General features: G+C 35.8%; 2 protein-coding genes across 2 annotated transcripts; one reads left to right on the top strand and one right to left on the bottom strand.

Moving 5' to 3' along the window:
- The first annotated feature begins 16873 nt into the window (after positions 1 to 16873).
- On the top strand, positions 16874 to 24775 carry LOC140144620 (uncharacterized). The gene is made up of 9 exons (XM_072166435.1): positions 16874 to 16971; positions 18263 to 18625; positions 18824 to 18937; positions 19229 to 19360; positions 19862 to 19982; positions 20936 to 21007; positions 22014 to 22085; positions 22214 to 22300; positions 22647 to 24775. Exons 1-9 carry the CDS (start codon positions 16899 to 16901, stop codon positions 23800 to 23802), a joined length of 2190 nt encoding a protein of 729 aa, XP_072022536.1. The 5' UTR covers positions 16874 to 16898; the 3' UTR covers positions 23803 to 24775.
- Positions 24776 to 25743: 968 nt separating this feature from the next.
- Positions 25744 to 46174, bottom strand: LOC140144619 (medium-chain acyl-CoA ligase ACSF2, mitochondrial-like). Its single transcript, XM_072166434.1, has 18 exons — positions 46001 to 46174; positions 45731 to 45859; positions 42676 to 42729; positions 42436 to 42548; positions 42064 to 42126; positions 41740 to 41857; positions 41244 to 41357; positions 39970 to 40112; positions 39342 to 39433; positions 36445 to 36515; positions 35917 to 36021; positions 35140 to 35288; positions 32912 to 32966; positions 32478 to 32564; positions 27712 to 27764; positions 27291 to 27348; positions 26937 to 27005; positions 25744 to 25794 (listed from the first exon to the last, which is right to left on the bottom strand). Exons 1-18 carry the CDS (start codon positions 46172 to 46174, stop codon positions 25744 to 25746), a joined length of 1698 nt encoding a protein of 565 aa, XP_072022535.1.
- Between the last annotated feature and the right edge of the window lie 25915 nt (positions 46175 to 72089).

Below are 72089 nucleotides of genomic sequence, written 5' to 3'. Positions count from 1 at the left end.
TTTCTACACAAAAGCCCGAAATCAAAAATGCGTGCTATGGTTTACACGTAGTTGAATGCGTATTCGGCCTCTCTCTGCACAGTGGTAGAGACATTTTGGATACAGTATAAAGCCGAATAGCTGTTAAAACGAGTTTTGAGGGATATATCGATTATTTCAGAACATGCAAATATTGCCAATAATTCGTGCACGATCACTTCTATAATATACATTTCAAATGAGTGCTCACGAATGTCCTAAATTTTTAGAAGGACCAATAGAATGGTACCAAGATTTTCAAACGCCGTTTACTCAGAACAGCAATTTTGCGTATTCGGCACTCTGCCGTATTCATAACGAATGTAACATATTTTATATGACATTTGTGTGTCTAAAATTTAGATTTCATTCGATATCGTGAATTTCATTAGCAACTATTACAAGTTTAACTTGTCAAATTCTGTGTATGAGGAAAAATGAGACGAGTTCACAATTTTGTTTTTTGCCAGCTTTTTCTTATTTAGCTTGTATTTCCATACAAGACCACATGCAACAATGTTTCTCACAAGTAAAGGACAATCACTAGAAACAGATACAAACCATTTTGAGTAACAACTAAATTACGTAATTCCAAATTGACTCAAAATGTTTTATATGTTTTATGTAGAAAACACATTTGACACAAAAAATTCAAATGCTTTACTGTAGTAAGTCTCAACTCACGCGTAGAGATAAGCATAGATGTACTAACATTACCTTTAACATGCATATTCGTCGTATATTAATTGCACAAGTCGGTATAACAGACACATATCAGTGATGAGCGCAAATACTCATTTCGATTTGGATTTGGAAGATACCTTCTCTTAAATAACAGTATTGCGAACCACCAGCATACATAACTCGATGTAGAGAGTCTTTTCTATTCAGAGGAAATATTGCAATTACACACCTTATTGCCTTTTAACAATAACCATTGACACTAGCACATATCAGAGAAGATGTAAGAAAAGGAGGGAGAACAGAATTATATCCTTGAGATAATCCCGTAGGTATTCCTGTTGCACCTATTCATAGTCCTTTATTCTCAAGTGGTGGGTTAACCAACAATTAACAATGAGAGGACATTCCTGAACCTCGTTCGGTTGGGGATGATTTGAAGTGACCGCCAATTATGACCATTTGATATTCAATACCAGCAATGTGAAAAAAATAAAATAATGTAGTGCCAAAATAATGTACCCTTTTACGGAAGGAGCAAAGTTTAATAAGTTATAACTCCGCTTCTGCAGTACGAATGTCAGCGGCGAATGTCAGGTTATTATTTCCCAGTCTTTAAACAAAATTGCAGGCAGAGGTGGGAATCGATCTCGGTACCTCCCGGTTAAACAGCACTGTGCAAGACCACTAAGCCAACTAAATATCTGTTGTGAGATGTGTGACATTAATCTTTGATATTGCTTTTTTTTAATAATGGAACAAATCGCGGAATTAAATCAGTAATAAAAGAAGTAGATTCTTATATAGCGGTCAAATTTGATAAAAGGGGAAATATTTGTCACTGCTCTAAAGAAAATATAGGTTAGAAAATTATCAAATAAATTTAAATTAAAAATTGAGATTTTATATTTATTTCTTTCACGAGGCGGCATTATCACAGACAAACACTGTATAAGCTAAAAACTCGACCCTCATCACTAGATGCTGTCATAGCTCAATGGTAGAGCATCAGACTGCTGATATCAATATCTTTGGTTCGAGTTCTCCTGCCAGCAATGGTTATATTTAAGATTTTAATGCTACGCTAAAATATGTTCAATTTTTTTCGTTTATTTATTTATTTATTTATTTATTTATTTATTTATTTTTGTTTATTTATGTAAATAATTTGATATATTTGAAAGAGGTATTTGAGCAATTCGAAATTTTGATTTTATAATCCTATGGGGTCATTTTGAACCCCACCCCCTCCCAAATTGCCAAACGCACAACACCTATGAGTTTGCATCATGCATAATGATCAGTACGTCCATGTCATCATCATAAAAAAACCATTCTATGTATACCTGACACCGGCAACTAGACTACTATAAAAAAAATAGTATCACATCTTTCTACTCAATCAAAATAATACTTGCAAATAGATCATAGTTTACTAATCTAATCCTGTATTATATAGACCTGTAATATCACCTGTAATATAGGTGATCATTGTTTACATGGTTTGTTATGGTTGGGATTAGTGTCCGATCTCTGTAATGTAATGTAAATGAAGCATATTGATATGCAGAAAGAATCGATCAGGGCGCCAGCTTTATTGTCCTATGAGATGTAGGGCCTAGTGCGAACTGTCCAAGCTGATTGTTCATTTAGTATCATAATCTATTAGAGAAAGATAAACACTATTCAAAATATCAATAGATAAGAAGAAAGGGAATTAGAGATTTGTAATTGAGTCATGCATGATTTAACAGAAGGTTCTTTCCAAAACCCAAACGTAATGTAGTACGTAAAAACGCAAAATTTAGTTGATTTGATTATTTTCCTGAAAATTTCCCCTGGACAAATTTCGAAGGAAGCTTTTAACTTTGTCGTTAAAAGATCACCGTGATCTTTTGCTGTCATAATATCATTTTGTTATTAACTTTTCAGTAAACTGCAAACATCTATAAACAACACAGTCATGAGAATCACACACCAAAAATATAAAATGTTGAGAAATAAATCTGTGGTGGTTATTTAACTGTGTTGTTTGAAGATTTGTACATTTGACATGGTAAGCAAGATGACTTAAATCAATTGTCTGCTGAAAAATGCGGTGCATGTGCTGCTTATATAAGTATGCAACATTTTTAAACGTGTATTTCTACCATTTATGGTTTATTTATATATCGTCAGCTTTATTGACGACCATGAAGCACGGACGAATTAACAGCGTTTTAATAAGGCGCATTTGGAGTGACAACTTGATTTAGTTACAAATTTACTGGTTTGAAAAGATTTCCGCATAGAACATTGTGAAATGCTCGCACGGAGACCTATACGAATTGACTGTATCTGAGAGGGTTCCAAAGTATTGGTGAATTTGTATCCGTATCTACAAATCCTCAGATCTGAACAATAATGGTCGTGAGACGTAAGTTAAAACTTTTGAGTTTCAAAAACACCACGAAATCAATCAATAAGGTCTAGTCTAATTAACAGAGATAATGTTACAGATCCGTCCGAATGAGGTTTAGCATTTTCGTTTTACACTTTCATCACCGTGATGCTCATTCATTTTTATTAACATGTGGAAAAAAGACGTGAAATTACAAACCAACCAACCAACTAACACAAACATAAACGGATCATCTAAAGATACCGCTATTGCCATGTTACAGCAGCATTAGTGTTTTTGATCATAAATAGTTAAGTTTGAAATTGTGAAGAGAAAGTACATTAATGCATCTAATATGCACCATGGGAAGCTCATGTCGTCTTCCCTACACCTGAATGCCCAATTATGGCATCTATAAAAGGTGTTATTGCTTTACTTTGAAAGTAAAAAATAATGTTCAATATCAGAAATGTGTGTTAAGTAACGATTATCTGCGCTTGAGTGTAGAATAATGTGCTTCTTTACTTCCATTATAACCCTAGGTGAGATGCCTCACGATTTTGAATGCACTAGTTTTAACATACAGCATTTAAGTGAGAGATTGGAGTTCTACATACCATCTTGACAATTGACGACATCTGGGTCATTTTCCCCCTACATCATAGTCTCCATTATGAGCAACTATCGACACCGCTATTGTTTACTTCTTGTTTATCATAATACATGTTTGTAACCTTACAGATTCAATATTAGTTCTCAGTACATGCGTCGGGTGCCCAATAATATAATGTAAATCAGAAAATGGCGTATTTACTTTATCTGTGCCACCAATATTGAAGAATCGTGTAGCTTTTCAAACCCGTGTCTAGTAAGGGAGAAGTTTCAAATTAATCATGTGGGGGGGAAAGGAAAACAAATGCGTGGTATGCATTGTAGCCGTTGTAATTATAACTAACAGCAATAGCCCATTTCAGTTGAATTCCATACACCCCCTGTGGAAGATATGACCACAATCTTCCACACATGGAGTGTGAATTTCAAATAGGGTTACCAGAATGGATGACTCCATTTGAAATCTAGTCCCCTCTGTGGGAGACTAACGACATGTCTTCCATGGGTGATGTAAGGATTATAAATGCAAACGGCCAATGCGGTCAGTATTCTAAATACTACCTTTTAATATAATAGCATCTGCTAGTTTCGGAAAAGAATTTGCCTATGTATAGCTATATTATGAAGCGAATTTTAACTATTTGTAAACACCATCACGATAATATAACACACTATTACGTAAATACATATGCTGTAGAAGTTGTTATATAACATATTTTATATGACATTTGTGTGTCTAAAATTTCAATTTCATTCGATATCTTGAATTTTATTAGTAACTATTACAAATTAAACATGATAGAAATGTCAAATTGCAGATAATTTCGTTAAAAAAACACTGGTTTCATTGTACGTATGAAATGCTCACCAATTAGGAGACCTAATTTTATTTCATTAACAATACCAATTATTTATGAGTGGTTGTAAGGTAAATAAGTTCCGCATCGACACATGTATAAATTTTATATAATGTATTTATATTTTTTATCTTCATGGTACATGTATAAACAACAAAATATTTGTTAAATTAAACAAATCGACGCGCGATCAATATGACTGTAGCGTTCATTTTTCAAAACCAATGCATGCAGTAAAACTTCATCAACCTAACAGTTTTGAATGTGTTGGCAGACATTCTTCCTCGGATACATAGTGTTGAAATGTGAACCAACCTCCAATATAAATCATCACTGTAAGTTGATTTGCACAGTAGCGCGTTATTTGCCCACAATTATAGGTCATTTTCAAATTACTGTGTGTAAAACAAAATAACATTTTACATTGATCTGTTCCTCTTTCTTTTTTTCTTTGAATTGAATTGCAAAAGGTATTTCATGTTTTCTGTGTTTCTTTTGTTTTCGTATTGGAATACTTCTAATGCTTTTCCAAACGAAGCCCGTCACCATATATCGATTGTTTATAGCAAATGACACAAATACATATGTGATATCAGAAACTAACGTCGTCTTTCTTACATGTGAGATCTCATTTTTGGCATTTTAAAAGGTACTACTGCTTTACAAGTCAGTACAAAAATGATGTTCAATATCAGAAATTGGCGACAAGTAATGTGCAACATTGATTATCCGCGCCTGAGTGTTTAATAATGTGCTCCGTTAGGTCTACGAGACACCACAGGCATAATATAATAGTTTCAGTGAACTTGAAAGCATTAATTGAATTATAAAGCATTAGAGACTAGAGTTCGCTCATCTTGCACAAAATTAGTAAGTGTTAATATCTCTGAGGCATGATTATGAATGTTTTGAGTCATATGAATCAAATTCTGGACTCAGCAACGATTTCTAGTAACGTAGCGACCCGTTCACCGGGTCTTCATCAGACTGCGCAGAGACTTGAAACCTGGGTGGCCCATTATAAAAAAGTTATTGCATTTAATATTCTACATTACGTTCGAAATTTCGTGTAACCTTATACGAATCAAAGCTTTGTTTCTAACCGGTGTCAATGATATTGTATTAGAAAATTATATTTTTACCTTTTCTGTGTGACCGATATTAGACTTGATAAGGTTATCACAAATGAAGATGTTATACGCTGATGTGTAAGTTATTAGGAGAAAGATCCAATTTCACCTCGTGGTATATCCACCTTTGTTGACAGACATCATTGAGAAGACGCAATGGGAGAGTGTGTGACACACAGAGGAGTAAGATAAGACAGAGCGCGTACCACCAGTCAAAGTCTCCGCCTCATCCGATAATGAGGGCCGATTGTTCCATGAAATGCGACAGGCGAGACTGCTAGGCAATTACCGCGTATTTTCACGGTCTATCGCGTAATCGCTAAAGCACGCAACGCTCTATCGCGTATACGCGAAGGCACGCAGCGCTGGCGTGATTGTTAGACACGGCATGATCGAACAATCGGCCCTCATGAATATGCGAGAACTGGTAGCATACAATACACGGGGACTTTGACTGGTGGTACGCGCTCTGTCTTATCTTACTCCTCTGTGGTGTGACAATACATACGTTAACCCAGTTTTGACACATTTTGATTAAATATCCCAAACAAAACCTCTCTCAGTCCTATTGTAATTCAATACAGAATCAGTTTAAAAGTTGACCTTTCAGCTGATATTTTTAATGGAGACAAAGTGGTAGTGATCGGAATATCTTCATTTGATGTGAACCTTACAGTTTAGGGATGATATGATTAGAGCACAAATATTAATCCCACTCTCATTTATTTCTTTTATTTTATAGATTCTTGTATGGGTACCAATCAACTGATTATGTACAACGAAAGTGTTGTCATATCATCGCCCAACTTTCCCTTATTTTACCCGACTAATTTTGAATGCACTTGGTACTTTACCGCAAAGGACGACGGGAGCTTCGCCATATATTTCCATGTTTTTGACACACAAGGAAGTAGCGATATACTCGGTCTTGGCGATATACTCAGTCTTGGGACAGGAATGCAGGTGGATTCTGAGAGTAGTTTGCAAAATTTCTCATCTACCATTCCTAGCAATGTAGTAGTTATTATCGGAGTGGAGGAAATGTGGGTACATTTTTCGTCCGGTGTGGGTACAACAAGAAGCGGGTTCCAGCTCGAAATTGAACGTGTTCGTTACGAAGGTACTCATAAAAAACATGACAGTTAGATTTAGTACCATAATGTTTATTAAGTTACACGTTCCGAGTCTTTTGTTTTCACTGTTGCAAAGATATTGTAAATTCCAGAGGTATAAGCTCAGTAAACATTCAGAATAAAAAAGTGTGTATGTTACATATTTAATGTCAGGGCATATGATTTTTCATATCACAAAAGTTGACGTGTAGGCAATATCCATTAGCATTTTGTTATTTGCATAAAATAAATTACAATGCTTGTTGGTACAGACAGAGGAACTTCCAATAAGAGAGCGAACATGGTCAGACCAATCTATACTTTCACTTGCAAAAGTCACAGTTTTATGTTTACCCATGTGGTAACATTAAAACGCGCAATCGAATGCAAATACAAATACGTGTAGAGCCTCTCTATTCAGTCACTCCGTCGATTAAACATTTATTTAGCGTCAGGATCTATGAAACATTACCAAACTCTCAAACATTAGGCTATAAACATGAAAATGCACACAGAATACACAGAAACAACTTGTAGCTCCAATCTACGTGCAAATTAAACGCATATATTTGCATGAATGCTCACTATTTAAAGCATTAGAGAAATATGTCAAAGGATGTTCACTAAAGGTGAAATCTGATCTGATCTGATCAATATAAAACGCTCCTTACCATACTGACGCACACATTCTCATTTCCTCTCACATTTACGGGTGACCTACATGTAATGTACGTTGTGCACTATTTTAAAAGTGGGGAAATTAATACCGTTTAACTGATCTGGTAAAATCAAATGCGGAAGGTTTATACCAAAGGCTTTAGCTCGCCCTTCAACACTTCTTCATCATTGGCATTTCATGCTGTAACCTACTTTTCTGCAAAAGGATAAGACTTTTGTTGACACTTGAAATATATATACATGGCGATGAAAAATATTAATACAGGCCGAATGCTTATCAAATTACAATGACACTTCCGCTATGTAACATCACAATACGGTTTTACTATGGCATATATGTATAGATGACATACGTGATATGTAAACAAATCAATAACAAGAAATTTGATTGATTGATTACATTTTTGCTTTGTGATTTAACGGAAATGTATCTGACGAAATGGAAATGAATCTTTTTTATTATCAAATCAATATTGTAAGATTTCGGGAAAAATGTTGTTTTTCAGCACAAAGTGTTCGTTTTCACTATTAGAAATGTGCCCTTTTAACTGTGAGCCAAACAAATACGGTGAAATGAAAGACAATGTAATGTCATTCCGGCAAGCGTGTATCGGCGATATGATTGCTGGTTGATTGAACACAATGTCTCGCTCCTGAGATTTTATTAAAAATCTCAGAATTTGTCAAACATAACATTAAAACATCAAGACGTATTCCTCATCGAATCTAACAATATTGCTTTAACACACGCACTTGCCATGCTTGCAGTCGTCATTGTTTGCCTATTGTTTTACAGTTACACGTGGCAAAGACACAATGGAATGTAACCCATATGTCTCCCTTAGTATGTTTGCCTATTGTTTTGCAGTTATATGTGGCAAAGACCAAATGAAATGTGACACATGCGTCTCATTTATTATGTCTGCCTATTGTTTTACAGTTATATGTGGCAAAGAAACAATGAAATGTAACACAAGTGTCTCACTTATTATGTCTCCTAATGTTTTACAGTTACATATGGCAAAGACATAATGAAATGTAACACAGGTGTCTCACTTATTATGTCTCCTAATGTTTTACAGTTACATATGGCAAAGACAAAATGAAATGTAACACAAGTGTCTCACTTATTATGTCTCCTAATGTTTTACAGTTACATGTGGCAAAGACATAATGAAATGTAAACAGGCGCCGCACTTATTATGTCTGCCTATTACTTTACAGTTACATGTGGCGAATACAAATTGGAATGTAACCCATTTTTTCACTTAGTATGTTTGCCTATTGTTTTATAGTTACATGTGGCAAAGACACAATGGAATGTAACACAGGTATCTCATCTATTATGCTCGCCTCTTGTTTTACAGTTACATGTGGCAAAGACACAATGGAATGTAACATAGGTATCTCATATATTATGCTTGCCTCTTGTTTTACAGTTACATGTGGCAAAGACACAATGGAATGTAACACAGGTGTCTATTGTTCTTCTAATCTATTGATATGCACGGATTATCCAAGCTGCTTAAACATGAGTAAACAATGTGGTAGGTATTATGCTGTAAAGCATTCTGCATCTAGCACAAATGTAAATTCTTAATTTTATAAGTTAGTATAAGTCCATAAAATACTTATAGTTGGATCAGAAAATTAATAATTCATGTCCTATACGTTGTCTACTTTATCTAACACGCACAATATATACCAGACAGGTCATCTATATCACTACATGGGTCTACTTTTCGGTGGTAATTTCCCGCCGATTACGAGCGAGCTGATCAAATAATAACATGTTGTTACAAAAAATGTCTTCTTTAATTTGAAACGGTGGGAATATAGGGCCAAAAATTTTAAATCAAAAGTTGCACTTGATGACGAGATTGTCTTTAGGTATACTGCAGCACAGGAAGTGTGTGTTTATGCAATCATTACGATGGATAACCGTGCCGTGTTATCCCATTGACAATTTCGACAAGTACAACCTAGAATGAAGCCTTGCGTTTATTATAATGAAACTAAATATATATAATTTTACTTTCAAGACAAGATTATTTACTTTATTGCCTAATGAGACAATTTCTGACCGAATACAGGTACCTTCCGGGACCAGTCTTTTCTTTACGTTTGATTTGAACAATAACTTACTTTCGTGCTCAATTTTAACAAATGAGACGTCAAAGTAAAGAAGACATCTTTTGTAACATGGATATTTCGGATATTTGTTTTATTGAATCAGGGCAATTCCCTGATTGAATGACTTACAAGCAATGGCGGCTATATAAAACAGAGTAGTTGCTTACAAATTGCTCAATTTTCACAAATAAGTCGTCAAATAAGTCGTCAAATCAAAAACATGTTTATTTCAGATTTTTGCATTGAACAACTTACGATCAATGGCGGCTTTTAAAATGGAGCAGTTACTTTTTGTGCTAGGTGTATATAAAGCAAATTGTGTATTGCTTGTTTGTCATTCGTTTCTACAATTACATGATATAATTTCCCCACATATTTCAACGATGAAAGGCGTTCGTGTTTAGGTCTCTCTTTCTATAATTAGTGTGCATGTTTTCCCCGATTTCTTTTATGTGCGCATTTGATTTATGGCGTCATTGCGGATGATTAGTATTGTGATATCATTAGAAAGGAATGAAAAATTACTCGCTGAAGATAATCACGGAAAATGGTTACACTTCATGTATTTCAATCAAAACGTTTCAAGTAATCAGATAAATGGGCTATTCAGGTGAAATCCATACACCCCCTATGGAAGACATCACTTTAATATCCCACACAGGGGGTATAAATTTAAATGGAGCACTCGTTCAGGAAACCCCATTTGAAGTTCACACTCCCTGAGTAGGAGATTAGGGTCATGTCTTCCATAGGGGGCGTATGGATTTCAACTGGAATAGCCCAATTGGTTGGTGTTTTCGGGCTACTGTCATTAACGTGTTAATTGGTTGATTAGCCCTTCTCTATGAAGCATGCCATTTTGCGAACATTTATAGAGTCTCTCTTTATTCTGCCCACTTCTCTCTAATTCAGTCTGTCTATCACCACTATTTTTCCGGGTATGCAATAAAATTTTTATACAGAGGTTTGAATTAAGTTTTTTTGCTATCAAAACATTGGCATCAACTGCAAATCTTTGCAGTCTGCTCCACTGATCAGGCAGTGCTGTTAATATTTAGCCGACGATAGATAATTGCTGTCATTGCCACTCAAAAATAATGCATTGCTCATTCCACACACTTGAAGGTCATCTCTGTAAACAATTTATTTTATCTCAATCTCATGGGACGCGCATCCATTATTATAGTAGATGGTGTTTACAAGGCGCTGCATCTGTGAAGTGATCGCGTAATGAGCGAGTTTCTTGTAAGTGCGTTACACACAGTGCGTGTAGGGTGACACCATGTGCGTATAGGTGCTGATGACGCGATGCTATCTGCCCGCACAAGAGGAGACAAGAGGAGATCACATCAGGGCCGTGACACTCGTATTCATGAATCCCTGTGTAAAAATTGAAGTCACTTCACGGCAGTTTGATTGACAGTTGCTAAGGAGTTTGGTACACCTAGTAACGCTTACTAGTTGCTTTGCCTAAAATTTACGCACATGTGCACGACAACGTTGTGCGTACTACTTCAATAGTGAAACAGACTTATCCCGTAGTTTGATTGACAGGTGCTGAGGTGTTTGGTACACCAAATTTTTCCAAGATGGCGCACATCGACTGCCATTAATTCGGACCCTTTCCGGCCAAATTTAGCCAAAGTCAACATGGGGCATCGGATTGAATATTTTCCTAGCATATTGAGCTAACACTTCAGCTACTTGGTATTTCAAGTAATGAAACGACTAAATGTTCGTCATTTTTCGCCATTTCGATTTTTTTACCAGAACGAAAAAAATGCATCACCTCTTCCGCAGGTCAATCTCTTACACAACACATGCACGATTGTGTGACTGACTTCATTTGCGCAAACGTGTGGCTTATCCTATAGTATATTATTACTCGAGAATCCTTGATCACATCGAAACGCATTCCAGGCTTGCGTTTAATACGGATTCCGCCTCTCGTGTGGAGTCACCCAATCGCCTTCCACTAAAATTCTTGTCTTTCATTTCCACACCAGATGCTTGTGATGACATAGATTTTACCTGTCATTCTGGGATAGGTTGCGTCGACAAGAAGCTAGTCTGCGATGGGATACGTCATTGCTATGACGGGTCAGACGAGTGGTCATGCTGTAAGTATTGCGTTCTAGAGGCATAGAAGAAATGCCCTTTGTTTCATTTTGATTTTGTTTTTGATGAAGCTAACGATGGTTGTAAATATATTACAAATTATGTGACAGATTTAATAATGACTCCCTCATGGATCGCACTTAATTAGTCGGAGTTGTCTGTATAAACCAATGTAAGTATAAGGATTGTTATCCAAATGATGTAATAACTAAAAATGATTGGTAAAGGTGTACCTCAAGGATCTATTATCGACCCGGTGGTGTTTTGCGAGCACAAAGGAGGACCTGAAAGTAATTAACACTGTTAACATTATTCTAATTGTTGCATTGTTTTATCCAAACTTATAAAAGATTCATGCGGAGTTGAAATAGTCAACATGACGAACGACGGCCAGATCTACATATCCTCACCGCTATATCCGCAAAACTACCCAACAAACATCGATTGCTACTTCATTTTCTCTGAAACTATTCCTGGAATATACATTATTACTGTGATGGATCTAGAAACTGAATTCTGGGATATCCTTATGATGGGTCACGGTTATGATATTTATAACGAGGATACTATGGATGTGAAGTTGTCTTTGTGGTATTTTCCTAAGATCATCTTGGTACCAGAACTTGTCATGTGGATACGATTTGTTTCTAATCATGCTGTCACTTTTCGAGGGTTCTTGTTGGAAGTAGAGAGAACGACAAAGGAAGGTAAGTTCGCTTTAACCTTCTACAATACAACATCGCCCTCTGTAGTTGATATAATACAGTAAACAAAAGAATTAAGGTAGCAGTTGTGTTCACCCCTGTATATCACTAAATAAAGACAAACGTATCAAAATTAAAACATGTAGCCAATGCCTTTACTCTTTAGGTCTGATTTAAGACCTTATTTGTTGAAATTGGTTGAGAATTAAGGAAATGGTGATCCAAAACCTAATGAAGACACGAAATAAAAAGTTGCACTTTTGTGTTCTAATCGATGAAAGCACGATGCTAGTTTTTCGTGCTAATCAATGAAAGTGCGGTGCTAGTTCGCTTGTTCGCGAACGCTTTGTGTACAAATCAATATGACATGCAATGTGAAAAACTGCAACATTTATATTTGAATCTTCCTTGGTTATTGGATCATTGTGTTTTTATTTCTTGAACAATTTCAATGAATGAGGTCTTAAATTCGAGCGCAAAGATATACAGGGGGTGAACGTAACTGGTTTGATTATTTGGCTTACTGTAACTACAATGTGATGCGAACGTGGCCGGTTAATAGTTGTTGGTTGTACGTCAGTATGTAGTATTCAGGATATTATGATACTGAGAATCGTCCAAATATATATATATGACTGACCACATATCTGTATATTTGACAGTTGAATGCCTCCCGGATGAATTCCACTGTCAGCAAGGCTATGGATGTCTGGATCCCAGCTTAGTCTGCAGTGTCTACAAAGAATGCATGGATCACTCAGATGAACTCAAATGTGGTAAGCAGCATTTTGTTCCGGTTGCATCCAGTCGGATTTGATTCCAGGGTTATCTCCTGTATCTCTCTTGTATTTGTTTAAATATATTGCTACGATGCTAATAGATCCCCTAAATAATGCCTCTCTGTGTGTTATCAGTGTGATATGAATATAAACAGCTCAAATAAAGAAAATCCGCAGTTACGTATAACCCGTTCCACACTAAAACTTGATCTTGTTATGACAATATGATTCATAAGGGCGTATGCAGAATCTTGTTAGCTCCACTTTGATACCATATTTGCTAATAAACACTCAAAATTGACATACAGCCTGTCTCAAAAAAATTGTGCAAATAAAAAGCGCCCAATTAGAAAATACCGTTGTGACATAATGCTTATATCAATGTCAAGGGCATAGTCTTAGGTCTCCAATGCCGTTTGTTCGGTTCAATTTGCTTGTTTTAATCTCGAGATATGCTTACTTAACAACGAAAGGGTAAAATCACAATTGTGCCACTTTTACTAGGGAAGGGGGCTGTACATGTAAATAAATGATAGCATCAAGTTTATCAAGAGTTCTTTCATGAAATAAAAAAAAATGCATCAATTACACAACAGTACAAAATTGTTTTTACTGTTTTTACTGTTTTATCATGATACAGGTATAATGATTCTCTTGAAAAATGATTTTCCACTTAAGACAAATTAAAAGATAAATGAACATTTCACATTCTGCTGTAAAATTAAATACAAAGTCATGTGCATGTTAATGATTTTATCATGGTAAATACTGTTTTCTTTGTCACTCAAGACATGTTAAAAGACAAACCAATATATTACAGAAGTTCAAGAAATTTGACAAATTAATTTTATTTTAATCATATTTATCCAGGGTAGCCCAATTCAGCCAAATAGCTGGTGTAACATGGGGCCCTGCTACACATATATACAATAATTCAAAAGCAACAATTATCAACATACAATTTATATAGTATATACAACTCTTAGATACATATTTAAAATACAAAAATACATACAATTTCTCAAGTAAATAAAAAGACATCATTTACAAGTATATGCACAAAATTTTAGGACTTGAATCTTTGCTTGAAAGTCTGCATATTTGTTGAGCTTCTTAATTCATTACTCAGCTTGTTCCAAACTTCAACCCCACTGTACGAAAAAGATGATTCAAAAGTATCATAACCATTCACGCAAGGGGTTAGAGCCAATAAATTTGTCGCAGCTTGTCTCAAATTAATTTCCCTAATCATTTTGTCTCTAATTTTAATTTCTCTAATTAATGAAATTAGAGAAAATAGCGCGCTGATGTTGATGCGTCTAATGCACGAGCCCCGAAGGGGGGAGTACATTAGACGCATCAACATCAGCTATCATTGATTTACATGTATATACATCCCTATTCCCTAGTGGCACAATTGTGATTTTACCCTTTCGTTGTTAACTAAACATATCTCGAGATTAAAATAAACAAATTGAACTGAACAAACGGTATTTGAGAGGTAAGACTGTGTCCTTGACGTTGATGTAAGCATCATACCACAACTGTATTTTCTAATTGCCAAAGAGGGCACTTTTCACTTGCAAAATGTTTTTTCTACAGGCTGTAGATTGATACCAGTATATGAAAGTTGGAGTTTTTCCAAAAGTTGCAAATCAAAATGATGCCGGTACAATGCGCGGTTTATTCAATTGTTATTTTTTCTTCTTTAAGGGGGTACTACACCCCTGGCCAATTGTGTGCCTATTTTATGCATTTTTCTCACAAATCATAACGCATTGGTGACAAGTAAGATATGTATATCATAGGATCAAGGACTACAACTACTGCACTCAAAATTCAGCAACTCAGGGCAAGTAGTTATTGATTTATTGATCAAATATTGGTTTTTCCTCATTTTTGACTGTAACTCCACAATTGTTGTCTGTACTGAAATAAAGCTTCCAGTGCAGTAGTTGTAGTCCTTGCCCCTATAATATACATATCTTACTTGTCACCAATTTTTGAGAAAAATGCACAAAATTGGCCAGGGGTGTAGTACCCCTTAATACAATGCACTCTGTAAAACTCAACTATGATTCAATGTCCAAGAGCTATCGATTTTGTTTGATGTCTTTTACTACTTACTTGCTTGCTTTCTCTGTCATTGTTCGTTTAGATTACTGCGAAAACAACCAAATTGAATTGATAAAAGACAAGAAGCACAAACTACAATCTCCACACTTTCCTCTCTATTATCCCGGGGATCTCGACTGCATATGGTACGTGACCACACCCGACAACTACCCATACATCGTGATTTATTTCGAGCGTGTGAGTGTGCATCCTTTTGTTGATTACTTTACCGTCGGCATCGGGAACGAGATAATAGAAGGCTCTTGGGTATTTCATTTGACTGGTGGGGGATCGGCCCCTCGTATGGCAACTATTAACGCAACGTCGGCATGGATAAGACTGGAGGCGTTACCATTTAATTATAATCCATTTCAAGGTTTTCGTCTGGAACTTCAAGGAGCAATGAATTATGGTAGGTAGTATTTAAAGTTAATAATCCCTTAATCTGTTAAGCTGATAGAAATCCAATGAGGTGTTTTTTAAAACAGCATACTTTATGACAATATAATACTTGTAGATTGAGAACAACATAATATTTTATTCATCACCTTCTTTTTAAGTTCCTTGTCAACCAGATGAATTCCTTTGTTCATCGGGATATGGATGTCTTGAGCAGCATTTAGTATGTGATAGTGTACCACAGTGCCTATACGAGTCAGACGAGCTTGGTTGTAGTAAGTTTCTACATTTGACCTTTGTCTACATTGCGACCATAATTTGTGTTGAAATTCATTATCGCCACTCGTTGCTTGCTAGTTCAGTTAATGAATCAAACTAACTATTATATAACCTATTATTAGCAACAAAGTGTTATTTACAAAGGTATTTTAATATTCAAGCCAATGGAATTTTAACCTTTTTTTACAGATCTTTGTGGTGATAAATTCGTTCAAATCGGACCAAACACTGACATTTTCAACATCACCTCGCCATTTTATCCCAAGCAGTTTTCTCTAACTCTTGATTGCTCTTGGCAGCTGACAACATCTACTCCTGGAAGTTTTAAAATTATAATCCAAGATCTTGATACATCGGCTCACCATGACGAACTCTACATCGGACCCGCTAATGCTACCATCTTATATGATGTGGACGGCCAAGAGGAGTCAAAGAAATACATGGACTCGTTGAATGAGTTGAAAATTTTGATTTTTACAGGAAGAAAACATCCCAAATCGCTTGTTTTACACACTAATGAGCTTAAGATGGGATGGGATTCTTCCATTTGGTCTGCAGGTGGTAGAGGCTTTTGGATTGATGTATCTTGGACGGTTGAAAATGGTAAGCAGCAATACAGCGAAACCAAGTATTGTAAAGAAACAATACTATATACGTTTCGCACGTTGAAAAGTTTCACTTCTTAACTTCATTTAGGTTGTTACAACACCTAAACACCTAAAAATGATAAAGGTAAAAATGAACAAGATGTTTAAAAATCAACCAAGGGGGCCTACTTTCTAAAGCAAAACATCTCCATTCAACGCACCCCCTGACAACACTGTAGAATATACGCTAGATTGCTATTGTTTTTCAGCTTCGTGTGAGTCTGATGAATTCGTATGCCCTGTTGGACTTGGCTACATGTGTCTTCATCTGCATCAGAAATGTGATGGGTTGCCTTTGTGTCCGTACGACTACGACGAACTGGATTGTGGTGAGTGTTATTTGCAAGTTGCAATAGAATTTTTCAAATCGATTCACTCCGATTAAACCTGATGCATAAAATAATTTCCTGAACGCACAAATGTGACTGGACGCGGCGAATCAGCCGTAAAGTCGGCCCGGTCAATTTTGTTTTCTTTTCGTGTTTAGAAAATATATACCATAAGCTTTAAAATGGTATATCATTTGACTTCAAACGATATCCAAAAGCGGGGTTATGATTTGTTGAACTCTGTTCCTTCGACAAAATTGTATTTTTATCGGTTCTACATGTGTCTCTTTTCTACATTTCTGGTAATAAATATCCAACAGTCATAATTGGCGGTCATTTCAAATCATCCCCAAGTCAACGAGGTTAAGAAATAACCTCTCATTGTTCATTGTTGATTATACATACCTAGACAAAATACAATGCTTTGTTATCTACCACTTGAACAGGATTTAGCCAAAGCAAACAAAGACAAGAACTATTCTATAGAAATAGGTAGAAGCTTATTATCCTCTTCAGCAGTAGTATTATTGATTGATTTAAACAGCGTTTGATAAGATACTTGTCGCAACGATTTGATACACCTATGAATACGACCTTCACATACATTTTACACTTTAACTCAGAATACAATTTGCCGAGTTTACGGCTGATTCGCCGCGTCCACTCACAAATATTAATTGGTACCTCTACAGCATCAGGTCACAGTGCGGAGTTCCAATGCGTAACATAATAGACATGATCAAATGTGTTCTATGTCTTTTGTAAGAGATTGATGGTTACGTTGCCAATAGCCAATCAATCAAAAGTATCAAAAATGACGAACATTCGCACTTTTCTTTCCATTATTGTCATTTTAAGGACCAAATAACGAAAATTTTAGTTCAATATTTTCGGAAAATATTTATCCTGATGACTTAATGTTGGCATTGGCTAAATAAACTGTATTTTTGCTAAAAGTTTATCGTGATTAATGACATTTGTTGTCCGCTTAATGAATATAAAGTACCGCTCACTACACTTGGTTTCCGAACCTTTCCGATCTTAAAATGGTATATTCAAGCTTGCTTATACTATAAACGTTCCCACTTATTTACTTGCTTATTTACATGTACCTACGCAATATTTAGGTAATTGCGGAGCAAGGAATATATATTCTATACTATAAAGTACCGCTCACTACACTTGGTTTCCGAACTTTTTCGATCTTAAAATGGTCTATTCAAGCTTGCTTATGCTATAAACGTTCCTACTTATTTACTTGCTTATTTACATGTACCTACGTAATATTTAGGTAATTGCGGAGCAAGGAATATATATCTCCAACCAGACGTGCCTCTTAACTTTACTTCTCCGTTATACCCTGCGAACTATCCATCAAATCTGAACTGCAAGTGGACATTCATTGCTACTGAAACTATGGTCATTCTGGTACAAGTTCATGAATTCGGTTTAGAAAGAGGGTTTGACTTTCTGACCGTTGGCAATGGTGATGTTCCTGGGGAAAACGTGATTGGTCGATTGACTGGGGATATTAAATTGAAGTCGTTTACGTCTGCCAAGGAAAACTTATGGATGGAGTTAACTACTGATAAAACTGGCAACTGGTTAGGATTTCGACTGCTGTTTTCTGAGATCAAGCCCGTTGAAATAAAAGGTAAGCTTCAAATTCAAAAACAATTTGAACCAAAAACATTTTACTTTATCTATTTACTCTTTGGTAATGCACCAGAATTTTATTCACAATTCATCATTATCAATCGTATTCTTCGAATTTTGATTGATGTAGCTGCTAATACAAAATAAGTACATTTTACCTACCATAAGATATCTCCTCCTGTGCTTCTTTTACTAGATGTTTGTAAAGCCTCTGCGTTTGATTGTGGCTCAGGATTTTGTCTGGATTCTGCTGCCCAGTGTGACGGATTCATCGATTGCGTCATCAACAGAAACGACGAAAAGCATTGTAGTTAGTCAATAAATGGAATTTTGATTGTCCATTAAACATTATCGAAACACACGCGCGTTTAGTATTAATTTGTTAAAAGTGCAATAAAGGTTAAAACATAATATAATTTAATAAATCATTAATCACGAAATTTATTCATATTGAAGATTAAAACGTAAAATTATTTGAATAACAAATGATAAAACAGTAGTATCAAAATACATTTTTAGGAAATATTCGATTTCGAGTACAACAAAATCAAACATTGACAGACTTTCTTCAATTTTGTAATATTGTTTCCCTCTGTTGCAGGTGACATACAGTGTCCTGGATCATACCCATGTCAAAAGGTTTCAGGTGCCAACATATCAACGTGTGTGAATATAGAAGAAGTATGCGATGGTGACATTGATTGTTCAGCCGGCGACGATGAAATACAATGTGGTATGATGACTGAGGAGTAGTGTGACCTATGTAATGTGTATGTGCCAATGCCCCAAATAGTATGCCCTATCAATGTAGTAGCTTAGAAAATATTGTTATTGGGAGGGTGGGGTGGATAAGGGACACTTCCCCCCTTAAAATTTTAATGGGGAACGTTTCCCTACAAATTGTAATAGAAGAAAAACTAAGCAATAATTGCCCTGTGCATCTTCCCTTTTAACCCGCAAACACAGTGTTTTGGGCCAACATAGGGTAAAATCGCAAATATTTCGCCCTTCGTGAAGAAAAAAAATCAAACATTATTGATCTCTGCATTTCCCTTTTTAACACGAAAACACCGTATTTTAGGCCAACTTTTGGTGAAATCCGGGATAAAATCGCCAAAATCTGCGCGCATTGGCACCTCAAATACCAAATTTTACAGCTTTTTACCTTCCATTTTGGGTTAAAATAGTCTGAAATTAATCATTATTTCATTTTATGGTTTTCCTAATCTTACAGATATAAAAAGATGTCCTACAAATTGTGAATGTGAATACCAGCAAGACATTCTGCAAGTGATTTGTGCAAACGGATGGTCCCAAGCTACTATTGCGGGTGTCGCAAGAACAACTAATGCTATGTTAGTAGACTAGTAATAAATATTTGTATCAATTAAAAAATATATCAAAGATTTGCCTTAAAAAAAACTATGATATTGTTAAGAAATAATCTTAGTTTCGTGCAAATTCGTATCATGTGTGTATTCCTTATTTATTTCCAGCACACTTTCTGGTACAAGCATGAACGAAACATTGCCTGGTATGTTTAAAGGGTTTTCTCATCTTCAAACAATGTAAGTCTGTCAGTCTAATAACCTTTTACATTCATTGGTATGCTTAAGGGAAGACTAGATATTGTTGGTCCAAACAACCAAAAGTCGAGTTTCATTATCTAAATCAATATATTATTAAAAAAATAATACTTGATGTTTTGCAAAAGTTCATTCTACAAATCATGTACTTTGAAAACTTGCTTGATTTATTGATGTTAATGAGTTATATACGTTTTACAAAAGTGTTGTTGTTATTTCAGCCCTCTTTATAACATAACTCAAGAACCACATGACCTACAAAAGTCTATCTGTGATATTTGAATTCTTCTACACGCTCGCTATGAAATAATCTTTGCAATTTTTGCCAAATGCCACTACCATTGCGCAACAGTTTAAAAGAAATTGTTGCTATATCCTTAAAAGCGACCATATAGTACATCATAATGCTGCATTTTATAGTACCACCTTGAAATATTTACTCTAATTCTTCACTACTTTTCTTTTAATATCTCTGTCCACTGCAGGTCACTTGCTCGTAACAATATAACGAAGATAACTAAACATACGTTCGTTGGACTTATGAATATAACATGGCTGTAAGTCAGTACTGACATCTTTATACTGTCTTTTTAAAAATTAAGTAACGACTGATGAAACTCAACTCATTCCTTTAATAATTACAATATCTTAAAGAGAACACTATAAGCTTCGGTAATTAAAAAAGCAATATCAAAATTTAAATGTCCTTTTTTTTTACCCAGAGACCTGTCGCAGAATCCATTGACCATATTAGAGAGTAGTATGTTTGAAGATTTGCCTTTACTGGAAGAACTGTAAGTTAGCTGATATGTTCTGTACTACTATCAGCAAAAGAATTAAAGTACCAGTTATGTTCACCCCTGTATATCCTAATGTGTCAAAATTAAAACCAGTAACTCATAGCTGTACCCTTTAGCTCTGATTTAATACCTCATTGCCAGTTCTCTTATTCAAGAACGCTTTGTGTACAAATCTATATGGCATCTAATATACAGCAATCTGCAACTTTTAAAAATGTGCATCTTCCTTAGAAGTTTGGATCACCGTATCTTTATTAATTTTCTTGACCGATTTCAACGAATGAGGTTTTAAATCCGAGCTAAAAGATGCAGCTGCTGGTTCTAATTATGACATATCTGTCTTTATTTAATTAAGGTATGAAAACAGTGGTGAAAATAACCGGTACCTTAATTATTTTTTGCTGTCTGTATGCAGCTTGAATCTTTATATTTCATTATGTCTGTGTATGTTGGAGGAAGGGGCTATGTGTCGCGTATGAGGAGGGATGTGGGTATGGAGGTAAGTATTCTTACAGGAATGAGTGAGTGTGACATGCGATGCGTGATAAAGGCAAGGTAATTCCTTAAAATAGGTAAGACAACATTTTGGACAGCTAATTAGACATACCGTAAAACCCCGTCTACAAGCATATAGTGTGCTTCTGATGAAAGCTACATTAATCCAGTTGCCATTATGGAGTTTGAGCAAATAAATTACGGATCCAAGCATATACAAACAAGTATTATTTTAAGACCTATCTATTGTATTGGTATATTAACGCTTGATTCGAATTAATTAAGCTTTTATAAAAAACACCATATATGCTTGTAGACGGGGTTTTACGGTATTTGGTGAGTGTTTAAACTGTTTATACGTATAGCCATACAGTATATTTTTTGTGCGGGTGTGTTGGCATGTGTGAATTTTTAAGGGGGAGGTGGTGTGAGAATATTTTATTTATCATATCTAATGAATATAGCAAGTAAAGTAGTACATTATATTATCTGATTGTCTTTGTAGATACTTCTGGGATGTTCATATTGCAGTTATTTATCCTGATGCATTTAAAGGATTGCATAAATTGAAGATATTGTAAGTTGAATTTGAGGCCACCATATTGAGTCCTTTCACTAAAATATCGATTACCAAAAGTAAATTTTTTTATCAATACAGTACTCTAAAAGAAATGCTAAAAATTGGTTAATTTTTCTTGTCACCAGAGTACTTGTTCGTGAAAGCAGCAAGCAAGAGGATCATGTATCCGTACACGAAAATGGATTCAAAGGATTAGTGAATGTAGAAACACTGTGAGTACACAATGTAATCCCTGGTAGGGGAAAAAAGGCCAACAAGATACTGTTCACAATCGCATTCACGGTGCCTGACTGGGATCTCTTTCACCTTTTGGTTAAAAGCTTCTATTTTCAGCATAATATGCCCCCTATTCTACGTCTAAATGCCAAATACCAAACAACATAACGTACTTTTACTTCTCATAATACATGTAATACATCAGGCTTCATTTGTATTAAATCAGCTGGACATTGCGTTTTTCTGATACATGTAACATAGCCTATAGTTTCAAAGAGGTCAGGTATGTAGAACGACCGTGACAAATATAAATAATTGGTCTTTACCACCATTATGTTACAGATATGTTGACGACCATTATCTTTGCTGCCATTTTGACGATTTAAACGACTGTATTACACTACAGCCACAACCAACGCTCTTTATGTGTGGATCTCTCATGCAGAATCTGGGCCTTCGAATGTTCATGTGGGTACTCGGAACTAGTGCCTTGATTGGAAATGTATATGTATTAGCACATCGTGGCAAAGAGAAGGCGAAAGGCCCGATTCAGGCAAAACAGTCATTAATGATTGCCAATTTAGCTGTATCAGATTGCATAATGGGTGTTTACATGTTGATACTAGCATCTGTAGACGCTTACTACGGTGATCAATATTTTTACCACTCGGAGACTTGGCGGGAATCATACTTATGCCGATTTGAAAGTTTTCTGTCCCTACTCTCCAGTGAAGCTTCAGTATTCTTCATAACCCTTATTAGTGTAGATCGACTTCTTTGCTTAGTGTTTCCTTTTGGAAAAGCACAGCTCAATAGTAAAATCACTAAATTAATTGTTGGTATCCTGTGGGCAATCTCAGTCATACTCGCATTGGTTCCCTCTATTGTAGCCGGACCTGAGTCAGATTTTTATGACTTATCGGATGTCTGTATCGGACTGCCATTAGTAACGAGACCATCAAGCTATAGTATTCAATCAAGTGACGTTGGAGGCCCTGGGTCAGGTCGTACATTTTCACTTCCGGTGCCAAATGATTTCATACCGGCATGGTATTTTTCAATCGCCATATTTCTCGGTCTCAACCTCGTATGCTTCTTGGTAATCTTTGTGTGTTACGTTGTTATATTCATCAACGTTAAGATGGTAAAAAAGAGAGTAAAGGTTCAATCTAACCGAGACGAACAAGTGAAAATGACAATCAAAATGGCCGCCATAGTTGGAACAGATTTTATCTGCTGGGTACCGATTGTGATCATGGGAATACTTTCCCAAACTCATACCGTGGTTATACCTCTTCAAATGTACACATGGTCAGTCGTATTCATACTACCAATAAATTCGTCGCTGAATCCGTATTTATACACAATAGGATCTCTGATTTCAGATTATCGCGCCCTTAAACGGTATGAAAACGAATCATCACATTCCAACTCAAACAGATCACAGAACTCTGGTGGCATCGTACCGAATAACCGTGTCAATCCTGTTGAAACGTAGACTTACCTGTGGGGTTTAAATGGCCTTATTTTATATCAAGAAGCACACAGTGTTACCTAAGTTCTAAACATTGTAATATACACACCATTTAAAAAACTGAAATCTTCAAATTCAATTAAATTTACTTTAAGCGCTAAGATGGGATTAACAGTTCTACAGGTGGATTCAAATGGATCAACGCAAGTCAATCTCTCTTGCTGGTCACTTCTTCATAGTCCAACCATGGTTCGATTATCAGATCTGGTTAAGGCACGAGCTACTGGTCAGCTTGAGGCTGGCATACTTTTCTGCAGTTTCCCGCAGTATGATCTCAAACCTAAAGGCCGAGTTTCGTCAGACCGGAGATGTCAAAGACAGACCCAGAAGTGGCCGTCCCATAAACACAACGGCTGCAGAAGACCGGTACATCTGACTGGCAGCACTTCGAAACCGTTTTTAAAGAAACAGTGTGATATTCTTTACTCATGTTTATTGATGCAAATGACGCAGACAATGGCAGATTTGGCACATTTTGTTTGAGACCTCCTTGTCTTTCAAAGACAGTTACTCAACCATGGAATAAGATATGGTCACAAATGTGGTGTCATTTTGACAGGAAAGAACAATGTTTGTATTGATATGAAACAATATGGAAATAGATTTCAAATATTTCTGATATATTACCGTTTTGGAAAGTTTCCAAACTGTTTTGAGGAGTTGTAAAATGTGTTTTTTTTGTGTTAGACCAGCAATGAGGATTTGGTTCTATATAAATTTACAATCAGTTACGAAGCATGTTACGAGGCAAAAGAGGAATGGACAAAGGCCACATGGCCACATTCGCCGTGTCTTCATCGTTTCTTCAAATCTTTCTTCACTGTGTTTCATCGTTTTCTACACCGTTTTTCAACTGTTTCTGCACCGTTTCCGTGGATGTTATTAAGACTCAAACGTTAACAATGCAACTATTTATATTTATATCGCCTAATTATAAACTTACGGACTCTAAATATTTGACAGATAATTTTAATCGCACAGGTGCATTCGCCAAAAATAAAACAAAATCGCACTTAAATATTTGTGTACACTAGGACTCAATGTCTATGCGTGTATGAAACTACGATCCCATGTGTATTTCGCATTATGAATAAAACACAATGTATAAACTAGAAGGATATTCAAGGTTTCAAAGACGATGACGATGCTACCAATGCATACTCTCTTGATCTAGGGTTCATATCCACCATGCACTTGTTGAGTTCACCTATAGAAAGCAAGTATAGATGTTGTCAGTGGCGTGGGTGGGGCATGGTAGGCACCCCTCCCAATAAACTCAGGCATTTCCCCCGGTTGCTTATCGCCATCAGAACTTTTCTCTCCACCACGATTGATTTCACTTTTCTCAATCTTTCCCATTTTCCATTTCCCTTAAAAAAATCATCATATGGTGCTTTCACTAGATGATGCGACTATATTTATTTGTTTTTATCTTATTCATACATAATATCTATCTTTATCACTGGTATAAAATGAAACAAGAGGTATATTATATAAAAACAAAACAAAACAAAACAAACAATATTTATAACTTAACTCATAATTTATAACTTTAACTTAAAAAAACATTTTCTGCTTATTCCTTTTGCGGTTTGAGCAGTATCCCAAATTTCTAATCAACGTCTCGTTACGTCAATGCCCACAATACCGGACAAAATTGCTTATACATGGGTAATTCAACTGTGGTCCCCATTTCCCCGTTCAATATTGCGACCCTTAGAGACGTCCAACATTGATGGTGAGAGCGGTGTGTTGAGGTAGTAGGAAAGGGCTCAAACTTCACGCCAAAGTATGTGAAAGTTTAGTTATAACGAAAGTCCAGTTTAAAATAGCCCTACCTTGTACCCAAGTGGTCCAACTACTTTTGACCGGGATTATATTTATACGAGGGATATTATAGTTATCTTAAAGATTCAGCTTCTTTGTCACTATTTCAATCACTTCTATGCGTGAAAACTGCAATATGAAAAAAACAATGAAATATAACGAGCCGCAAGCAAACGTGATTAAACATGGTTGTGCATAAAACTGAAAGCTGATTGTATAGTTACTACCAAAGTTATTTCATTCATTTATAGATTCAGACTCTCTTTTTGGCATTGAAGGCCCAGCAAACACAAAAACGTTTTAAATAAGTTATATTTGGGCTTTTGGTTTAGGTAAAAACGTTTAAATAACATTAAAATGTCGGGTTATATAAAGGTCATGATAACGTTTTAAAACGTTTTGTATGAAAACACACTACAACAATATTTTTAATGTTTTCAAAAATGTTATTGTAAACTATTTCTGCAAACATTTTAGCCAAATATTGTGTCAATAATTATATAACATTATGATAAATTATTTGAACCCAGCAAACACAGATATGTTCCTAAAATGTTTTTTCAAAACCTTTTAATAACATTTAAATGTCGGGTTATATAAAGGTCATGAAAACGTTTTAAAACGTTATTGAAAATATTTTGGGCAAACATTTTTCGCAAAATATTTTTTCAACACCAAAATAACATTCTGTTTAGAATGTTTTGTATCAAGTTTTCAAGAATGTTTTTGGAATGTTATTAAACGTGTTTATACCCTTTATATAACCCGACATTTAAACGTTTTTTGTAAAACATTTTTGTTTGCTGAGCAGTAGATTATCAAAAAATGTTTATGAAACAAAAAAGGTTATGAAAACGTTTTATACTCTTAATATACCCTTTATATAACCCGACATTTAAACGTTATCTGACAACCTTTATTAACCTTTTGCGAATGATGTCGAAAACGTTTTGTGTTTGCTGGGGGGTTCCAGTATGCGCTAAGGGAAACATACCCACTTTGACAACCCATCAGGTCCATTTTCCCCATAGAGTTAAAGTGGTGTCATTTTTCATTATGTTATGACATGTTAATGCCTAATTTAATAACTAAGTTTGCAGAAAATTACGGATTCGTTTTTTTATTCTGAAATGCGACTAACAATCGGAGCTTGAATCCTTTAAAAACAAAGAAAAATAAAATAAGACAAATTAACATTACATAAAAACAACGTATTAGACACACGAAACACATCATTTAACTGCTACAGTTATTGTTTTACTTTGTCTCACCTTTCCAGTCGCAGTAACAGGAAATGTGTCCAAAAAGATGACATGCTTCGGGATAAGCTTAACGTTCACCTGTGTGTATAAACAGATATTTGTATATTAGTTACCATCAAAATTGCAAATATATTACGCTTTCAGTGGCATGAGGGGATCCTATTACATTAATAATCAAGTTAACATTGATTACTGACATGACTGATGACTGACGAAAACATTTTGGGATCCTAATTTGTCACCATCGGTAATGAGAGATAAACTAGCGTGCTTTGTGGCGATTGGCGTAGCCTTGAGATATGCTAAAATGTAGAGCAAATTTCCGAAATTATTTGCCTATCTATATTATTTTTTATTGCTTACCTTCCCTCGGCAAAATTCCCTGATTTCTTCCTCAGTTGGTGGATCAGTCTTATCAACTCTTTATAAATAAAATGACAATTCATTTGTAGAGATCACCAATTAAAAATATTAATAATCAGTAGCAATTTCGATTAATAATACTGCAACCCTATACCTGGACTGTAGTAATAAGAATTGAGCATGATGCGACTTTAATTGTTATGATTGTTCAATAGGCCTAATTGTTTTAAACTATATTCTGCTTAGTTCGGGATTTAAAATGCCACAAATATGGATGTTTGTGACGATACATTTCTTTCAGGAACACCCTGTATATTGCCCGCAGCAGAGTACACCTCTTGTCTGGAACAAAAACATACATTCTCGATCCAGTAAACAATCAAAATACGAACAACGAATACGAACAAGAAATATTTCCTACCTCAGGCATGCGCAGATCTCTTCACCTACTCTTTCATCAGGCAGTCCAACAACCTAACAGATATGTCAAAGCAAAATTTAAAAAAAAAATTGAAAAGAAAATACTAATTTTGGTAATAATGATAGAATTACAGTAATTCTCTTTACAGCGTAATTGCACAATGGTATGTACAGAATAAATTTCACATAAAGGTAACCACTTTTATTTTAGGGTTTATAAGAAAATACTTTAATTTCATTAAAATAATTAAGGTAAATTCGTAAATGTAAATTGCTTATACAGAAGCTATATTCACAAGAATATCACTACCTAAGTCACGTGTATGACTCTAATGGCTGTAAATCACACCACTCTTCGCCATACATACATTCTCCCAGCCACATTTCCCTAACATAATATGAAATTAAAAAAAATAAATGAAATTTATTTTGTCAAAGGCGCCGGCGGGGTTCGAACCCACGCTGCACTCAGCCGCTATACTGTACTCCTATACGATATTGACATAACACCAGCGCCTTAGACCGCTCGGCTATCAGGCTTGATGGTGTCATGATGAAATTTTAAAATATAATCGCAACTTCATTACTTCAACATACCAAGTGACAAGCAAAGACAGAAAACGTAACATATTTTGGAATTTTATTTGTTTAAAAACATTAATGTATATTAATAGCGCTCAATTGTTGATAACTACGTGTTTTATAAATGAGGCTATACACGCACAATAGTCGGGACAATAGTATATCGATTTTGATTCACACGTGCGCTACGAACTCGCCGTATACTAAAAGCATAGATTATCAATGTGGCGTGGCCTACCATTTTTCTTGTAGCTTCTTTTATACACGTCGATGTTTTCATCAATTATACAATTAACCCACATTAGACCCATAATTTTATTTCAGGAAATAAAAGATTAGATTACCATAAAAACGAAACAGTAATCATTTGTTGGGTCTAATGTCATTTAATTTTCAACGTTTTTTCTATCGCCATTCTCGCTCATTTAAAAAAATATTTTGGCGTGTATATAATTGAAATAAAATTCTCTGCCTCATGAACGACATCAAATGTGCCACAATTGGGTATCACGAATCGTTATATATGATGTGCAGTTAATATTCATATTAGAGTCACGCGGTAGCCGTGACCAGCAAGTTAAAAAAAAAAAGAAGACTGATAAAGAAGACTAATAACAGATGCTCCCGCGAGACTATATTTACAGCTAACATTAAAACACTTGACTTCTATTGTTCGATGTTATTTTTCGCTGGGTACAAAATGTGGCTAAAACCATGCTAAATGTTATTTACAGTCCCAGGTGTAATATCTTGACAACTCATTAATTCAAAAAGGGCCACCAATCCTACAGTCAATTATTGTTCGTAATAAACAAATGTTTTTGCTTCCATTTCACGCGGTATTTCATAGCGAAAATTAGTTGCAAATCATACTGATCCAGAATTTTTGGACACTGCTACAGGTCTACCTGGTTATCACCTTCACACCACTTTTTCAGATTCACTTCCAATTATACCCTAGCAATATTTGAAATACCTTACATACAAATTCCGAACCCCATTCGCCAAAAAATCAAGTTTTTCACAATTCTTTTGTTCTTTTCGGACGACACATCAATTCATATAATAAATATTGTACATCGACACGCTATTTCACAGCCGCCTCCCGTGGTCTAATGGTAAATGACTTGGACTCCTAATCTGGGTACTGGAGTTCGAAATCCGATGACCAAATTGTTGTTTTTTTTTACAACCTTTTATTAAACAATTAATTTTCGTTCATGAAGAATAACATAATTTTAAACATCTGGTGCTATTGTGATATTTTTTTTTTAAATCAAAGCAAGATGTTTTATTCTATTGTTTATTAAAATTACCCCCCCTCCCCGAGACTGCAGGGCTTGAAGAATGAGGGAAATTAAAAACCACAAATCGCGAAAGACCGCCAACAACCGCCGCTCCCGGCCGCCGCTCAATAGGGATGTCAAACTAGATTGCCCCGCAGGGCAACAAAGAACCACAAACCGCGAAATATGGATATCCAACCAGTTTAAAAGACAAATTAGCCACCGATAGAGGCCAGGGCCTGAACAAGTAGAGAAATTAAAACCACAAACCGCGAAAGAATGCCAAAACACCGCCGCTCACTAGGGATATCCAACTATATTGGCCCGCAGGGCTACAAAGAACCACAAACCGCGCAATTTGGATATCATACAAATTAAAACCACAAACTGCGAAAGACAACCAACAACCGCCGCTCAATAGAGACATCCAGCTAGATTGCCGCGCAGGGCTTCAAAAACCACATACCGCGAAGTATAGTTATCCAACAAGCTTAAACTATAAATTAACCCCCGATAAATGGTAGGGCATAAAGAATGAGGGAAATCAAAACCACAAACCGCGAAAGACCGCCAACAACCGCCGCTTAATAGGGAAATCCAACTAGATCTATAAATCTAAATAACTATCAACCGCGAAATTTGGATATCCAACTAGATTTCCCCCGCAGGGCTACAAAGAACCGCACACCGCGAAGTATAGTCATCCCGATAGAGGGTAGGGCATGAAGAATGAGGGAAATTAAAACTACAAACCGCGAAAGACCGCCAACAACCGCCGCTTAATAGGAAATCCAACTAGGGCTACGAAGAACTATCAACCGCGAAATTTGGATATCCAACTAGATTGCCCCGCAGGGCTACAAAGAACCACACACCGCGAAGTATAGTTATCCAACGAGCTTAAACTATAAATTAATCCCCGATAGAAGGTAGGGCATGAAGAATGAGGGAAATTAAAACTACAAACCGCGAAAGACCGCCAACAACCGCCGCTTAATAAGGAAATCCAACTAGATTGCCCGCAGGGCTACAAAGAACTATCAACCGCGAAATTTGGATATCCAACTAGATTGCCCTGCAGGGTTACAAAAATCACAATCATTAAAACATAATTATCTTGCTAAGTCGTGGCACTTAGACGCTTCCGTAGTACAAGCCTTGCTACATAGTTTAAATTTGAAATCGGACTGACTCTGTGTCATCGCTGGCATCGTCAACATTGGGTATGTGTTGTTCATATTTACATTTCTTAGTTGCCTTGAATAATTAAAGTATATTAAAATGTATATGTATATTAACATTACAGTCAAGCGGTAGCTGTGACCAGCAAGTTTTAAAAATAAACGGCTGATTAAGTTTTATTAAATTATTTACTGTCATAAATCAAGGATAACATAATTTCAAACATCTATTTTTCGTTTTATTCGTTTTATGGAGTACTTCGTAACCCGATGACTTTCCAAGCTTAGAGCTGCTTGGCTACATTCATAAAAAGAAAGAAAATCCACCAAAAAACGTTGACAACGTAAAGAAAGCAGCAAGTTTAAAAAGCCCCCACCTCGGCTCACTTTTTGAAACTTGGTCCCATTTTGAATATCAACAGCAAATCGGTGGTTTTAACGTTTAAACAATAGCATCATTGCCATTAACATGCCTACTTGTTATTCGTTTAATTCAATCATTGGTCATGAACTTAATAATTATTATAAAACAAAACATATATAGGATATTGGCCAAGAACAACACAATAACCTTTCTGATCGTTCCAGAATTATGCTAACAACTTAATATCGCATCGGCACATTAAAGATACATAACACTTCTGGAAATAATTTAAGTTGATAATTATGACAAAAATTAAATCAGTATCTTTTACAAATGGGACCAAGTTTCAAAAAGTGAGCCGAGGTGGGGGCTTTTTAAACTTGCTGCTTTCTTTACGTTGTCAACGTTTTTTTGGTGGATTTTCTTTTATACAGAGGATGCTTCAGTTTTGACAGGAAAAATATTTTCTTGAAAACCCTCTCACTCGGTTATTTTAAAAGGTAACCACGCTTCCCTAGAATGTGCAATAAATTAGCATTAAAATTTTTCTTATTCTAACAGCAAGCGTTTCTAGAATGCATTATGGCGAAATGTGGTGTAGCTGTAAATACACCCTATACAGTCAGGATGCGTCCAGCCGGAAGTGAGGACCATGCATCATCAGATAGCTTGATCAAAAGTGAGTAAAATCAGGGACCTTGTATGGAGGGACTGGAAACGCCTTCCATCCATTGTACCATGCGAGTTGCTGGTTTATAAATTATCCTCAGTTGAGCAAGCATGAATAATACGTTGATCAATAGACCCTAGTACGAATCCAACCACAGTTACAACACTGCGCTTGGCTTGTCTTGTACATTGCGAAATGAGCCTACATGTTTGCTAGTATAATGACAGACTCAGTAGGAATACCAAGCGTACGGTGAGCACATTCCAGAAAAAATATAATTTTGTTTGTTCTAGCATTCTGTATCTCCACAAAATTATCACATTTTGTCTCCAAAATCCTATGTAAATGATTCTCGATGCTACACAGAAATTATTTTCGACAACGGATAGACATTTTACACAAATAGTCATAACTTAAAAAGATATTGTAATACTTTGATGTTTTTTTGATATTTTGTAGAGCAACATGAGTAAATAATAAAATTCAAACATCGCGCCCTCGGCGCAACTCGCATACAATCGAAGGTCGTGAAAAATAATCTGATAACAATAGCTTGACCATAGCTATCAATAATCCCGTTTCCAGTCCCTTTATACACGGTCCCTGGTAAAATATTTGGTTTTGTTCAAAAGAAAATGTTCCTTATAGTTTTATTAAATATGATAAATGTGATAATATACATACCAAGGCTGCATGTACTGTTTGATGTTTATACAACACGGATTCTAACTCTGCCGGGGCCAGGTTAAGACCTTCCTTAATGATGTATTCCTAGTAAAAAATATATTGATAACACTATTTATCCAGAATGAAAACTGAAAGGTTCAAGTTTAGTGAAGTAACGAATCACGAGTTTGTTGATTTGCCTCATTAAATGGCAAAGTTTTTCGTAATTTATTCGGTATTCCACAAAAATCAAATCTGAGTCGACAATAAATTTCGAAAAAAAAGTAAAAAGGAGTAAAAAAATCTGATAAATGTAGGCACAATTTTATCCATTATATTACATTCATATGTTTAACGATCCTAGCTAGTCTGAAATCTGTTAAATGGTTATATATACAATACGAAATATTAGAACCAAACCAGTGACCTGCAGAACAAATAATAATGCTCACCTTTATCCTGCCTTTTATTCGAATAAAACCATCCTTATCCATCACTGCTAAATCACTGAAAAAACAAAACAAAACATGAAATGCCTTGTTTTGTAAAAATTCCATTTATGTGTTAGGGGTAACTTATAACAGTTTGATCATATACAGGGTGCATCAAAATGATTGGTACCCATAGCTTTGTCGTGTAATGAAACGCCTGATGTTCCCATATTCAACATGAGATCTTCTTGAAATGACTGCAAATATGACCTTTTATTACATTCATCTACAAATATGGTGGCTGTTAAGCTGCATTGTGCTGGGACATTATCGTCCATACTCACTGGATATTGATGGGTACCAACCACCCTGCGTTAGATCCTCTATAGATCATACGTTGTCTGTTTAGGATAACTGATAGAAAAATGTGGAAAGTGTTTATCAGTCTAAACGCAGGACAACCGATCTTTTGTTCTGCTTAGTCGCGCTAAAAGTCGATCGATACATGTTAAAATCAACACAATTCCGAGATACACCTTTTGCTATGAAATTTATTTTCTCGGTCAAATATAAAGCAAATTTTTTTTTTTTTCAGTAATGTCAAATAAAAACATAGTGTTTGGATGAACATTTTTTTTAAAAATCCTGGTGTTAAAATTAAGCATCAAATTGTGTCTTTTAGTGTGATATTTTTGATTTTTATAGGCCTTTAGTTCGCCCGTGAGCTTTTTACAGAATTCATTTTTAGCGTCTCAAACTAATATAGTTTGCTAAAGAAAGATATTTCCCACCTCTGTAAAGCACATCGTGTGGGTCTATATATTATAGTTTTGTCAGAATTTCCGTTTTTATTTTACCCTTTCCCCTTTATGCTCCGAAAATGTCCAACTTAGTACTTTACCTCGAGAGCAACCAGCTGAAATAATCGATATTTCAATTGTTGTCAACCCAGGTCCCTTTTCCATTGAAAACCAGGATTGCCTGACCAGCGATTTGGTAGCCCAAATCCCCAATTCTGGTAAATGAGGTGGATTTTGGAAATTTGCTCCCGTGATAGCCTGCAATTTCAATTTATAGGGGCTATGGATTCCATGATTATGAAAACCATTTTGTCTGTTTGTTTGTTTGTTTGTTTATTTATTTACCTAGGATGAGGTCCATGGGAAAATCCACTGTCCAAACCTAGAAAAATTCGCGTGTTATATTAGAGGGGATTTTAATTTTCTGTCCCTCCTATCTCCAGGTGAATTTTGAATGACCCCCCCCCCCCCCATCGCGGGTTGGTATTTTCATTACACCCTTCAGACTTGCGTTCGGGTTTGTGTAGGCCTATTTGTCATAATTTAGCGCTATAGGACCTACTTTCTAAATGTGTAGCTATAGCCGTGCTATATTATAAGGTACCGGTATGTAATATTATGTAGGCCTATGGGGGTGGGGTGGGTACTCAACACATTTTAACCATGACTTTACAATGCAAGGCTCATTGTTACCATAAATGATTTTTCCTTTAGGTCATTATAATAGGTTGTTATAAACTTCCGTGTTTAACCTTGTATTGTTTTGGCTGCTTCATTATGACTTTCGGTGGGTTTAAGCAATTTCAAACAAACACAAACAAAAGGCACTATACCGAAACACTAGGTAATTTCTTTGCTATATTGAAGTTCTGGCAAAACTGTATCCAGGCCGGGCACCCAGAGATATCGATCCACAATGCTAGTATTTCACTCGTGGATTTTAAATTTTTTTCAGCTGGTAGTCAAAAATTATGGAATCAAAACGGAAATTCTGACAAAACTATGATATATCGCTCACGGTGATGTGCGTTAGAAAGTTGGGAAAAATCCTTCTTTAGCGAACTATATTACTTTGAAAAGCTAAAAGGTTGATCCAAAAAAGGCTCACGGGCAGAGTTGAAGCCTATCAAAATCGAAAATCTTACACTAAATGACTGAATTTCACGACTAAGTTTAACACTAAGATTTGAAAAAAAAATACAGTATCAAGCATTACAGTTTTTCCTGACATTTACTAAAAAAATGAAAATTATTGCTTTTCATTTGGCCGAGAAAAAATTTTACACTGAAAAGGTGTAACTCAAAATTTTGTTCATTTGAATACCAAATTCGATCGTTTGTATTGCCTTATTAAATGACTGAGTGAGCCTTGCAGAACAATAACAATCGGTTGTCCAGCGTCCTAACTGTTATAACAATACAAAAACTTTACCATCAACCCCAACTCACCCTGAATGAATCCAGCCGTTGTGATCCTTTATTTCTTTTGTTTTCACATCATCATACATATAGTATTTGAACATGGAGTATCCCCGGACATGTAATTCTCCAACTGTGCCCACAGGTGCAATACGTCCATTCTCATCAACTATCTTTGTCTGTGAATAAATTTACGAGATTCGGTTTTTGAATGTGTAATTGTAGAGATACATGTGAAAGATACATTTTGGTTTATTAAGAAGTTCACACATTATTGTATTCGATCATCGAGTTAAAGGAAACTGTGGATGTTCGTAGCAGTATTCCAATCCTTTTTTTATATGAGAACCAAAAATGAAGGCCTAGAAAATAATGCGTGAAGAAAAAGTGGGTTAACACATTTGTTTACAAATCCAACCAAAATATCTTTCAGTCCTAATAATATTTCTTTGGGTTAATGAAAACAAATATGTGATGCAATCAAGCAAAATCAGTCGGAAATCGGAACTAAGACATTTTGAGTTTCTTTTATGAAAGTAAAAAACATTTACAAAGCTGCATTTTGCAGAAAACCCTATTTAATTTGAACAACCAGTTCTAAAGATATTAGTAATTAAAGATTCAAAAACAACAGGAAACAAAAGGAAATGATTCCTTTGTTTGGCCGTATTTCAAAATCAATATTTCCGAGTTCCGACTGATTTTGCTTGATCGCATCACAATGAGCTTACCACTGATATCAACATCCGCATGGATGAAAAGTAAGGATGGGGCTGTCGATCGGACCATCTTGCATTATTTACCTACCTCGAGACCTCCTACTGGATAGAGAGCTGCATCATCTAGTTTGTCTTGTGGGTCTAACGGATGCCCGAGAAATAAAATCATCGATTCTGTCATCCCGAAGTTAATCTTTGAAACAAAACATTGATGTGTTTTACAACATAAACAAATATATAAATTACAAGTGTTATTTCATGTTTGATGTATCTGTCCACGTGTAATGGGTATTTAATTGGCATAATTTGAAATACAGGTCCGTAAATAAGTTCATCAGGATTGTCAATAGATAAATTTTCTTGTTTTCAAATCCAAGTAAATATTGGGTAAAATGATGTGAAAACATACCTATGAAGACCAGCTCCTAAAACTCAAAACAGCACCACCACAAGCTCTAATAGGAAGCAGACGAAGATTGGGAGAATTGGTCAGTTGATTTGAGAAAGTGCTACGATGTAGCACGAAACGTCATCATAGGTATGTTTTAACATCATTTTACCCCATATTTACTTGGATTTGAAAACAAGAAAATTTACAAATACTGAAACGACTTACTGTAGTATACTGTACAAGCTTGTTCATCTTTTGCTGGAGTTCGTATGGTATGATACTGCCTCCTATACACACTTAAAAGTTAAATTTTCATTAAAAAACATAAGGTTACAAAATTCCTTAAAGAATAGGTAATATATAAATAATATATAATAAATCATTTTCAAATAGAACTTGTAGCACAGACATGTATCGAAACCATGAACATTAAGACAACCAAATGCTTCAGGTGAATCTCTCTTCATACGAGCTATTATATACAGTCATGACTTATGACATCTTAATAAGATTCTTATACAAATATACTGCGTACAAAAGTATCCGCACACTTAAAAAAAATCAATATCTTAATCTTAATGTTTGTACAGTATTTTTGTAGGAAACGGGAGCACATCAGACACATCAAATTGCTATTCAAATACGAGGAAAATCCTTCTGATATCAAATAATTTTGATTTTTTCCCCCCGAAATTCGCGATATATTGATACATTTGACATTTAAAAGTCCTCAAAGTAAACTTAGATAATCTAATACTAGGGGGGGGGGTTCACCATATGAAAATTTTGACCTTTGGTATTGAAAATATACATCCCAAAAAAACGTAAATGTCAACACGAAAGGTCAAAATTATCAAATGATGGACTGCTTTTCCTCCCAGCTACGTACACTAAGTACATATTATTAGATTTAAAAATTTTACTTTGGGCACCGCATCAAATTTGGTCATTTAGAACTACCGGTGCCCGGTTAGGTACCGATGACTGTTAACATCACCCCCTGTAGATGTAATTGTATCAAGCATAATAATTGACAGTTACTGTTTTTCGTTTAAATAAAAAACGAAGGCTCTGTTTAAATGTTCAGGGTACGCTAAAAAGTGCCATCGGTACATATTCGGGCGCCGATAGTGCTATAGGACCAAAAAGGATGTTGTGCCTTATTTGAGGACTGTTTGAGAACATTTGCCATAAAATTTGTATTATATCGCGAATTTAAGAAATTCATATTATTTGATATCATCAGGACATTCCTCGTATTCAGATGTGTCTGATGTGCTCTCAGCTCCCACAAAAAGTACAGTGCACACGTTGATATTCGATTTCAAAAAGTGACTAAACATATATTATCAAATAAAGTAGTAAATTGAAGAAAACAACCACAACCACATGTGTCGGGTGCTGCAGAGTAACTTTAGTGGAGTATTCATATGGAGTATTCATATCATATAAATATGAGGGTGTCCTCCTCAGTAAATATACAATATTGCTTAAAATTTGTTATTAGGTTATTTTATGGTTATAAACTTTTTCAAGCATCTATATCTCAGATTATTTCGTCGGTCGCAACACATTTCCGTTTCACATAGTTGCGTATAGGTTTAGAGCTAGCTATTATCCTACATAGTTTAATATGTTTGAACCTTAAACTTCAATTTCAAATGGAATCGGGGCGCTGGGAAATAACAGTGGAGGAGTATCGACTCCGTTACTTGTAGCTAGTACTAATATATCCTTCAAAAACGTTTTGTTCGGAAACGTATTAATTTTGTCCTTCATGTACGCCACTATGTGTTGCGACCGATGATTTTATTTATCTATTTATTATTTATTACACTTTATCACTGCACAGAATTGCAAAGATATAATATAATATTGCACAATTTCATAAAAGGAAAATGTTTTTTGAAAGTCCAGTGAATGTCTGGAGCGAACAGGTACATGTGCACCTCTAAGATAACCCCACCAAATCCAAAAAGAAAGGAAGGGAAAATTAAAATAGAGGGGAGGGGATGCAGGTAAAGTTACGTTTGCCTGCAATTTGGACAATTACACAAAGAAGTCCAAGTGCAAACAAAAGTTGAATCAAAGGTGCGAGCAAATTTTGACTGGTAAAACTCCAAAACTTGTTAAATGAAGCAACAGATTTTGTGGATCTGATAATACAGTACTAGGGAGCTGTTTCCAAATGAGTACCCCTTTGCAATGACACCTTATTTTGAAACAATCACATTTTTGTTTGTAACGCGCTCTATAAGTGTACCGTAAAACCCCGTCTACAAGCATATATAGTGTTTTTTTTTTATAAAAGCTTAATTAATTCGAAGCAAGCGTTAATATACCAATACAATTGATCGGTCTTAAAATAATTGTTTGTATATGCTTGGATCCGTAATTTATTTGCTCAAACTCCATAATGGCGACTGGATTAATGTAGCTTTCATCAGAAGCACACTATATGGTTGTAGACGGGGTTTTACGGTATATTATTATTTTTTTCACGCTTGAGTACGCGTCTTGTAATTGTTTTGGTGTTTCAAACACCTGTAAACCCATAATTATCTTTACAACCTGGGGCCTAATGCAATCCTCCAAGATGATAACGCTCGCTCCCACAGAGCTAGTGTAGTCTACGACTTCTTACAGAATAACGGGAGTAGAGAGAAGCAACCTGATTGAACACTTGTGGTATCAGCTTGATAGTGATGTGCGTGCCTAGCCAATGCAACCACATTCAATGACCTGCGACGAATCCTGGTTGAAGAATGGAATGCCATCCCACAGCAATATGTGACCAGGCTGGTGACCAGGAGGAGGTGCCTGGTTGTTGTGGCCGAGTATGGTTTCCACTCACTACTGAGGTTTGTGACTAGTGTTTTTTGCACAGAATAATGGTACATTCTGTTTGAGACGCCACTGCATTCACAAGACGCGTATTCAGTCATAAAAAAGTGATTGTTTCAAATGCGGTGTCACTGTAAAGGTGAATAAATTAGCTATCCATTGATATGCAACCCGATATGAACATATCAATATAATTTGAGATATATATGCTGTTTTATATGCATAAATTATGTTGAGGAGTTTATTATGTGAATTAAACATGCTTGCAGCACCCTTACTTAGCTTGAAGTTGGAGAAATCGTAAGTTTCAATATTTGGTAAATTGACAAGATCATGAATTTGGTGAATCATTGCGATACCGTGTGTTACTCTGAAACATAGAAATAAATGTGTATTATAGTAAGTATAGTCACCCTGAAAATTCATAATTTCCTTTATTGAATTTAGAATCCCAAAATAAAGGGCAAAGATCCTCATTATAGGAATGAAAAGTTCTTCATACATTTACCTAAATTAGTGTGGCCAGATCGGTAGCCTCATTTCCTCACTTTATCCTATAAAAATAATATTTAAGGCCTGAAATAGGTTATAGTGATAGCTTCGTACCGTATGAGACGTTGTAAAATACGTTTGTCTTCTAATATAAAAACTGCTTTAAATGCAATTGAACTCAAAACAGGCATCAATGCGAGGTACAAAACTACAACATGCACAAATCTTACCACACTCGAGCAAAATGATTGAAATCAAACAATAAAAAACCAACAACATAATTTAAGCTATACCACCTGCCATCACGTGAGTAAAACAAAACAAACAAAAAACACCCCAAAAAAAAAAACACCCAAAAACCAAAAAAAAAACACTGACACCCAAAAATAGATACAAAAATACAGGATAGAGTACCTTTCGTTTTGAATAGCTTCTGCCATTATCTCGGCATCGAATATTGGGTATAAAACAATAGTTGTGCAACCTCGTATGAGGGGAAGAAATACACCAAATAGGCCACCAGAAAAGGTTATTCCTGCCATAAACCGACCCGAGTCCTAATAAGTAAACAATAAGAATAAATAACTATTAACAAATGGAATCAAAGTCTTGAGTCACCATCAAAGCAAACAAAACTCCCGGGCAAACATAAGGCCTTTTAATGAAAGACGCACAGGTGGGATCCCTTGTAGAAATTCTCCTCCTCGGTTTGGAATCCGAATCCAAACAAAAACAGTGTCAATAACCATTGGATGATGTCAGTGTATAGTAGGCGTCGGCATCACAGTACTACCCTATATCAATTCATACAATAGTGTTATTAAGCATTGCATTATGTGAGTGTACACGACAGTCAGGCTGGGTCAGTCAGTGCAATAATTATGAGAGGGAAGATTCCAAACGGCGTTTCCAAAAGTACTTGCCCTGCCCTTCTGTCAAAACTCGCTTGCCGCCCTCTCGGCCTGCCAAAATTCTTTGCCCCGCCCTTTGCACATGGCAATTTTAGGGATCCCAATTTGCAAACCTTGAATGGTCTAGATATATATGTACTTGGACCAGGAAAATTTGCATATTTGCATATTGTTTTTCTAAGCATTTTTAACATTTTATTTAAATGGCGTCCGATAAATGTGTGCGAAAAATCGCTTGTATAATCTAAGTATTAAGCTCTACATTTTGACAAACTTTTAAGACATGCATGTCATTAATTAATTAGATATTATCGCTAATTAGCTTCAGTGTATCCCATGTTTTGCACGACAACGCAACTATGTGATAAATATGTGTCATACGCCACTATTTCGGCATATCACAGCTGTGTGGCTAATGCAGATATGAATTCAACCGTGATTCAACATACGTATGTCAATTTGAAATGGAGAACCATTCTTCAAAAAATTTGATATACTGATTATAAGTTTAATGATTAATTACAATTAATTGATGAACGACAACAATGTATTTTACACATTAAATATAACTTTTTGTTGTAACCATTCAAGAAAAGGAACATAAACTAAAGTTTACAGACTCTCGATGACACTTGATTTTCCTCCTAATGTTTGGGTATGTAGACGAGAAACAATTTCAGAAAAAATATTGCCTAACGTAAGCAAGGGGATGTTTAATCCTGTACTCTGCATGTTAAATGCGTTTATTTTACATTAGTAACGTTATTATTATTTTACCCAATCACAGTCGAAATTCTCCACCTCTGCTCGGAATCCGAATCCAAACACAACAGTGTTATTAAGCATTGCATGATGTGAGTGTACAGTGGGCTTCGGCATCCCAGTGCTTCCCTGTATCAATCAATAAATTAACCAACAACCAATCATTCACATTGATATGGTTACAGCAGATATTGGCCAGATCTATGTAGTCTCACGATGTCCGTGGTAGCATGGAGAGTGACTCTCATTTCAACATTGAGTTGAAGATAACGTTGTTTGAGTTTTACAGTGAAACATGTTCACAGCCCTTTACACCAAAATAACCGGAATCATTTATCTGATAAACTTTATATGCAGCTTAGACAGCACAAGTGACGGTGCAACATATGGCCTTTATCATACAGGTATTATAATAACAACACTAGTGGATTTGGGCAAATCGGAGTTTAAGCTACCGCAAAAATAGTTATGAAGGTGTTGAGAATTGTTATGTTACCACATTGTCACTTACTGATGTAAAATACATGCAGCATGGATCATCCATATCTAGGGACATACCGACTTCGATCACATTGTCCATGTCAGTCTCATTGCCCAGAGTCATAAATTCGTCGTAGCTGTAGACACCTCTGTTGGAACATGAAAACTTGTTTAATAAAATATCAAATTCAAAAATATAAAAGAGTTACATATTCCCTAGAGTCAAAGGATGTTTCAGTAACACTTTTTAAAAGCAGCTAGTTATTCCTTTAGATAAGTGATTAGACTAGCCCTTCAGGAACTAAAACCCCAAAGTAGAAAGATTATCACGTCTATTGACGCAATACAAGCTTACCTTTTACTCGATAAATTAAGTGTTGGTACACAGCATGTAATGATGAACTCCACATCCGGGCAACTGCGTAGAAATAAGATTGAAATCATTCAAAATAAATACGTTCTGATAAATAATAAACACATGCATAATTTGAATCCATTTCTGAAGGGAGTAGACAAGGTTTCTTTTACGTGTGTTGTTCACAAAATGTGTATCCTTACCTTGTTTGTGGCATCCGCAAACAAATGCAATTTGCAAAATCAAAATTTACTGGACGACCATTTTGATGTGGTATAACGGGAGATTGTTTCAAACAACTTAACTGAAATTATTTGAAACAAAGTCACAGAAAAGTGATTTTCAAAAGAATTAATGAAATAGAAATCTTACCTCGCAGATTTGAAGTGGTCAGCTGATGTGTTTTTAAATTCTGGAAAACATTCATATGCCGATTCCACCAGATTAGATGGCGATCGTGTCAGAATCATGGCCTTACAATGCAACTGTAGTCAGAACAACAAAGTGGAAAAATAATATGACATAATGATCGTATTTTTCAGGAAAATAAAAAAGGCAACGAATTAATGATAATAATTAAGAAAGAGTAATTTCATAATGGAGAGACATTACCTTATTCATTAGCGCGACAACTGTGGAACTTGGAAATTCTAATCTCATTGGTACCTGTACAATAAACAGTATCAGTTACATTACATTCCCGAATATACTAATGATATTTAGTCCGCACCATATAGTCGTGCGGTACACTCTTTTCATGCTCATTCATCTGTAAAGAAATATCCTTGTATCGTGTGTGAATGCGACATGTAGCATGTATCATGGAAGAAAGAGATGAGAAGGAACCACAACGACTTCGATCGGCCAAGTTTTAATCCGCTTTTCTATTGACGCATGAAAAGAAAAGCTATCAATGGTACTTCCTTTCATGTATGATCCATTTACCGCGATCGATGCTTGGCGAAATCATTACTGGAAAAAATTTATAACAAACCCATCCACGAACAAACAAACGCTACCCAGAAGTAAGATTATGGAATTTCACTGATGCTCTGAACATGTATAGTAGCTTTGTTTTGGGATCTACAGTCAAACTGTTTTCTTGATCGTGTTGTGTAGAAAATGTCCTATAAAACATCGAAAAGGTAATCAAAATCGGCCGTTTTTTGCTGAGTTTCATCTTTAGCAAATAAGGTAAGATTTTGGTGACTTTTTCGATGAAAAATAGATGTAAAATGTTCTTAAATAATGCACAATGTTCCGGTTGAGTCCGGTACATAAAACCTGTTTAATTTATTAGTTTATATGTGTATAATCGTAACTAGCTAACTCGTTTCAGTGCCAAAGACTGCCAACTCTGAGAAAAAAGTCATCAAAGTTCGGAAAAATTGGGCAAAATGGAAGAAAAAGATGTAGGCCATCAATGACCGATGATCACGTCACCAGAGAAAATCCTATAGGGTGCTTGCACGGAAGGTCATTAGTTCAAATCATCCTTCACACACGCTCCAGAAGACATGCAAATACATGGAATACAATACCAATCACCTATTTAACGCGGGGTATTGATCAAAGTAAATCCTCATGAATAACAATGTCAACTAAATGTCGGTAAAGGGAGTGGACAAAGTGAATGCGTTCGTTGTGGTTCCTTCTTATCTCTTTCTTCCATGCATGTATATAGGTGGCAACAAGTGTGCACAGGTTATAGGCTGCTAACATGTGTGTAATATAGTTTTGCATGTCCATTTTGTGTAGCATGGCCAGATTTGCCAGATATTTCTTGCTATCTGGATCCAAGTGTTACATCCCCATCCATGTGACCAATTTGTTTTGATTATGATCAGAGGACTCACAGTGGGATTCATGAGAGGAGTTAAAGGCCAATTCAGTGATTTGCTCATCCGGACGATGGTAAAAATCATCGAAATTCAGATTTTGGTAGCTTTGTCATTGTCATAGCTGTGCTAACATAGCCTGCGAGTGCATGGTTCAGCCGAAAGCCGTGTATTTAAGGCAACATAAGACATTTTACGAATCTGTAATTTAGATACTGACAGTATCTAAATTAGCTATATGTATTTGAATGAGGCTTCAACATCGTCAGTACTGCTGTTTTCTTCGTTTTTTGCCAAATTTGTCATTTCAAAAATACCAAAAAACAATTTGAATGACTTATCCTTCACTTTTAAAATTTATAAACAATTTGAATTTTTTACACTTGCGCTGGGATCATTGAATGGGTCTTTAAGGTGCAGCTGGGATGAAGTGATAGTAGTCTCCCACTTTCCTGCATACATGTAACCATGCACTGTGACCCAGACAATGAGTACGGGTCCGGTCCCATGTCATGAGTACGGGTACGGGTCCCATGCCATGAGTACGGGTACGGGTATGGGTCCCAGTCCATGAGTACGGGTACGGATCCGAAGCCAAACAGGACATAGTACGGATACTGGTACGGTTACAGAGACATGTGTACGTGTACGAGTACGGGTATTACAAGTCTGATAACTATTGGCACCTCATTCGTAGAATTATTAAAGGCGTGATAACATCTACACATTATTAATGTCATTATTATATCTTATAGCTAGGCTAAAAGGATACGATACATGATTTACCGACAAGTGACTCATTTTGGAATGCGATCATGAATTTTGAAGAAAAAAAGTTTCCACAGGCTTCGTTGGGACTCGAACCAGCGATTCTAAACTTCCTTCGATTACCGCTCGGCCACCGTGGCAGTTGAGCGAATGAGTGTAATGATAAAAGATAAATCTCATAATGCCATCTATTTAGCCTTTTGTTTACTAAAAAAGACGCGTTTTGTAAAGATAGATTAGCCGTTTTATGCATAAATAGCACGAACATTTGGGAAAGGTTTCAAACAAATAATAAAGACACTGATGTGATGATGAAATTGCGTAAGTCGGGAATTATCTGCGTCGCAATGTTTTGTTTTGGTTTTAGGAATTTGACCTTAAAATTTACGACTTCATGACATTATCATCGAATTCAACAAAAGATATTTCAACACTATATGTGATGCGATCAAGCCAAATCAGTCGAAACTCGGAAATATTGATTTTGAGATATAGCTAAACAAAGCAATTATTTCCTTTCGTTTCCTCTTGTTTTGGAAACGCATTGCTCATATCTTTGGAATTGGTTGTTTAATTTCAACGGGGTTTTCTGCAAAATACAGCGTTGTAAATGCTGTTTACTATCTTATAAGAAACTGAAAATTTAATATTTCCGAGTTCCGACTGATTTTGCTTGATCGCATCACATATGTCCTCATTCTTTCTCTAGAATGTTTTGTACATGTATGTGAAATAGCTTCAACAATGGTTCGCTGCATAATGGTAAAAATAGCCTTGACCTAAAAAAGGGCGAGAGGTACCATATTTACGGATTCAGGCTAAATTTAAAACTGATATAAAACGTTTGTTTTTTGATCGATTACAAAAATGATTTTTTGTCGTATAAAGAAATTGTATCTGGCGTGAATTACACCACAGTTTTTATTCCTAGGGCTCTTTGACTTCTTCAATTAATTTTTTTAATGATAGAGTGAATCCCCTGGCCCTCTATAATTACGCACAAAAGATCGAGTCCCCTTAAGTTCGTGTATGTACCAGCATGACGCAACGACAGTACTTACCAACAGTACTCCAAGTTGCATACACGCGTAGTATGCGACTATCCATTCCGAGTGATTAGCACCCCATATTGCTATGGTGTCGCCTTTCTTAAGGCCTTTGGAAATAAGGGCGGCCGCAAATTGCTGACTCTTAAAGGGAATCAAAACATTAAATACACAATTAAAGCACAACAATCAAACAATCACGCAATTCTAATCGATGTTTATACTCTTTGGTTTTCTCATTACCTCATTGGTAATGCCACATATTCTTTGTGATGCATAACTTACCTTTTCTTTCATTTGTTTAAAAGTAAATCTCTCTTTGTCAACATAAAACACAAACATTTCTTTATCTGGATACTTGTCCGCCATTTTATACAATTGTTGTCCCACCGTCAGCCCGATGAATGGATGTTTACGCGGCACATGGATGTAACTCTTCGTCAACTTTTTAGCTGCCATTTTCGATTGCTGTGTTCAGAACGCTTGCAGTATTGTAAAGGTCAAAATGAAGCGAACTTTGATCCTTTCTTGATTAGACACTATTCTGAAATCATCTGGGTTTTGGTTTGAAGCTATTAATACATGTAGCATAATAACATATTAATGTAAATTTACATGATTAATACAGATAGACACCAAACTCACAATAACAAACTTATTTATCAAACTAAATACATATGCGTAGCACCCGTTACTAAGTACAAGAGTGCACGGGCAACTATCATCATTTTATTTTCAGTCAATCAGGCCAAGAAAAAAACTCTTAAGGGCGTACTACACCCATATATTGGTTTGATTGGTCTAAAAAAAATGTTTTTTCATTTATAGCTAGGCGATATATGCACTGATCATTTGAAATAAAAAAAAATATGAAAAGGCATCATGACAGTGTTCTTTTTCATCTATTTGTCTTTAAAGTTGACTGGTTGTTAAGGACGCTTATTTTTTAGCGATCCACGATATTCACACACAGTATTAGACTCGCTACCAGTCCAAAATACGACCTGCCAATGTATATTCATGTATTTAGGGCTGACACGTCAATTTGTATTACCAATAGGAAATACAAAGGTCAGACTTTTGAAAATAATTCTTTAAGATTTGGTCAAAAAATTGGTAGCCGCCTCATTATGCTATACCTAATCAGAAATTTTGTCGAAATAAAATTAAGGATCGAATGCGTTTTAGTTTCCAAAAAGGCAAAATGACCGTCAAACTTTCGCCGAATTCTGCACTCTTGCGAAGTTAAATCGGGAATAAAAATATCCGACCTTTGCGATCAAAAACAACAAATTACAACTTTGGACCATGTTTGGAGGTACTATAGGCAAAAAACACTATTGCCAAATAATATAGAATAGAACATTTGACATCAACTTGACAAACTAATGAAGAAAATGTGCTCCATAAACATTAGATAAGTGCGCAAAATGATCCCTATTCAAGTGCGTGTATAAAACTGAACAGGGCCGGACGGCTACTAGACTACCGCATAAGTTCAAAGTTCTCGTGTTGCCAGATTCAAACATGAGCATGTATGCCTAGCGCCTTCTCTTGGTAAAATCCCTGATAAAATCAAGTGTTATTAAAATTGAATTTTAAGCGTTGGAACTTAACACAAATGACCATAGGACCTACGGGTATGCTCTCCCGGAAAGACCCCTCCTTTTTTGGATTCCGCAGCTCCAAAAGACCCGTGACCAAAATAGAGCTTTTACGTAAACACGGAAACTTGACAATTTCAGCTCTAAAAGACCTACATTGCTCGATCATTCTTCACATTTCTGGGTTTTTTTCAGGCGTTATTCAACCAGAAAGCCAAGAAAGACCCAATTTTGACTATTCGCAGCTCCAAAAGACCCCTTCTATATTTGTTGGCAGCTCCAAAACATCCCTTGCCGGCATGACGCCGTCATCTCCCCCGGCGCTCCCCGGGACCCACCACCTACTAAATTCTGAGGGAGCATACCTTAGGAGCATACCCACCAGAAATGTATGATGGGCGTAGCTAGGACTTTTTAGGGGGTCAAAGGAGTCAAAGGGGCAACCCTCATTCAAGGGGGAAATCTTTAACGAAACAAAATAGGCTCAAAAGTACAAAAAGACCCTAGTAAAATTCTTCCGGGCGACCGCATCCAAGGGGCGGACTTCCCACAGGGGTGGGTAACTTTCCCCATTGCCCCTTTTGTACGGCACTGGACGTATGAGAAATTTGCTTAATTCCGCAATTTGGACATTTTACAAATCCGCATTAATTTTAGACATTTTAAATGGTAGTTAAGTTTAAATAAAGTGAGTAGAAAAAGTGAACATATTAAATATTATAGGCTAGTAGGACTATACCCCGGGGTCGGGCCCGGGGTATATTATTACTTGGCTTTTGCAATAATATAGGCCTTCGTGCCAAAACTTGCTTGCCCCTTCTCAGCCTGCCTAAAACTGAATACCGGCTGCCATGTATGCCTAGGTATAGGTATGTTTTGGTATGTCGATAGATGGGGGGTTGGCATGTCAAAGCGGAGACTGGCAAAGATATGTTGGCATGATGGGGAAGCAATTCACCACCCTAGATGGCGAGTTGCGATAATATAAACTGAATCAGCGGTGAAAAGCACGAGTATAGGCCTACACTGATTCCGCAAGTACATTTTAAAGGTAACACGGGAAAATGAAAGTTAAAGGTTATAGCCCGGGGTCATGTAACACTACTAAAATATTAGATGATGAAATAAGCATGATAAAATCACTGGGGGATTTCCAAATGGTGTAGGCCTACCAACATGACCAACTGAAATTTCTTACCCCTTCCCCGGCCTTCATAATCGCCTTTGTTGTCCCTGTTTGTTGTTATATACGGTAGTGTCCGTAGAAATGCTATTTCATTTTAGCTTAGTATTAGTGGTTTAGCCAAACGCCGAGTAAAGACAAAATCTCATCTCGGGAAAAATCAGACGAATCTGATTAGGTAAGCCTATAGGCCACCTACATTATCAACTTTGTCAATTGGCCTACTGCTGAGGATCCTATGCCAAATATTACATTTTAAAAATACCTAATGACAATTTAAATGACTTAACCTTTACTTTTAGACATTATAAACAATTTTGATTTTTCACACTTTGCTGGGATCACTGGATAGGCCTTTAAAATTGTCTAGATGGAATGTCTAAATGCAAGCGTAGGGCCTACGTTATATGCGTGCCGGATAACGTGCAGGAAATTTTTTCATATTTTGACTGCGTTTCTAACTTTCTTTAGGCATAGGCCTACCCGTGGCGTGAAAGCATCATTGTGCGTGCTATTTAAAAATCAGTCTTGTCCCATTTAATGTGCGCCAAATATCGCTTTCCCCCTTTGATCTGCCAATTTTTCTCAAATTCCTTGCCCCCTCCCGTCTTGGCTTGTCCAAAATTAGTTTTTTCCTACTCCATGGCTCCGTATATATTGCCCCATACGCCGCAATTTGAGCTTAAAAATACCTAAATATATACATGAATAAAACTCGGCAACTCGTTATAACGCAATGGATTGTGGGTGACGTAGTTAAAATGGCCGCATGTCAAAATTCGGATACCGTGGCGACGCCAGAATTCTATGGAATATATTTGATTATTTTGCCTTGGGCAGCGACAATCATAGGTAAGTCACAAATTATATTAATCTGCTTAAAATATGATATCACTGTATCAATTTTGGAGTTCATAGTTGAAATGGATTAGAAACAAAGCTAAAATAGTTACCAAAATCGGCAAATTTTAAGCTTAACGGCCTATGCGAAATATGGTGGTGTGGTGACGAGAAATGCAATTTTTTCAACATTGCTGTAGTATGGTTGTGGTAACCTTTTACCTATGGCTTTATAAAGTTTCAGTGAAATAATGTCGCTAGTTAAAAATACGAAATATAGCTCAACATTGAAAATAGAAGCATTTTAACCAGTTCGTTTTTGATAGATGTGGAGCACTGAAAATCACCAAGTTCATGAAGCCATCAGGAACCACTTATTCCCATTTTACATATCAACATTATTTCTCTAATGCGTTAGCAACACGTATCCAAAATTTTAACGAAATCCGTTGATAGTAAGCTTTCCAAAATGAAGTGAATTTCTTCTCATTTCTTCACAAAATGCAAAAACCCGCAAAAAAATGTGATGGGTGTAGTACCCCCTTAACAGAACAATTCAAATTAATCTGAAATAATTCCGTTGAGCCATCTATAATACTGATATGAAATGAATACTACTTTTAATATTTGGAATATTATTATATTGTTATTATTTAAATATTCACAAGCCAATTCTGTCAGATTAGAAGGTGATCGAGTTAGAATCATGGTTGTATTCAGAACAACAAAGATGCAAAATTCTACGTACGCGTACTGGCCAGCTGCTGTCGACCATACGACTGTCGTTGCAGCAACATGGATCCTGCCTGAATCTTTACCGGAATATTAATCACGTAACCAACACGGAATAAATTGTGAATTGTAGGGCAGTGGGACAATATCCATCTTATTGCGGAGTGGTCACGTAATGGTAGTGTGCCTGGTTTCAAGACTCGTCGGTGTTTTGACACACTGTTGTATGACGATTTTTGTTGTTGGAAAAGTGAGTTATATAATTTTCAAAATCTATGAACGAAACTCTCATATTTACAAAGTTTTGAGACCTAAATGTAATTAGCTAATGTGATATGGCACTAATTAGTGTGATACGCCGTGGTTTTTATGTATCGCCTGAATAAAAACTCTGTGTTTTGACATACAGTCGTATCATGATACGTCGCCATAGGACACTGTGTAACTGATTGTGTCTATTGTTTTGATATACTGTCGTATCACACGACGTATCATTCTTAATACGTAGGTTTTTAAATTGTGCATGTTTTGGCATACTGTCGTATGATTAGTGAATGAATAAAAAGTTTGTATTATGTTAAGAGCAAAGACAGATATATTACTCGTATTAATTATATTCTTTGAAAATAATAAACATTTTAATTTGGTGCTCTTCAATGGGTCTTCAAAAATTGGAAAAACCTGAAATGCGATTTTCTGAAAACAGCATTTTCGTCATACGACAGTATGTCAAAACACGGACGAAGTATAAATTTCCAGTCTTTTTAATGAATTCTCCCATACTGTCCTTGCATACAATGGAGCAAGTAACAAGATCAGGGATTTGATACAACCAGTAGTAGTAATAGTAGTAAGAGTAGTGACTGTCCTATATCAGTATGCTTTTAATTTAAATCTATGAGATTTTTAAGTAACGTTTTTATATTTTCTTTCGGGTAACATATGAACAGTTGGTTCCAATAGGCGCTAGCTCCAAAGGCTGCTTTGTGTAAAATTCATTTGACGGTATTCTTAAGAGTAGCAGTAACCTTGTCAATCTACCACTAGAATAGTTTCAACAATTTTTTTGGTTACCTTATCTTAAATAAATAAATAAATAAATAAATAAATCCCTGAAATCTCCTACGTGCGAAGAAGAAAATAATGAATATTATTTTTCTTTGTTCCAAAAGCAGCTAAATTCAATGGCAGCCATTAAAAAAAAATTTAATTGGAGAATGTTAGGGAACAAAATGATAATGAAATGAACAAAAATATCCATACCAATTATTAAATGTCACTAAAACTTAAAAATGTTAAAATCTTGTAGGAAAACGTGACACAAGACAGCAATTAGATTTAGCGTCTTTTGGAAAACAAAAGTTGTGAGGTTGTGTTATCCTACCTACGTTCGTGTTCGGGCATTGAACCCATTGGTGCCGATTACCACCATTATTGAAATTGTCAGTTTTTATCTACATTGACTATTATTTAATATTAAACTAATTGACCTTTTGGATAATATTTTCTTGGTGTTAGACCATGCGGCATTATTTTGATACTTGTTACGTTCTTTGTACTTGTTTTTGTAGCTATAAGTTCAATATCATTGACCTTTTCAAACTCTATTATGAGTATTATCCCCAGGGCATTACCCCTATCATCAGTAGTTAAATGACCGCCTGTGATAATTCTTTGATATTCTTCATCATTTGTATTATTTTACTCTATTGTGTTTGCTATCACTGGTTCAAAAATTCATCCTTTACCGTTGTACAGGAGCCAAACGATGTTAATCGGTGATGAATTTAGACTTTTACTATAGCATAAACGCGAGTTAACGGATGAGCGCATGTATACACGTTATGCGTTTGCGCGTAAATAAAAATCCGTCATGCATGTTAGAACTTAGTACGTATACACACTTAGTCGGGCTCTCATTCACGCGCGGATGGGAAATAGTGTTCACTTTATGTTTGATAAGGTTACTAGACTGAAATTTTGCGTAGAACACGCTCCCGTAGTCCACTTTAATTAAAAATGTGCCCAAAGTGCTTTTTCCGGGGGGTGCCCCTACAATGGGGGTCAAAATTACTAAAAATGTATTCTAAGGCCAATGGTGGTGATTTTGGTGTCTAAATATATGTTTATGGACACGAGAAAGTCATTTAGACAGTTTACGAAATCCAAAATGGCTTCCTTATGTTCCAAAATTCAAAATGGCGGCCAAAATGGTGAATTTTAGCCAAACTTATTTGAACGGCTTTTTCAGGCCGATGGTGGTGATTTGAGTGTCTATGAGTATGTCTGTGGACATGAAAAAATTATTTACATAGTTTATCAAAATCCAAAATGGCTGCCTTATACAAAAAAAATCAAAATGGCCGCCAAAATGCCGAACATTATTCTAACTTATTTGAACGGCGCTCTCGGGCCGATGGTCGTGATTTGGGTGTAGGTATATGTTTGCGGACATGAAACAGTCATTTACATTGCTTATAAAAAATCCAAAGTGGCTGCCCTATGCCCAAAAATTCAAAATGGCGGTTAAAATGTCGAATATTAGTCTATATCATTTGAACGGCATTCTCAGGCCGATGGTGGTGATGTTGGTGTCCAGTTATATGTTTGGGGACATGACAAAGACATTCAGCTAGTTTACAAAATCCAAAAAAGTTGCCCTATGGTCCAAAATTCAAAAAGGCGGCTAAAATAGTGAATTTTAGTAAAAATCACTTGAAAGATATTCCTAGGGCGATGGTATCGATATTGGTGTCTAGGTATATGTTTGTGACATATAGGCCCCTATAGTGTACATGACCAAGTCATTTAGATGATGAAATCTTAAATGGCTGCCCTATGCTAAAAAATTCTAGTGGTGGTCAAATTGCAAATTTTATATTGATTTCACATAATTATCATATAGACACCCCAGCTCTTGGGACTTTTAACAAAAATTTAAATTTAAATTTTTGCTTTAAATCTAAGGTTGCTGTGTCACAATATAATCACTTGTAATTGGTACATAGATGCCCAAACTATCAAATTATTCAAAATGGCGCCATTAACCAAATATTCACATTTGATGTCCATTGATCTATTATGAAAAAGGTGGCCAACTGTTGTATATCCTGTAAAAGGTAAACGATTTCTATCTTTAAAACGGGGGTATTTGAAGATCGGCCATAATATGACACACAATGATCATTATAATGATCATCATAATAGATCAATGGCTATCCATTGATATGCAACCCCTATGAACATATCAATATAATTTGAGATATATATGCTTGAAAAAACTTTAACTTATGTTGAGGAGTTTATTATGTGAATTAAACATGCTTGCAGCACCCTTACTTAGCTTGAAGTGGGAGAAATCGTAAGTTTCAATATTTGGTAAATTGACAAGATCATGAATTTGGTGAATCATTGCGATACCGTGTGTTACTCTGAAACAAAGAAATAAATGTGTATTATAGTAAGTATAGTCACCCTGAAAATTCATAATTTCCTTTATTAAATTTAGAATCCCAAAATAAAGGGCAAAGATCCTCATTATAGGAATGAAAAGTTCTTCATACATTTACCTAAATTAGTGTGGCCATATCGGTAGCCTCATTTCCTCACTTTATCCTATGAAAATAATATTTAAGGCCTGAAATAGGTTATAGTGATAGCTTCGTACCGTATGAGACGTTGTAAAATACGTTTGTCTTCTAATATAAAAACTGCTTTAAATGCAATTGAACTCAAAACAGGCATCAATGCGAGGTACAAAACTACAACATGCACAAATCTTACCACACTCGAGCAAAATGATTGAAATCAAACAATAAAAAACCAACAACATAATTTAAGCTATACCACCTGCCATCATGTGAGTAAAAAAAAAACAAAAAAACAAACACCAAAAACCAAAAAAAAACCCAAAAAACCCAAAAAAACACTGACACCCAAAAATAGATACAAAAATACAGGATAGAGTACCTTTCGTTTTGAATAGCTTCTGCCATTATCTCGGCATCGAATATTGGGTATAAAACAATAGTTGAGGGGAAGAAATACACCAAATAGGCCACCAGAAAAGGTTATTCCTGCCATAAACCGACCCGAGTCCTAATAAGTAAACAATAAGAATAAATAACTATTAACAAATGGAATCAAAGTCTTGAGTCACCATCAAAGCAAACAAACATCCCGGGCAAACATAGGCCTTTTAATGAAAGACGCACAGGTGGGATCCCTTGTAGAAATTCTCCTCCTCGGTTTGGAATCCGAATCCAAACAAAAACAGTGTCAATAACCATTGGATGATGTCAGTGTATAGTAGGCGTCGGCATCACAGTACTACCCTATATCAATTAATACAATAGTGTTATTAAGCATTGCATTATGTGAGTGTACACGACAGTCAGGCTGGGTCAGTCAGTGCAATAATTATGAGAGGGAAGATTCCAAACGGCGTTTCCAAAAGTACTTGCCCTGCCCTTCTGTCAAAACTCGCTTGCCGCCCTCTCGGCCTGCCAAAATTCAATGCCCCGCCCTTTGCACATGGCAATTTTAGGGATCCCAATATGCAAACCTTGAATGGTCTAGATATATATGTACTTGGACCAGGAAAATTTGCATATTTGCATATTGATTTTCTAAGCATTTTTAACATTTTATTTAAATGGCGTCCGATAAATGTGTGCGAAAAGTCGCTTGTATAATCTAAGTATTAAGCTCTACATTTTTGACAAACTTTTAAGACATGCATATCATTAATTAATTATATATTATCGCTAATTAGCTTCAGTGTATCCCATGTTTTGCACGACAACGCAGCTATGTGATAAATATGTGTCATACGCCACTATTTCGGCATATCACAGCTGTGTGGCTAATGCAGATATGAATTCAACCGTGATTCAACATACGTATGTCAATTTGAAATGGAGAACCATTCTTCAAAAAATTTGATATACTGATTATAAGTTTAATGATTAATTACAATTAATTGATGAACGACAACAATGTATTTTACACATTAAATATAACTTTTTGTTGTAACCATTCAAGAAAAGGAACATAAACTAAAGTTTACAGACTCTCGATGACACTTGATTTTCCTTTTAATGTTTGAGTATGTAGGCGAGGAACAATTTCAGAAAAAATATTGCCTAACCAAGCAAGGGGATGTTTAATCCTGTATTCTGCATGTTAAATGCGTTTATTTTACATTAGTAACGTTATTATTTACCCAATCACAGTCGAAATTCTCCACCTCTGCTCGGAATCCGAATCCAAACACAACAGTGTTATTAAGCATTGCATGATGTGAGTGTACAGTAGGCTTCGGCATCCCAGTGCTACCCTGTATCAATCAATAAATTAACCAACAACCAATCATTCACATTGATATGGTTACAGCAGGTATTGGCCAGATCTATGTAGTCTGACGATGTCCGTGGTAGCATGGAGAGTGCCTCTCATTTCAACAACAAGTTGAAGACAACGTTGTTCGAGTTTTGCATTAAAACATGTTCACAACCCTTTACACCAAAATAACCATATCAGAATCTTTTATCTGATAAACTTTATATGCAGCTTAGACAGCACAAGTGACGGTGCAACATATTGGCCTTTATCATACAGGTATTTTAATAACAACACTAGCGGATTTTGGCAAATAGGAGTTTAAGCTACCGCAAAAAATAGTTATGAAGGTGTTGAGAATTGTTATGTTACCACATTGTCACTTACTGATGTAAAATATATGCTGCATGGATCATCCATATCTAGGGACATACCGACTTCGATCACATTGTCCATGTCAGTCTCTTTGCCCAGAGTCATAAATTCGTCGTAGCTGTAGACACCTCTGTTGGAACATGAAAACTTGTTTAGTAAAAGATCACATTCAAAAATATAAAAGAGTTACATAACAGTCAAAGGATGTTTAAGTAACACTTTTTAAAAGCAGCTAGTTATTCCTTTAGATAAGTGATTAGACTAGCCCTTCAGGAACTAAAACCCCAAAGTAGAAAGATTATCACGTCTATTGACGCAATACAACCTTACCTTTTACTGGGAAAATTAAGTGTTGGTGCACAGCATGTAATGATGAACTCCACATCCGGGCAACTGCGTAGAAATAAGATTGAAATCATTCAAAATAAATAAGTTCTGATAAATAATAAGCACATGCATAATTTGAATTTATTTCTGAAGGGAGTAGACAAAGTTTCTTTTGCGTGTGTTTTGTTCACAAAATGTGCATCCTTACCTTGTTTGTGGCATCCGCAAACAAATGCAATTTGCAAAATCAAAATTTACTGGACGACCATTTTGATGTGGTATAACGGGAGATTGTTTCAAACAACTTAACTGAAATTATTTGAAACAAAGTCACAGAAAAGTGATTTTCAAAAGAATTAATGAAATAGAAATCTTACCTCGCAGATTTGAAGTGGTCAGCTGATGTGTTTTTAAATTCTGGAAAACATTCATATGCCGATTCCACCACATTAGATGGCGATCGTGTCAGAATCATGGCCTTACAATGCAACTGTAGTCAGAACAACAAAGTGGAAAAATAATATGACACAATGATCGTATTATTTCAGGAAAATAAAAAAGGCAACGAATTAATGATAATAATTAAGAAAGAGTAATTTCATAATGGAGAGACATTACCTTATTCATTAGCGCGACAACTGTGGAACTTGGAAATTCTAATCTCATTGGTACCTGTACAATAAACAGTATCAGTTACATTACATTACCGAATATACTAATGATATTTAGTCCGCACCATATAGTCGTGCGGTACACTCTTTTCATGCTCATTCATCTGTAAAGAAATATCCTTGTATCGTGTGTGAATGCGACATGTAGCATGTATATAGGTGGCAACAAGTGTATACAGGTTATAGGCTGCTAACACGTGTGTAATATAGTTTTGCATGTCCATTTTGTGTAGCATGGCCAGATTTGCCAGATATTTCTTGCTATCTGGATCCAAGTGTTACATCCCCATCCATGTGACCAATTTGTTTTGATTATGATCAGAGGACTCACAGTGGGATTCATGAGAGGAGTTAAAGGCCAATTCAGTGATTTGCTCATCCGGACGATGGTAAAAATCATCGAAATTCAGATTTTGGTACCTTTGTTATTGTCATAGATGTGCTAACATAGCCTGCGAGTGGTTCAGCCGAAAGCCGTGTATTTAAGGCAACATAAGACATTTTACGAATCTGTAATTTAGATACTGACAGTATCTAAATTAGCTATATGTATTTGAATGGGGCTTCAACATCGTCAGTACTGCTGTTTTCTTCGTGTTTTGCCAAATTTGTCATTTCAAAAATACCAAATGACAATTTGAATGACTTATCCTTCAGTTTTAAGCAATTTATAAACAATTTGAATTTTTTTTTACACTTGCGCTGGGATCACTGAATGGGTCTTTAACGTGCAGCTGGGATGAAGTGATAGTAGTCTCCCACTTTCCTGCATACATGTAGCCATGCACTGTGACCCAGTCCATGAGTACGGGTACGGATCCGAAGCCAAACAGGGCATAGTACGGGTACTGGTACGGTTACAGAGCCATGTGTACGTGTACTAGTACGGGTACGAGTACGGATACTACATGTCTGATAACTATTGGCACCTCATTCGTAGAATTATTGAAGGCGTGATGACATCTACACATTATTAATGTCATTATTATATCTTATAGCTAGGCTTTAAGTTCGCATGTACCAGCAGCATGACGCAACGACAATACTTACCAACAGTACTCCAAGTTGCATACACGCGTAGTATGCGACTATCCATTCCGAGTGATTAGCACCCCATATTGCTATGGTGTCGCCTTTCTTAAGGCCTTTGGAAATAAGGGCGGCCGCAAATTGCTGACTCTTAAAGGGAATCAAAACATTAAATACAGAATTAAAGCACAACAATCAAACAATCACGCAATTCTAATCGATGTTTATACTCTTTGGTTTTCTCATTGGTAATTCCACATATTCTTTGTGATGCATAACTTACATTTTCTTTCATTTGTTTGAAAGTAATCCTCTCTTTGTCGACATAAAACACAAACATTTCTTTATCTGGATACTTGTCCGCCATTTTATACAATTGTTGTCCCACCGTCAGCCCGATGAAGGGATGTTTACGCGGCACATGGATGTAACTATTCGTCAACTTTTTAGCTGCCATTTTTGATTGCTGTGTTCAGAACGCTTACAGTATTGTAATGTTATTAGAAACAAGAAAGCATACTACCATGTAAATATTTGGAACAAGGTCAAAATGAAGCGAACTTTGATCCTTTCTTGATTAGACACTATTCTGAAATCATCTGGGTTTTGGTTTGAAGCTATTAATACATGTAGCATAATAAAATATTAATGTAAATTTACATAGGTTGATTAATACAGATAGACACCATACTAACAATAACAAACTTATTTATCAAACTAAATACACATGCGTAGCACCCGTTACTAAGTACAAGAGTGCACGGGCAACTATCATCATTTTATTTTCAGTCAATCAGGCCAAGAAAAAACCCTCTTAACAGAACAATTCAAATTAATCTGAAATAATTCCGTTGAGCCATCTATAAATACTGATATTTTACATATATTTTAATTGATTATTTTGGTATTTTGGCCGCTATGAAATGAATACTACTTTTAAGGTTATTAATTATTTTAAACTGTTGTGATTTGGTAGTTCACAGCATCTTACGAATGGTAGTGAGCTTTGGCAAAAACTGTATTGCTCAATTCATAGCGAGCGTGTAGAAGAATTAAAATATCACAGATATACTTTTATAGGTGCTGCGGTTCTTGAGTTATTATTTAAATATTCACAAGCCAATTCTGTCAGATTAGAAGGTGATCGAGTTAGAATCATGGTTGTATTCAGAACAACAAAGATGCAAATTTCTACGTACGTGTACTGGTCAGCTGCTGTCGACCATACGACTGTCGTTGCAGCAACATGGATCCTGCCTGAATCTTTACCCGGAATATTAATCACGTAACCAACACAGAATAAATCGTGAATTGTAGGGCAGTGGGACAAGATCCATATTATTGCGGAGTGGTCACGTAATGGTAGTGTGCCTGGTTTCAAGACTCGTCGGTGTTTTGACACACTGTCGTATGACGATTTGTTTTGGCAAAATGAGTTATATAATTTTCAAAATCTATGAATGAAACTCTCATATTCAATCAGACACTTTCACTTGAAACAGTAAAGAGAAGACAAATCTCGAATAAACTTTAATATGACATACAAATGTAAAGTGTTAACCATGGCAATCCAAGATTTGCAACAGCTGCTAGACTCTACTTATATGCTGAAAATATCAACAAGGCCTTCAGTACACTTGTGAAGGAACGTTGTGATGACTGATCATCCATCTCAAAAACAACATAGATCTCCGCATAGCTCTTGAAGAGAATTTATTGGCCCCCATTCTATTTGAACTTGCAAATAAACGTGGTGATAACGGGGTTGATAAATTTGATTTCGCAGTACTTATACGCTAATATACGCTAAATACAGAATAATCTGGCTCACTATAAACACGCTCAGTTTTATGTTAATTTCTAATACACGATATTACGACAAAACAAACGACATTAACGTAAGGTGTTTATCAATCTTTATTATAATATTATTAACGAGTGCGAAATATAATTATCGGTGCACCTAAAGTCATGTTCACACTGTCGGACTTAAGTCACTTAATACCGTTAATAAGTCACTATTACTGGTTATAAGTTGCTTATTACCGGTAATAACTCACTTATGTCCGACCGTTATGAACACGACTTAATTCTCATGCCAGATAAACCAGTAGAAATTGATCAGTCGTGTCGGCAATAACAGCGATCAAGGTTAAATTATTAAAATTGGCCCGGTAAAGAGGGCAGGCCTAGAAGAATGAGGGAAATACATTCTGATGGACATTGAAACAATCCACAAACACCAAGAGCACATCATCTTACACAAGAATCATTTTGCGATCAATAAATTCCAATCTCTTGTACCAAATGGCAAGGCATCAATGTCGACAGATAACGCCTTTTATCCCATATCTGTCTTTCCCTACCCCTCCATCTTTAGTTATCACGCCCTCTAGCTTTAATCTTGTCAATAAAATCATCATTGTTATTCCTTAGGGTTTTGTATCTGCCGCCATCGGCCTTGGTAAGCATTTTTTTTTTCGGTTTTATGTACAATACTGGTATGTGGTAATAATAACGCCTTCAGATCTTTGATCTTTGACCTTTGCTACAACACTGAGAGATTATTGTACCTCTTTCACATCCTTGATCCTTGCTACAATATTAAAGGAAGTCTCCGGCAAACACAACATTAAGTCTTATATGCTAGAAAAATAATTATCAAGCACGCGTCACATGGTTTTATTTAAAACAAACTCATATTAACCATAAAAACGAATAAAAACAGGAATCTCTCAACACGCGACATTCAAAATTCCCGCCCGAAATGTTCTAGAGCAATGACGTCATGGTTATTTGTGCTCATTTGTCGTCAGGCTTCATTGAATTATTGGGACGTCATTGCTCTAGACAATTTCGGCGCGGGAATTCGTTTTAATCGTTTTTACAGTTATTGTGAGTTTGTTTTAAATAAAACCACGTGGTTCTTGCTTGACATACTGCAGTTACTTTTCATTTTCATATACATAATACACATTACTCTCACCATTGACGCGTGACCTCTACAAACAGTGTATGTTATAGGTATATGGGCATTGCCTAGTTAACGTCACTGTGTGAAAAAAAGTGTGTGTGCCAATATTTAAAGTACTCTCTGAAATTCTAGAAAATATAGTTTTGTAACATTTCCTAAATTTGTAGCTAATTTAGGTGTTAAGAAATATTCGCAATTTGGTTTTTTAGTGTATGTTATAGGTATAAGGCATTGCCTAGTTAACGTCACTGTGTGAAAAATAACCGGCCAATATTTAAAGTACTCTCTGGAATTCTAGAAAATATAGTTTTGTAACATGTCCTAAATGTTTAGCTAATTTAGGTGTTTAGAAATATTCGCATTTTGGTGTTTTAGGAAGGATATGTAAACGACAGATAACACCAAAAAAAAAAATAAAGAAAGAAATTATTTCCAAACCGTGTTAAGTCTACAACCATTATGTTTCTCATTTTCAAGAATGCTGGTTAACAATGTGCAGACTATTGTCTCATTTCGGAAACAAAGGCCCACACAGTATTGTTACCTTGCGTTTGCTTTATAATCGTTCACCCAACTGAAACTATAATACCACCTCATTGCAATATCGTACAGGTAAAAACAGAAACATGTGTAGTGTGGATTTAACCACAATATCTGATTTATCATAGCTGAGCTGTTTTCAATGAGTGTTATCTTGGTTTAATAGCTTTTAATGGGGTTTTTAAAAGTCCTGCATCGTGGTGAATTCTACTGTAGACAAAACTGCATCATGATAATTATTTTTCTAACATATAAGACATAATATTGTGATTGCCGGACACTTCCTTTAAGTGATTATAATACAGCCTTCACATCCTTGATCCTTGATACAACACTAAGAGACTATTTATTTCATACTTATATACAATATTGCCATCGTTGTCTGGAAATATTCTGCTATTAAGATTTTTCAGGCCATTTTATTTTATTCAGTACGCCAGTAACCATCCTCTTTTCTTATGCATAGTCGTGCTAAAAGTCGATCGATACATGTTGAAATCAGAATAAGAAATACATCTTTTTTGGTTTTTGCTTTGAAATTAATTTTCTCGGTCAAATATAAAAACAATAATTTTTTTTCAGTAAAGTCGGATAAAAACATGGCACAGATATCGTACCTTTGAGATAATCATGGTGTTAAAATTAGGCATGAAATTGTGTCTTTTAGTGTTAGATTTTTTTAAATTTTTATAGGCCTCAGCTTCGCCCGTGAGCTTTTTTGTCAAAATATTTGTTTTGATTTCACTTTCTTTCACTTGCGACTGCCAAAATGTCCAACTCAGTACTTCATTTCTAATATAACCAGCAGAAATAATAGATATTTCTATTGTGGCTTGCTAAATCATCCATCCACGGGTACATTCGCAAGTTGATTTTGACAAAATTGGTAGTCGGAATTGACAAATGGTGCAATCAAAACCAAACTTCTGACAAAACTATGATATATAGTTTCATAAAACGAATGTGTTTAGCCCCAAATGTGAAACCATTGCATTGTATTGTAATTTTACTGAAAATGTAGAAAATTGGTTGAAATCGGGCAACAGTTTACACATTTTAGAGTGTACAATTATAAATTGATAAAAACAAATAAGTTTTGGGCATCGAACTTGAAAACAATATAATATTGCCATTTTTCTGAAAAATTTACAATTTACCCACATTTGGGAAATATTTTACACATTTTACTTCATAGAGTATATTAAAACTGCACCACTTTGACATTCTACATCCACCTAGGTGTTGACCCCCATTGGTGTATCTATTACCTGGTGGTAGTGGCTTTTTTCTAATTTGCATACCTGCCCCTTTATCAAGAGCCCTTAGAAAATTTATCTGCTATACTATGTCTGGTTAATGGTATGAGAATTTGATGAATTAAATCATTAAAACGGTTTCATTGACATGATTGAACAATTCTTATAATTATTGGTACAATATTCCGTATCTTGAGTTCGGTGCGTGTGTATTGGAGTAAACATTAAGCTTCTAGTGATTTACTTGATTTACCAGCATAGGAATCGAGAAATATGCCATGTCCAAGATTAATGACCTTTACCGGTTTACTAGGTAAATTGATTGTTTTTGATACATGTGCGCTAAATAAGAACCGAATTACGCCTGTTTTTAGGCTCGCGTAGTATCACATAGTAATTACTTTATGAAGTACTATTATGTACTCGTAATCAAAAAATGCATTAATTTCTGTTAATAGTATAGGAGTATCGAATGCCTAGATAATAATTATATGATAGCGGTTCACCATCACCAAGTTAATAATCGGGTGAATATAAATTTTTACGTCTTTTGATGAAATCGTTCCACAATTTACGTGATTGGTAGCTAAATCCAAAGGAGATGAATATATGAACACCTTGTAGGGATGATGCAATGATTGCAATCCACCATATGGCGTGAGTATCAACTGCACTGGCCACAAACATCAGGATCCAACAAAGCCCCAAAACAGACGAAACCTGAGGGGAAAAGAACAAACTGATATCACATCACCTGTTCAAATTCGTCAGGGAGCGAAATAATATTAAATTGCACACATTCTTGTGGCGGAAGCATTAAAATTTAGGGGGGGGGGGGAAGAGCATATTTTGGTCCTGTTTTACATGAGCGCAAATGTACCCTATTTGGGCCCAAAACATGATGTTCTAAAAAGATGCACAGGGCATTTATTGCTTGATTTTGCTTCTATTATGATTTGGGGGGTCCCCCACTTGCCTCAATTTAGGTTGGATATGTTCCCCCCACTTCCGCCGCCTATGGTGGCACACGTTTGCTACACTAAAGAGGTTTTGGATACGATCATCAGGATGATATTTTTGCATCCCCTCTTGAAAATGTGCACTATGTTAACACACACGCGCACGTAACCCCACAGAAGTACCCCTACATACCAAATCAAGAGTTATATACACAGTCACATTGTCACAAATCTATACTATTTATATTTCTTTATTGTTAATCATACCTTGCAAAATATAAGTAAGTCTCGCATTCCATCTTTATTGGCATGTTTTTGCTGCAACACATTAGACTTTCTCCTTTGCAAAACTAAACCAGCCATCGTTACTGTCAGTAGAATGATATTACTGATAATCGCCAATGCAACAGGAATTCCAAAAGCACTTCTGCCATAAATACCTACATCAGATGGTATTAAGACGTGGACAACTAGCGTCAAGGTCACGATCAGTAATGGTGTGCACAAACCAAATAGCAGGCAGGCCAGTTTTGTCATCTCTTTATCACTTTTTCGATTGACTGGATGAATAACAAACTTTTCACATAGAATCATCGCAAGTATGGTCGCCCAAGTAAAGACAGCAAGCCACAAGTAATGCGTTAGAGCAGCAAACACGATACAGAGTGTATCCGACATTACAATCTTATCAGAAAGAATAGTGAAAACCTGTGCAAGAAATAAGCTAACGCTAAGACACAAAATACCAAATCCGTACAAATGACGAAGGGTTTTGAACTTGCAGTAAGTTACGATCGTAAAAAGCTCCGCAATTAAAGACAGACATGTGAATACAAAGGCGACACAATCAAGAACTCCATAAATAAATCGGTAAATATGAGATTGGGGTTTATCGATTGTAGAAGGAATAGAATCAATGCAGATTTGGGCAGATTCGTCTTTCAACAAAATAAAACGACCAGTATCAACAACGCCATCGCTACCATCGAGGAACAACCCACTTTCGTTGATATGATACTCTGAGGCCGCTATCGTTATCATTTGGCAATTCAACAATGGAATATCTATCATTTGACCACAGAAAAATACTACTTCCATTGTTGTAAGTTTCCCGCTTCGAATTACATAATTAAAATTAAAAATAATGTGATCTGGGGCGATATACTGGCCGTCATAAAAATAAACATTTCCATGATTTGAGGTATGACTGGAATTATGTCAGATGGTGATATAGAGAACCAATTTTGAATGCAGTTAAAATCGTCGTTCATACCGCTGTTACTATCATGGTTACAATACACCGCAAAATCAATCTCGTCAATGTTACATGCATGCATGTGTGTATCGGCGTGGAATATTTCTTCAATACTTTGAACTAGAGTAGCGCCATTTCTTATGTTATCATAACGAAGTGCAATCCAAAGAGAATGGTCAGCAGTAGATATGCGATACTCAAATTGACGTGGATCAGATTTGATGTATTTGCTAATCTTGGCTCGCAAACAAAGGCTAGATGTTGCTTGACCCTTAAACATGACGATGGCTTGCTGTTGCTTGCAATCCCATATGTCGATTAATTCGTAGCTGTGTTTAGTGTCATTCTGTAAAACACATTTGTTACTCCGCAACGCAAAGCCAAACGAACACACGACGGGTTTACATTGTTGGGATACCAGATCAGACGTTTCTCCAGGTGGACAAACAAAAGACGGGTCAACGGTAGAGTCTTTTGTACTAGGTCTAAAGTCCCACATACTAACAAGACCTGGGTGGTTGGGATTTAATACTTCAGCATATTCAATGCACGCGTTTTCATCATGATATTCCTCGCTGCATATTTTACAGTGTGGATTTTTGTATAAATAAATCTGCGGATCACCAAAGCATGATATGCTTATCGGGTAAAAGTAAGACCGACAAGCTGTTTTAATTGTGTCATTTTGGAATGATTCGGGACATTCCGGAAACTCACGGCAGTGACGAGATATGATGCGTGGATTTCTCTCATGGTAACAGCTGTCTGTCGTAGAAGATTCATAACCCCACGTAACAATATCATCGGGGTTATTCGTGTGACATATTGCGCAATACATGTTCTGGTAGTTGACACCCTTAAGATCATAAACATGCATTGCATTGGTATCTTCCGACATACAACGTGATTTGATGTATGGTTCCTTCCAAGATCGAGGACACCGATTCACAAGATAAACTGATCTAAGGCTATGCTGTGAAGTTGATGTGGCGTCATAGGCATCGATGCAGTGATATGTGTCTCTGTCAGGGATATGTTCTTGCGTTACGTTATGCACATCGTGACACGTAGTGTCGTAGTCAAAACAACAGTCACCAAAGAATACACAGTTACTGTCACATTGGCAAGAAGTGAAGTCATCGTGATCGCATCGACCATCGCAGCTACTATGGGATGCCTTATACATCCTTGTGCCATTTACTATCGCAGTCGGTTTTTCAACAGTGATCAGTTCTATAACAAGTAAAAGATTACGGCAATGGTGAAAAGAAGTTTGACAGCGTGTCACATGACAATTGAATGATGATTCACCTTAGTTAAATTACATTTTGTTCTATTTATTTCGTGAGGGGAAATTTACACTCATACTGTACAAGTATATTACATTTTAATGAAAGAGCCGATCTTACTCAGTGGCGGCGGTGGTGACCATGCTGAAAACGATATCACCTAGAAGATAATCCACATGATACATTATTGACATTCACTTACCACAAAAGCAAGTGAGTTCATCTAGTTCCAAATCCGAACAGCTTCCATTCACCCACCCATCAATCAGCACATCCGCACGACCTCGCAAAAGTCGCACAGTCCCAATTAAAACAGTTGTGGAGTTCAACCCAATCTTGTTTTGTACATTACTTGCTTGAACGTCCTCGCAATCGAATTGGAAATAATCACAGTTGAAAGCATTCAAATCGTCATCGTCATCGTGCCCGGCAAAGCAAATTCTGCTCCATATATCTTCATCGCCTATTTGAGCTTCCAGATAGTAACTGGTCCAGGTGCTATCGTATCTGTATGATGGGCCCAAAGTTACATTTGGTATCCCGTTTACGTCACTCCATCTCGTTTCTGTTGCAAATGCAGCATATGACCCAGTGGTGTTTGATTTAGTAAAGTGAAAAGTATTCTCGGGGTAGTTTTTGGAGTACACATAATTAATTCACAAGAGTTTTAAGTGGAATATTTTCTAAGCACCATGCGGCCTGTACACAAAGCTGAAAGATGAAGGTCAGCCAAATCCAATGATATTTGGTATGTAGTCTAGCTAGGTCAGATGGTTCACAACTATGATAGTAAAAAATCAGGTGACCCCTGGGGAAATTCCATGACCCCCTAAAATTGGCCCTCTTTTGACCTGCCTCAGAATTGATACAGCTTAAAAATGAACAACATTTGACATCATGAAAATGTCCTGTGATATAACCTGGGTCTGACAGAAAGTTGAACATATTGGAATTGAACTATGCTTTATAAGATGACCTATTCAGAAAAATTTATTTCTTTTGATATAATTACGTAATATCATCGTGGAATTTGGGCAAAAACAGGATTTTTCATAATTTTGAAAGTAGCGAAAAAGAGCATTTTCAAATCACATTTTCTGCTATATTCAGGCTAACATTGGATCAAACCTTTTGGATAATATAACCAACATGTTGTACTTCTGAAATATGTTTAAATTAGCGTGGGACTTTTTTCCTATACTGCAGGGGAGTTTGTTGATTTTGGCGGATTTTCCGTTTTTGCTTTTTTTGTAGACTCAATTAACGTTTTCCAATGTATAAACATACTAATTATTTTACATTCACAATACGGCTTCAATTCTCAACCAAGGTTATTATTGATTTAAGTTTGATAACTATTTTCATGTGGATTTTGCTCTTTTATTATAGTGGAATTTGTTAATTTTCATGGAATTTGCATATGAATCTCCCTGCTAACTAATGATATGAAACTCAGGTTTCCTAGATTGATATGATATTTATTTTGATTGCTGATTTTAGAAATATGTTTCTAATAACAGAATGTGTTTTTTTTAATGGAATTTGTTTTTTCCAAGGAATTTGTGTCTTTAAACATATTTTCGAAAGTGGAATTTGCAACCAACATTACACTGTTTAGGTAATAAATCATATTTAAAATAAAATTGACTAATATTTAGTTAACTGTTAGATCAGACAAAACACAACAACACATTTATAACAAAACAAAACAAACACCACGCCATACTTCATATAATATCTACTACCAATGCAATGGAATTTTCATTTCTTTTCAAAGGCGAATTTGATAATATGAGTTATCTATCAAATAACATGTACAGGTACTTCAAGCATTGTCTAAAATTGAATGTGAATATGTACATGTAATGATGTACGTTTACAATATCTCATTGAGCGTGAGACTCACGCATTCGGGGACTTTATCAGGTGTCAGATCTATTGCCATTTGGTCTAATACCATTTGGTCTAATACCCATTTTATCTACAGACTTGACATTTAGTATGGAATATTTTCTTGCAAAATTCGAGGACTGGGCTGGAATTTCGGACTTTATGCAAAATTGTTCTGTTATTATCAAAATCAAATGTATAGGGGTTTGAGGTGATATTTCCTAAACTTCGTCAGCAATTGGCATTTATCACATTTGAAATACACTTGCAATGTACACATTTTTGAACATGGGAGGAGATTAAAATATGGCTCTTAAAAGTGGTACGTACTCAGAAAGTTTAAATGACCCCCGGGGGTCAAATGTTATAAACTTATGGTACAAAAACAACTGCGCGGATTTCTGGTTGTCCAATGAACTCACGCTGCTTCTTTGTGTACAGTAAGATTGTAAGGGGCCATTCAAACTTTCTGAGTGCGTACCACTTTTAAGAGCCATATTTTTAAAGCTCCTCCCACTTTCAAAACTGGTAAATTACAAGTGCATTTCAGTTCTGATGAACACTTATTGGTATTAAGGTTCAGTAAACATCACCTTAAACCTCAATAAATTTGATAATAACAGAATGATGTTGCTCAAATTCAGAAATTTTACCCCCACAAAAATCCAATTCTGTCTCCTTAAAACCGCAATTTTAGGATACTTCACTACATTATGAGCGCCATAATGTAAACTAATGGAATTTGGAAAGCACATTTTCTGTCAAAAAATTATGTTACACCATCTCCCGACACACCCCGATTAATATTTAGCCCGTGCGGTTTATGGAGACCCCTTCCAGACCAGTCTTGGAATTTTGCAAAAAATATTCCATACTAAATATCAAGTCTGTATATACAAAAGGTCTAGTACCAGAAATGCTAATTACCACATCTAATAATCATATAGTCTAATGTCCATTTAGTATAATATTGTTTGGTCCATTAACCAGTATGTCTACTGACCATATAGACTAATAACCATTTGGTCTAATATTTTTGGCCCCACATATATGTGGGGCTTATGTTATCATCCAAATGGTTGACTGGTTGTTTGTTTCTTTGTTTCTTTGTTTGGCTGTCCGGGCGGAAGCAAATTCATTAATCCACTGTGCAGCTTAAACGTAATAACATATCAACTTCAAACTTGGTTTGGTGATTGGTCATGGTAGCTTGATGTGCTGTATAGTTTTCTGTCATGTTATTGGCATATTTATGAATCTTAATGAGCTTATTTGCATATTTTGCCTACATTTTGCAGCTACATTTTCATTAATTCACTCTGCAGCTTAAACGCAATAACCGATCAACTTCAAACTTGATTTGGTGATTGGATATGGTGGTCTGGTGTGCTGTATAGTTTGTGTCATGTTATTTGTATATCAATGAATATAAATTAGCTTATTTGCATATTTTGCCTATATTTTCATTCATCCACTCTGCAGCTTAAACGCAATAACCGATAAATTTCAAACTTGGTTTGGTGATTGGATATGGTGGCCTGATAAGCTGTATAGTTTTGTGATATTTATGAATATTGATGAGCTAATTTGCATATTTTGCTTACATTTTCATCAATCCACTCTACAGCTTAAACGCAACAACCGATCATCTTCTAACTTGGTCTTGTGATACATGTAGTATATGGTGGCCTGATGTGCTGGATAGTTTTGTGTGATGTTATTTGCATATATTTTATTGATATTAATGAGCTTATTAACATATTGCATATTATTTGTTGTTTACACACCTTTGGGTGGGGGCCACCTTAATTATGAACCGCGTAAATTCTAGTATTATTAACAATCTGGCCTAATTACCTTTGATTTAATAACCGTTTGGTCTATTAACCGTATGGTCTAATAACCAGTTATAATCTAATATATTGTCGTGTATTTGCCAATTCATCAAAAAAAACTCGTCTACAACTGGTTACGGGCTGTAAATATATGTAAATGAGACAGGCACGTGTATAAACATACTACATTCATCAAATATAGTGTACCCAAAAAATTAAGAAGAAGACATATGCGGCCTGCATGTATTGAAAGTGACATTTTGCCGGGCTATTTGTTCTTCTTTTCCGGTCTTTACAAGGTATATAAATAATATAACCGGTATAGGCTCATCATGCATCACCGGGGGTGCCACAGGCATGGGACATGGGCCAGTATGAGTTATCTGTCACTCCAAACTTTAAAACGAAATAGGTTTCTATGGGGTTGACCCATAATTTTCATGTCAAAAGGGATGGGCCTTTGAGGTCTGTAAAGGGTGGCCCGAAAAATTTTCGCGATTTGCATCAGCCCCCCCACAAGTGTTTGTGAATGGTCCCTAGACTATTGGGTTTTGGTCTAAATGGTAATTAGGACCAAATGGTTATTGTACCAAATGGTAATGGACCAAGTGGATGTAGTAAAATCTAACAAATTCTCACGCATCATCAAATTTAATTTAGGGATTCATTCATGAAAACCACGCTTATACCAGAACATTTTGTGATACTATACTATTTCTTCATCATATACCATTATTTCTCCAACTGAAATCCCTACGCAGATCAGCCGGTCCTAAACGCTGGGCCATATCGCCGTTGTTTAGTCTCAAACAATCAAGCGCGCCGTTAGGTAGCGCCATGTATGTAGGCATATATGAATGTAAATTATTGACCAAATACAGCCAAAAATGGGATATTTGGACATTAAAAAGTCACTTCTAGGTAAAAACTTGCACTCAGTTGTTATTAATAATCTACATAACTGATGTTATATAATATTTTCTTTCTGATTAATACAGATTGTACATAGTATTAGACAATATGCTCATTTTGATTTTGTTGATTTACGAACTAATGCAAAATGCAATATTTTAAAGACCCCTCATAATAAATTGGAAAAAGATCCCACAATAGAAAAAGCATTTTCCTATAGTCAAAGGATGGGAAATGTTTATCTAAAAAGGTCATATCAAACTCAGCCTGAATAAAGGCAATAATTAAGTTAGAAATTAGGTAAAATTTGCATTTTTTCTCATTTTCGACATTTTGAAAATATGGCTATATTGAGTTTATGAAAATCCACCTTAATGAAATTGCTGGCTTCTGCAAATTTGTGAGGAGATTCACCAATATATGTATTTTCAATGCCAATTTGTTTGCACCTTTGTTTCCAATGGACATTTTATTGTGAAATGTCATTGTACAAGGAATACATAAAAAAAAATTCCACATAGCCCCCGAATGAAAAGTATTTAATTATCTTTGTAATCACTCAAAAGCATCAGGTGAGAATTTTACATCCGAACTAGAGGCTATTAAATTTTTACGAGCCTTTTTATTTTACATGTAAAGCCTATGGGGTGACGATTAGAAATGGACGGCAATATTGAAAAACCCTCATTTTGGGCCATTTTAGACACTAAAATGCCCATAAAAAAAGAATAGCCTCTAGTTCGGATGTAAAATTCACACACAATGCTACCTGAGTGAGTACAAACATAATTAAATACATTTCATTCGGGGGCTATATCAAAAACAAAAAATGTCCTATACCCTAATGGTTATGGAACAAAGGTGTTTGGGACCTGTTGAATTATGGAGTTTCTTACAATATTTCCTTGAAATGCGATGAAAAACTGCTTTTTAAAACATATTTTAGGTGATTTTGGAGCGATTTTTAGGGGGTGGTCATATTTTTTAACGGGGGGCTCCAGAGAAATTTTTAGTGTCGTGATTGAAAAGTGTTATCAAAACCTATCAATGTCCCAAAATATTATTGATGGCGGCCGACCTTCATCTTTCACGTCTGCAAATAGCAGAAAACACCTTATTTTGTGGCCATGTAAAACAGGACCAAAATATGCTCATCCCCGACCCCCCTAAACTTTAATGCTGCCGCCACCACTGTGGGCAAATTTCATAAGATGAATTGGCTTTATTTACGTTAATATAGCAACGGATTTATTTGAGAAGGACACCGACTGGAAGGAGACTTATCTCACGGTTGACCAAGTTATAAAACTTGGGAATGTGTGCATTTTTTATTACGATACAATGTAGTATAGTATTTTACACC

The sequence above is a fragment of the Amphiura filiformis genome, unplaced genomic scaffold (genome assembly GCF_039555335.1).
Source record: "Amphiura filiformis unplaced genomic scaffold, Afil_fr2py scaffold_66, whole genome shotgun sequence".
In the NCBI taxonomy this organism is placed as follows: domain Eukaryota; kingdom Metazoa; phylum Echinodermata; class Ophiuroidea; order Amphilepidida; family Amphiuridae; genus Amphiura; species Amphiura filiformis.
Note: the sequence above shows the minus strand (reverse complement) of the source record. Positions and strands in the feature narration are given on the sequence as shown.

Bases quoted from the DNA above. Each gene is read 5' to 3' on its own strand.
- LOC140144619 (XM_072166434.1), bottom strand. From the start codon at position 46,174: ATGGCAGCTAAAAAGTTGACGAAGAGTTACATCCATGTGCCGCGTAAA. The intron at 36,516-39,341 runs GTAAGGGTGCTG...TTAACTTTTAAG, and splicing joins TTTCTCCAACTTCAAGCTAA to TGTGTATAGGAGGCAGTATC. The intron at 36,022-36,444 runs GTAAGTCGTTTC...TTTGTTTCAAAG, and splicing joins AGCTTGTACAGTATACTACA to ATTAACTTCGGGATGACAGA.
- LOC140144620 (XM_072166435.1), top strand. From the start codon at position 16,899: ATGTGTCTTCATCTGCATCAGAAATGTGATGGGTTGCCTTTGTGTCCG. The intron at 16,972-18,262 runs GTGAGTGTTATT...CGTAATATTTAG, and splicing joins CTACGACGAACTGGATTGTG to GTAATTGCGGAGCAAGGAAT. The intron at 19,983-20,935 runs GTTAGTAGACTA...TTTTTTACCCAG, and splicing joins GCAAGAACAACTAATGCTAT to AGACCTGTCGCAGAATCCAT.